The sequence below is a fragment of the Rattus norvegicus genome, chromosome 7, assembly GCF_021556685.1.
Source record: "Rattus norvegicus strain SHRSP/BbbUtx chromosome 7, alternate assembly SHRSP_T2T, whole genome shotgun sequence".
Taxonomy (NCBI): Eukaryota; Metazoa; Chordata; class Mammalia; order Rodentia; family Muridae; genus Rattus; species Rattus norvegicus.
In genome coordinates this window covers 119028842-119099249 of record NC_141540.1, presented here as the reverse complement: position 1 = coordinate 119099249, position 70408 = coordinate 119028842, and the positions used below count along the sequence as shown (strand labels likewise).

At 50.0% G+C, this 70408-nt stretch overlaps 2 protein-coding genes, 2 long non-coding RNA genes and 1 other non-coding gene across 19 annotated transcripts in view; 3 read left to right on the top strand and 2 right to left on the bottom strand.

The window, feature by feature from the left end:
* The window catches only part of Foxred2 (FAD-dependent oxidoreductase domain containing 2), a 15734-nt gene extending 7063 nt beyond the window's left edge, over positions 1-8671 (top strand). For 3 of the 14 annotated variants that reach the window (XR_015624105.1, XR_015624104.1, XR_015624099.1), the window contains 5 exons: positions 357-522; positions 1624-1865; positions 3131-3301; positions 5769-6250; positions 7797-8671. Coding sequence is in view for 6 of the 14 variants with exons in the window: in XM_087557429.1 (XP_087413555.1) it covers positions 357-522; positions 1624-1865; positions 3131-3301; positions 5769-6001 (812 nt within the window). In the remaining 8 variants the exon portion in view is untranslated. 14 annotated transcript variants of the gene reach the window in all.
* Positions 8672-20045: 11374 nt separating this feature from the next.
* Txn2 (thioredoxin 2) lies at positions 20046-33550 on the top strand. The gene is given in 4 exon segments (NM_053331.2): positions 20046-20106; positions 20964-21226; positions 23980-24103; positions 32898-33550. Coding segments are annotated over 3 exon segments (501 nt in total). The 5' UTR covers positions 20046-20106; the 3' UTR covers positions 33012-33550.
* LOC102553868 (uncharacterized) lies at positions 21844-58750 on the bottom strand. The gene is given in 4 exon segments (NR_185125.1): positions 21844-22316; positions 23753-23926; positions 24441-24538; positions 58564-58750. It is a non-coding gene; the product is annotated as an uncharacterized LOC102553868 (long non-coding RNA).
* Positions 54765-54902, bottom strand: LOC120094023 (small nucleolar RNA U109). Its single transcript, XR_015626200.1, has one exon. It is a non-coding gene; the product is annotated as a small nucleolar RNA U109 (small nucleolar RNA).
* Positions 58751-59039: 289 nt separating the features above from the next.
* Positions 59040-68463, top strand: LOC148004871 (uncharacterized). Of its 2 annotated transcripts, XR_015625743.1 has the most exons (4): positions 59040-59472; positions 62326-62455; positions 66250-66384; positions 67256-68463. It is a non-coding gene; the product is annotated as an uncharacterized LOC148004871 (long non-coding RNA). The 2 variants fall into 2 exon arrangements; XR_015625742.1 differs by lacking the exon at positions 62326-62455.
* Positions 68464-70408: the final 1945 nt, after the last annotated feature.

Here is a 70408-nt window from a genome sequence, read left to right as displayed (position 1 = left end):
TCACCTAGTGTAAAGGACGACAGCTGGCAGGGAAACTTCCTTGTTCAGATAGCCTCAAGCCGAAGTAGACCACTCACACCCAAAGCCACCCCACCCATACTTTGCCTGATACCCAAGAGACAGAATGAAGAAGCAATGTTTGCCATCTGGCCTTGTATACTCTATATATGCTTTATATATAGTCTACATATACTCTGTATACACTCTACATATACTCCACACATACTCTACGTATACTCTGTGTAGACTCTACATAGACTTATACTTTTAGCTCTCATGCCACTGTTCCCAGGCCTGAGCCTCCCTCCACCGAAGCAAGATAAAATCTTGGCCCTTCCTCCCTCTGGCCATTTCAGTGCGTGCTGTCCACCGGCTGTTGGAGCATCGGCACCATGGCATCACCTGGCCGTCCACACAGTACCCCATCACACAGCTGACCAGCTCCATCATTCGGCGTGTAAATGAGGCTTCGGGGCTGTACCAAATGTTCAGCGTGCTGGCCGACATCATCCTGTTGAAGGAGTGAGTAGCCCTTCTCACTTAATCTCCTCCAACCCTGCTTCACCCAGTCACCCTGCCCCTCGCTTCTGGTTCTACTCCGTGTGCTAAGTGGCCCAGTTGTTTCCTGAGCAAAGGAGGCCTGCAGAGGAAGTCGGTGAGGTAAATAGCACAGGGTCTTCCAGACAGCCCATGTGTAAAGCGCAGATTATAGACATCTTACTGTGTGGTTTGGGGGAGTTAGTGAAGCGCTGCACTTTCTTGCCCCATCTACAGAATGACCATAATTAATTCCCTTGCAGCATGGTAGGGCGAAGATAAGAGACTCCTCAGGCAAGGGCCTGCTTGGCCCTTTTAGATCAAATGATTACTGGCAAATCCCAAGACACCCAGAGCCTGAGGACAGTCAGTACAGGACATGTCAGGAGAAAGCAAGGAAGAACTTTACAGAAAACAGGCAGGTGAAACACAGGAAGACTTCTAAGTCAGAGGACACCCCTTGATCCAAAGCCCTAGCTTCCCAACACCAAGTTCAGGGACATGGGGAGGCCAGGAGCTCATCGCACCACCTTGCTTCATCCTCAGCACCCTTTCTATGAGGGCCAGAGCTGTCTAGATCAGGGCGCTTTTGCCAGGACCCAGGCTTACTCAGAATCCTAGTCCCAACACCCACAATGGCCCAGCAGCCTCCCAGCACAGTCACTCTGCCCTCAGTAGCCACCAGCCATCCTTTTTTTTTTTTTTTTTTTTTTTGGTTCTTTTTTTCGGAGCTGGGGACCGAACTCAGGGCCTTGCGCTTCCAAGGTAAGCGCTCTACCACTGAGCTAAATCCCCAGCCCCAGCCATCCTTTTAAAAGGACAGCCATACTGTTGTCCCGCCTCCCACTCCTCAGAGCCAACCACTCCCCTTCTCCAAACACTGACTGTACATTCACCTCATATATCCTTTACTCAAGCCTGATGACCTCCCTCACCACAGTACTCTCGTCTCTACCTACAGAGACCAGCTTCTCCCCACTTTCCCTCATCCTGGAACACCCTTGCCCCTGGAATGGTATTACAGGGTGGGAGTCCACAGCACTGCACCTGTGGTGAACCTGCACCCCTCCCTGGTCCCACCCACAGGAACGCTACAGCATTTGAGTACCTGGAGGAGTTCCCTATACAGATGCTGGCCCAGCTGGAGATGCTCACAGGGAGGACAGCAAGGCACGGGATCTTTGTCATCAACATGGAATATGGCAAAAACTTCTCTGGGCCTGAGAAGGACGTCTTCTATTATGACCGGTCCGTGGCACACATAGAAGATGCCTGGATGTCTAACTTCCTCCACCCTGTCATCTACTACTACAGACACCTCCCCACCGGTGAGCTGCCCTCCACCCTCCCTGAGCTCAGCCAGGCCTCTTCAGAGGGCTCTTCTTGGACCACCTCTGTCTGTAAAACAGTCACCACAGGACTTCTGCAGCTGACAGAGGGCACCCGGGGGACCCTCGTAAGCCACCCACGGTCTCTGGGCACTCTGTAGTGAAAGGGGTGCTGTCATGTTGTGGTGCCTCAGAGTGGGGTAAGGAGCTGCAGGTGAGTAGTAAGAAAAATGGATGAGGGCAGGTAAGATGACTGGGTGGTGGGCAGAGGCACTTACTGTGGAAGCCTGGAGACCTGGGTTCAATCCCTGGAACCCATGTAAAGGTAGAAGAGAACCGACTGCTTAGATTTGTCCTTTGACCTCCCCCACACAGGCTCTGTGACATGGGTGCCCACACAAACAACAGTGATAATAAAGCAGACAAGGACAAGAACACAGTACAGAAATGCCAGGCCCAATTCACAGTTCTGTACTCACAGCAGTTTGACCTTGGCCATTTTACTTAACCTCTCTGAGCCTTGCTTCCTGGTCTACAAAATGGGATGGTGAATATCAGTTCACCTAGGACTGCAGGAGGATACACTAGATTTGCCAGCAGCCCAAGGGCACAGCCTAGGTACCATGCCTTTCAATTCAGAGCTCGAAAGGTCTCAGGTTGAAGAGGGTGCTCCAGACAGGTGCTTGTTACCCCAGGGGTAAGGAGTCTGGGGCAGGTTTGCCATAAGCTCAAGGCCATCCTTGGCTCTACAGTGAGCTCCTGTCTCAGAACTGAGTGTGGTGAGACATCCCTCTGTAATCTCAGTATCTGGGAAATAGAGGCAGAACAACCCTGGCTACTTGAGACCTTGTCCTGAAAAAAGAAAGAGGTGGCCCAGCTGGGGGTTGTTCCCAAGGGCAGAGGCAGCTTCAGAAGGTGGGGAGTGGGGTGTGCAGATCTATAGTCGGCAGCCTGAACACTGGCCAGCTAGGATTGGTCATCGCCTAGGGTCTGGTTTCCAGGGATGGTCAGTGTTAGTCCAGTGGCCTATGGGCTGGGCGCTTAGAGAGCAGGGGGATTCTAGATGAGCCCTGTGTGCTCACTGAGTGTGTGAGCACTCAGAAACCACAGGCAGCAGCTCTAGTTCCTCTTCCTCCATCTACATGAAGGTGGCTGGTGGCCAAGCTGACCACAGCCAGGCAGAAACACCACAGAGAGGCAATCATGAGAGCAGGGGGATGTGCCAGCATGAAGGACCTGGCTCTGATGCCTCCCTCCTCCCACAGAGCAAGACATGCGGTTCCGTCCTGCACAGTGGCCCCTGCCTCGGCCTGTGGCCATCCACCACATCGTGGAGGACTTCCTGACTGACTGGACAGCCCCCGTGGGGCACATCCTCCCACTGAGGCGCTTCCTGGAAAACTGTCTGGACACAGATCTGCGTAGCTTTTATGCAGGTAACCAAGCTCCCAAGGGGGCAGATGGTGGGGCGTACACTTAGTGATAGCGTGCTGTCATGCATGGGTTTGAGGCCTAGCACAGGAAAAGGAAAGGGAAAAGGAGGGCAGGAGAAAACGTAATGAAGAGCTAGAGACTACCAACATTATACAATTTTGGAAAAGATGCAGAGCAAACTAATGGAAATTAAATATGCTTGAAATGAGAAGCTCAATGTAAGGAGTTGGTAGATTAGACAGAGGTAAAGAGAGAATTGGTGAATTGGACAGCTAAATACAAAGAGGGACCTAGGGCAAGAACTCAGATAGTCTAGAAGAGAGAGTAACAGAAATAAGCCAATGTTTCTGTCCTTTTAAACCCCTGGGTGTTCTGAATCCAATGCTTTTTCTATCCTTGAGAGAATATGTCAAACAGCTGTCAAATGTCTGACGCCATTCATATCAAGTCAAGTTAGAGACTGGCTCCAGCCAGTCAAAGAGCATCCTGTTTTATCCTGAGTCTGCTTTGAAATGATGGATTGGGAGCTGACTTGCTACTGTGTGACCCCCAGCCCTAATCATCTAGAAGCTTCCTGTCTCAGTTAAGCATAGAGCAGCCTGTGAGCAGCCAACCTTGCTCACACAGACCCTGAAAGGCCTAGAAAAGAGAGCCCTGGGCTTCAAACTGCCTGCCCATTCCCCAGGCCTCAAGAGTCCACAACAGTCCAGTGCATATCCCCACCCCAAGTCCTAGATCCCACTGACTTATGCTCCCAGCCTTTGGGGGTGCCCTCAGCTGGGATGAATCCTTACAGAAGACCAGCTGCCATTTAACCACGGCACAGCTGCTAGCCCTGGCCTCAGCTTCGGCTGGGATCGGTCACCCTGGGTACTGCAGAAGGGTGCTGTCATCAGAAGGTCATGCTGGCTAAGTGACCATGTGGCTGCCCTCACATCTATCCTCTTCTCTGCCAAGGCGTCTGCTGGGAATCAGTGGTGAAGCAAGGAGGGGTCCTATGGAGCCCTTCTAAGCTGTTCACCTTGTGACCCTCAAGGCATCGTTCCTTATGTATTCCCCTCTTTTTACAAGAGGTAAAGGGAAGGGGGGAAATGAAAGATCTTCCCCTGAAGACATGGAAGGACTCAAGGCTCTGACTCTCCACTTTCCCACCCTGCCTCTAACTCCTAGCAAGCTGGGGTCTGTTTCAAGGCTTGTTTCTCATTCAAAGCCATGGCACTGGTGCTGTTTCCCATCCAGACCATGCAGGATGCGGTCCAAGACGTCCAGTGAATGCCTGAGAGAATAGAACCAAATCTCATACTCATAGCCAGGGGCTGGGGGTCACTCACTTTGGGGGATCCCATAATGAAATCTCAATTAGGTCTGGTGATGGCTGGCACTTTGAAGTCAGAACATGAATGTGTGTACATGTGTGTTGTGTTTTCCTCCACAAATTTAACGTCTGTTTGTTTTATGTGATATTTATCATTGCCACGTGGATTTCATTCTCCCCTCCTGGGTTCCCAAAGGGAAGATGCAGCTTACCACAGCATTAGCAGCTGCACACAAGGCAGGGATTTTTCTTATTCTGAATAGAACTAGCACGTTTTCACTTAAAGGAAATACTTTAGGGCTTCCCTTTGACTTTCCCAAATTGTGGGATCTCTGTAAAGGCTTTGAAGCCATTACTAAACAAGGTGAGATAAGATATCCTCGTTTGTTTTCCAATGCTGAGATAAAACACCATAACCCCCCTCCAAAAAAAGCAGCAATGTGGGGAGAAAAGGTTTATTCCTGCCTCTAACAGTTCCTTGAAAGCAGGAACTGAAGCAAGGGTAATGAAGGACGACCCTTGCTGGCCTGTGGCCCCCATAGCTTGCTCCAGCTTTCTTATGCAACCCAGGACCACCTGCCCGGGATGCACCAAGCACAGTGAGCTGGGCACTCCCACACCAATCTCTAATCAAGAAACTTTCCCCACAGATTTGCCTACCAGAAATCAGGGAGGCAACCCTGCAATTAAGGCTCCCTCTTCAGCCAGCATGCCTTTAATCTCAGCAGTAGGGAAGCAGAGGAAAGCAGATCTTGAGTTTGAGGTCGGCCTGGTCGACATTATGGGTTCCAGGGTAACCAAGGCTATATAGAGAGATCCTGTCTTAAAAACAAAATAAAACATAACAAAATAAAATAAATGGGGCCCTCTTCCCAGATGACCCGACCCTGTGTCTAGCTGACAAGAAGCTAATCAACACATAAGGGTGACCCAACAGGTACCTTACACCATTGGGATGGTCCTGTTGATGGTGACGGCTGCTAAGTGTGGGTAGTATAGCGTAGCATATACAATATGAAAACCAAAATGGCTACTAAGTAACTGGTGGGGACAAAGTATAGAATATGTGGATACCTAGGGCCCCAGCATTGCCCAGCTCCTCTCAGTGCTTCTCTCTCCAGCCTGGCCTGACGCCTTCTTTCATCTTTGAATAGAGTCCTGTTTCCTGTTCACTCTCACACGCCAGAAGCTGCCGCCCTTTTGCCAGCAGGGATACCTAAGAATGCAGGGGCTTTCAAGCACCAAGAGCCTTCGTCAACATGGTGTGGAAAGCAGGCTCCTGCAGGACTACACGGCCATGGAGAACAGCAGCAGGTGGCTTGATGACCACTCCTCAGCTCCAGGGCCTCTGACTCAATTCCTTGACAGCAACAGAGAGGAGCTCTGAGCATCCTCTCCCAGACTATGATGGCTTGCACCTCTCCAGGAAGCCTTTTCCCAGGGAACTTCTCTCCCACCTTTCAGGCGGCTCAGGACCATCACAGAGGTCACAGACAACAGGACAGCCTGTAGAGTGCAGAAGGCTGGGATAAGGTCACACAGTGATGTCCCTTCCCATGCTGGCCCCTGGTGCTAGATGCAAGGTCCAGAGGAGGGTACCTCCTGTCAGGTATGAGGTCCCTTCCACATCCAGCTAGTGTTCCACTTGGACCATCACTAAACACCATGCTGGTCTTGTGTGTCTGTTCTAGGACCAGCCAGTCTCCTTTTTCTTCGGGTTCACTCTCAGATGGGCTCAGCTTTACCTGGGAACATCTCAAAGCAGACACCCCTCGTTTCCATGGTGGGCATGTGAGGGTGAAGGCTTCAGCAGTGGGGTAGACAGTGGGGATCTTCTAGTGTCCTCATCCAGGAGGCCTGCCCTATACCACCCTTTCTTTCCACACAGTTTCCTCTTCCCTGGCACTTGCTCTCAGCAGGAGTCAGCAGCCTGTGTGTCCCTCTCCCACCTTGCTATCTGGCATCCTGAGCCATGTCTCCCTTGAGACCCGCCTGGGCAGGTTTTTTTTTTTTTTTTTTTTTTTTTTTTTTTTTTTTTTTTCCGGAGCTGGGGACCAAACCCAGAGCCTTGCGCTTGCTAGGCAAGTGCTCTACCGCTGAGCTAAATCCCCAGCCCCTCCGCCTGGGCAGGTTTAAGATATTGCTTTGCCTGCTCCCTTGGGCATGGAAATGTTGACACTTGCCCAGCTCCTGATGCTCCTCTCCTCTTCCTTGCCTTCCCTCCCCAGAGTCCATACTCAGCCAACAGATTAGCAAAGAAGCCATGAGGAAAGCATGGCCCACAAGGGCATCATGGTGATCACGTGATTTCCATAGCCTCAGAGTGCAGGTACTGTTTTTCACCAGTGGCCCTCTATCAGCCTTCATGGAGGCCACTCAAACGCCCAGGGACACAACCCAAAGCCCCTTCCTGGGGCCATCCTCTTCTCCTTGGGAGAGTCTTGGCTGGGTCTACCTGACCTGCCTGCAGCCACCTTCCTTTCTGGCCTACCAAGTCCTAACAGGACAATTCAACAACTTCATGTCACCAGGAGGAACTGTGTACCCCTGAACCTACTTGGTGTAGTACGCACAGAGCCAAACCTTCTAACTAAGTCATCATCCAATCCCAGGATGTCAGTGTTGCCATATTTCACACAGATTGATTGGCAAGCCGAACGGGGACCCTGCCATCCCACCCTCTTCTCCACAGCATTTTCAAATATGCCTTTGATTTAGCACTACGACATCGAATCCTGTTCCTTACATCTCCAGTCATCGAGGATGGCTGAGCACTTGTTTGGTGCCTTAGCAAGTAGCTGGCTGACACCCTTGTATAAGACATCTGCTGCTTCCTGTCATCTGCCAGATCGTTGATTCCGTCAAAATATCAGGCAGCCTTATTTGTTTTTAACACGGAGCATCCTGTTCTTGCTCAGTTGACTAGAGATGTCTTCTACTTCCCCCGCCCCATAGAGATTCCATGTCCTGTGGCCTGGTACTTATTATATAGCCCAGCCTGCACTTGGACTCATGGTAATTCTCCTGCTTCAACCTCCCAAGTATTCGGATTACAAGCTTGAACCACATAACCTTCTTAAGATTTATTTCGGGGTTGGGGATTTAGCTCAGTGGGGTTGGGGATTTAGCTCAGTGGTAGAGCGCTTGCCTAGCAAACGCAAGGCCCTGGGTTCGGTCCCCAGCTCTGAAAAAAGAAGAAAAAAAAAAGATTTATTTCTACTTATGTCTACTCATCTGTGGACATGAGTGCAGGTGCCCAGAGACCAGAAGAGGGTGGCAGAGCGCCTGGAGGCTGGAGTTACAGGAGGTTGTGAACCACCATGTGTGGATGCTGGGAACTGAGCTCAAATCCTCTGAAACAGCCGTAAGTGCTGAGACAATTGCTCCAGGACCCCTACCTCATAACTATTTTAGAGAAAAGATTAAAAATAAGGCAAGCTAGATGTGGCTCACTCCAATATCCTAGCATTAGGGCAGCTAAGGCAGGAGAATTGAGGTTTAAAGCCAGCCTGGGCTACATGGAGAGTTCCCGTATGGGCAACTTAATAAGATCCCATCTCAAAAAAGAAATTTTAAAAAGGCAAAAATAACTGGGCATTGTTGTTTATGCCTTTAATCTTAGTATGCCCAAAGCACAGGGCGGAGAATCTCTTGTGAATTCAAAACCAGCCTGGTTGACGAAGTAAATTCCAGGCCAGTTAAAGCTATATAATGAAACCTTCTCTCAATCAATCAATCAATCAATCAATCGGAATAATCATGGTGAAGGAACTGGTTGAACTAGGTGACAGGCAGGGAGAGGAGTTACGTAACTTCTCTTGATCATCTCTGAAGAGGGTAGGGAAGGCTGATGAGTATACCTATATATGTATGATGCTGCATGGGACATGGCGCTGGGTGAGGGGGCAGCAGCCGCTTGTAGCGGTGACCATAGGAAACCGCAGTGGCTCTGCTAGGGCTGTGGGACGAGGATCTTCATTCCTCTTCTGATCAAATTTGTGTTTATTTTTCAAATGTGATTATAGGCTACTGAAATAAAAATACATTTATTTTCAAACAGCTTCTGCTCTTGAATTTTGGGATTGCCGGGAAAGAGTAGACATGGGAGCCCTCGCAGAGGCTGTGCTCTGCTGTACTGTCCATGTGGTGGTCGGAGAGGGGGTGCCCTAGAAGGAGTCAGGAGAGGAAAAGGAGCATCATGTATGGTCGCAAGCCTGCCCAGAGGCAGAGTAGGTGGAAACATGTGTAGCCCTAGCACCTGGGAGGTGGGAGGTAGAGGCAGGAGGGTCAGAAGTTCAAGACCACCCTGGGAAACAAAAAGACGTCTTTTTAAAAAGACTTATTTATTTGTGTACTTTGTGCACATGGGTACCTTGTCTGCATGTAAATCTACACTCCAGAAAAGGGCCTTAGACAGGGGTGAGCTGCCATGCGGGTGCTGGGAATTGAACTTAGGAAGAGCAAAAAGTACTCAGCCACTGAGCCATCTCTCCAGCTCCTATAAACGACATCTTTAATCCCAGCCCTTGGGAGGCATAAGGAGAAGCAGGTGAGTTTCTGTGAGTTCAGGGTTAACCTGGTCTACATAAGGAGTTCACAACACTAGCTACATAATGAAATCCTGTCTTAAAAATCAACAAAATGGGGTTGGGGATTTAGCTCAGTGGTAGAGCGCTTGCCTAGCAAGCGCAAGGCCCTGGGTTCGGTCCCCAGCTCCGAAAAAAAGAAAAAAGAAAAAAAATCAACAAAATAAAAATAAAAAATAAAATAGGATGTCCAGGCTAAGGTAGTGAGTGGTTGATGAGCTCCTCATGTGGAGTCTGAACTGAGACACAGCATGGCCATCCTTGGAAGCATCTTCTCTCAAATGATAGGAAATCAGAGATAAAATTCCTCATGTGGGGGAGACCCCACCCCACCCCTGGGCTGGTCTCCAATGCCTTGGACAGCACCAAATTCCTTCTGTCTAATAAAAGCCCCTGAAGCCTACCTGGGAACCAGCTGACCACAAAGTAAATCTGTGGCCTGGGGATGTGGCTCAGGTGGTAGGATGTTTGCCTAAAACACACAAAGTCCTGGAATCATGGTGGTCCAGCCTGGTGGAATACATCTGTAATCCCAGCACCCTTACACCCTTAGGAGGCAGAAGCAGGAGGACCTGAAAGTCAAGGCTGAGCTCAACTCTACACTTTGAAGCTAACCCAGAACGCATTAGATGATAGCTCAAAAAAACAAAACAAACAAACAAACAAAAAAAAAAAAACAACCCACAGAAACCCGAGATAACGTTACAGGTCTATAATCCCAGTTGAAAGTAGTTCAAGGTCAACATCAGCCCTGTGGGAGTTTGAAGCCACCCTGAACTACATGAGACCTACCCCAAACTGCAGCAGGGAGCAAAACTGACTCCATGATGTAAGTACCATTCAGTCTGTAAACCTCAGCACGTTGATAGTACCATCATCCAAATGAAGACAAAAACCTAACCCATCGGACTGGAGGGATGGCTCAGCGGTTAATAGCACCCGACTACTCTTCCAGAGGTCCTGAGTTCAATTCCCAGCAACCACATGATGGCTCACAACCATCTGTAAGGAGATCTGTACCCTCTTCTGGTGTGTCTGAAGACAGCTACAGTGTGCTTATATATAATAAATGAATAAATCTTTAAAAAAAAACAAAACCTAACCCATCAAAGTCCATAGTTCTGGGAAAGTCTCTAAGTGTCCTAACCTTGCTTTTTAGCTTCTGTAGTTCCATTCTGGCTAACTGTTCTTGTTAACTCAACTATGTCAACCCAGAGCATGTTTTTTGTGCTCAACAGCTCATCCAGAGAAAGGCTCAATGCTACATTGGGATCCTGAACACCCATTATAGTCAGTGCCCAGGTAATAAAGACTTTGCATTGGCTTATGCCCATGTCTGAGCAGTCTTCTCTTGTGAATACCACACAGCAAAACCACGCATACAAGAAGCCAGGTGGCACAGAACTGAGGCCTTCCTACAACCACAGGTGACCTTAATCATGGACCCTACATAAGCAAACCATGCAATGGTAACATCTGCGTTAGTAGTTAACTGCGAGTCACTGATAATGAATGGTATGACATTAAGGAAATAGAGCACTGCCCCTTGGTGTCATTTAATCAAGAGTGAGAGCAATCTCGGCCTCATGCTCCCTGTGTTTTCCACCCACTCTCTGTGCTACAAGTCTGAATTTGAGCCTTGTGAATCCGGCCCTGTGTCTGTCTCTGCCTTGTATGTGTGTCTTTAAGGAAGGGTTTTGCTCTCTCTTTTACTGAACAGTGCGGAAGGAATAGGCACGTTTCAAAAACCTTTAACAGAGTTTTACAAGAGATTAAGTCACTGGCTCCAACTGACCCAGAAAACAAACACTTCTTACAAATGTCACTGCTTTTCGAGCAGTATCTGTATATTCGGTTGACATTTATCAATACTTTTAATAAGACTGCTTTCTTCCTATATTCAGTTTCCAGTGGGCGATTATCGTAACACACTTTCACTACTCTCGTGACGGGCATGGGAGAGCACTTATGATTACAGCTTTGAATTTGTTTAGGCTATAAAGGTTGGTTACACGGGAAATCCAAGGCAAGTTAAGCTGTTAACATTGTTCTCTTAAAGGCGGGTTAAACAAGCAGGTTGAGTACATGGTGGGACAGCACTCAAGTGAGTGATCACAGGGTGTGAGGAGGTCCCAGTTCCCTAGAATGTGCAGAGGCATTGCTTGGCCACAGCTCCACCCTGACAGAGCCTGAGGAGAGGCCCTGAGCTAACACCACCCATTCGAGCCACTACATATCCCTGATTATAGAAACCTGGGGACAGGCTGTTAAAGATGGGAAGTTGTTACACAGTATCTGATGACTAATTCGTGTGCCACAGGGACTCCATTCCCACCACAGCCAGCCACACGTAGTAGAGATGACACACCATGAGGGAGCCCTGGGAAAATGCTCCCGAGGGAAAGTGTTCTCTAGACAGTGGCAATCCACTCAAGAATGGCAACTGTCGCCACTCTTCTCGTTGCTGTGACAAAAGCAATGTAGGGACAAAAGTGTTTTTGTTTGGATTGGGTTGGGTTGATGTGTGGGGATGTTTGGCCTGTATGGATGTTTGTACACCACTGTGCCTGGTGCCAGTAACAGCCAGAGAGGGCCTCGTATCCCCTGCAACTGGAGCCATGTAAGCTGAACTTCGGGCCTCTGGAAGGGCAGTCAGTGCTCCTAACTGCCATCCTTCCAGCTTCAAAGGGCTTTGATTTTGGTTCACAGTTTGGGGATGCAGTCAGTCATGGTGGTAAAGCTGTGGTGTCCTCCAGAATATGACACATTGCATCCCCAGTTATAAATAGAACTAAATGCTGGTTCTCCACTCACTTTCTTTTTTTTTTTTTTTTTTTTGGTTCTTTTTTTTCCGGAGCTGGGGACCGAACCCAGGGCCTTGCGCTTCCTAGGCAAGCGCTCTACCACTGAGCTAAATCCCCAACCCCCACTTTCTTTTTTACTGAGTTAAGGAACCCAGCCCTCGGGCTACTGCTACCTCGTTCTAGGTAGTTCTTCCTTCTTCCTTAAACCTTTCTGGAAAGGCCTTCATAGATGCGTATGCTTCAGTGATGAATACAATTAAATTGACGATGAAGATTAACTACCACGGTAGCCAAGTTGTTACTGTTCTCCTCATGTGTTTCCTACAAGTGAGCCTTGACTGACACTTCCTCTTCCTTCTGTGTGGTGCTGTGTTTGGTTTTTTTTGTTTTTTTTTGTTTTTTTTTTTTTTGTTTTTTTTTTGGTTCTTTTTTTTCGGAGCTGGGGACCGAACCCCGGGCCTTGCGCTTCCTAGGTAAGCGCTCTACCACTGAGCTAAATCCCCAGCCCCGGTGCTGTGTTTTTATGCTTGCCTGTTTTCTCTCATTCGATTTATTACTTTTTTCTCACCAACTTCCACGGAGTGTTTGTGCTTGGTTTTTTGTTTTTTTACATTTTATCTATTATTTACTTTGTGTGCGTGGGCATGCTCACCACAGTAGACATGTGGTGATCAGGACAACTTGAGGGAGTCAGTTGTCCCCTCCTACCAGCTGAGCCCCAGGCACTGAACTCAGAGCATCAGACTTAGCAGCAGGCACCGTTATTCACAGAGCCATTGTGCCAGCTAAAAAGACATATGGTTCCCACAGGGGTGGGGGTGTGCCGGGACAACTGGATGATATTGGTCACATAGCAGTTACCAAGTAAGCACCCTTGTCCACGGAGACATGGTAGGTGAATGGGAAGGGGAGACCATAGACTCGGAACATCAGCCCTTGGCAGACTTCGATCCCAGCACCCTCAGCTCTGCAGCCAATTAGAACACCAGCCACCGAGCCAAATTGGATTCTTCTCTCAAAAAATAAGCCGTCAGTGGCATCTTTGCACTGTGAATGCTTATTTTTAAAATACGGGGGAAATGCTGACTGGATAAAGATCTCTGTCAGACTACAGGCTTTAAAAAAGCATTTGATTCAATCTGGCATCCCAGACGGAATATAAATCTGCTACAGAGCAAAGCTGATGGGCAAGGAGGAGATGCTGCAGCCCAAGCGCAGCATCCGACCGATCCATCAACCCAAAATAAAAAATAGCATGCAACAGATGTACTTCAGGAAGGAAGAAAGGAACAACGGGCAACCCTGTCTCGCCCTCCCTCTGGGCTGCATAAACAAGGCTGCTTGCTGCTTTGCTGCCTCTTCCTCAGAAGCCACACTTGCTCTCATCACGACAGCTTCCAAAAGTCTGTCACCTGCTCCTTCATTTCTCTCAGAGACGCTATCGCCGCTAACCTAGTCTCTCGAGATGGTTCAAATCACCAGGAAATAATTGGATGCAAAAACCCCTCAGGAAAAGACAATGGCGAAATATCTCAGAGCATCAGGTATGTGGTATTATTGTCTGGCCTTGCAGTTTGGAAACAAAGCAACAGCCAAAATGCATGACGCAACGCCCTACGAGCAGCTGCACAGTTTTAAACATGTGTGCTGGGAGAAGTACCAGCAGCCCTTGATTGCAAGTACTGCAGTAGATTAAATACGGTCCAAACTCTGGCCACCATAGGGACATTGAATCATGGTAGGCCACAGGACAGAGGTGGAAACACTGATATCCCAGTTACCCCGCCCAGCTGTAAGTGATTGACAGCTCCTACTGTCTAGGCACCCAGAACCATGGAGAAGGAAGCCCCATGGACAGAAAGGCCCACAGGAACGGGGCTGAGGCATCTGCTGAGCGCCAGCCAGCTAGCTCCACAGCAGCCTGAGCGAGCTTCATGGAAACTCAGGCTCACTTGACTCTTCCTACTGCAGCAGCTCTCTCAACCTGTGGGTTGCGACCCTTTGGCAAACCCCTGTCTCCAAAAACATTTTTTTTCTTTTTCTTTTTTTTTTTTTTTTTTCGGAGCTGGGGACCGAACCCAGGGCCTTGTGCTTGCTAGGCAAGCGCTCTACCACTGAGCTAAATCCCCAACCCCCTCCAAAAACACTTACATTAAGGTTCATAACAGTAGGATTCATAATCTGTAAGTTTTGCTACTTGGGAGGCAAAAGGATTACTGGAGGTTCAAGGACACCCAGGAGTACATTGTTTTGTCTCAAATGAAAAACAAAACAAACCATTAAGGCCTGGACAGTGAGCCTGAGGTGAGGACCACAGGCTGCCTCTCCTTGCTCTTCGCTCTGAAGATCCAGCCTTTCTGTAGTAGCAGCAACGCTACAGAAGAGGACTGATGTCGTGAGGCTAGCTGGGCTGGCTTGAGTGACTTGAGAAGAACCCCAGTTGGAAGTGGCTCCATTCTCCAGCACAGCCCTTCTCCGCCCACAGCTGCCTCCTGATGAAGGACCAGAAAGGAGGAGCAAGCTAGGCGAGATCTGGCAAAGAGGAAGAGGCCTGCCCCCTCTTTCCCTCACAGCTGCAGGTTTGCCTTGCCCTGCAGAGCCCCAGCCACCAGTCCTGACCCCAAGTAACATGCAAGCAACCTGGACCCGGAATAAGCCTGGTGCCTAGGCCACCTCCATCAAGCACAGTACTGGAGGGGACATTGTGCACTAGCTGGAAACGGTGCACGAGTCACAGCTGACATGCAACTAACTTAGACCGTTCTGCACTGGAGCTAGAAACATCAGAGCTGACCCTCCAGGACCCTAGGCCAAAAGAGGCCCTTTGATTTCTTCACTCTAGAGGCAGAGGCAAATGGATCTCTTTGAGTTCAAGGCCACCCTTGTCAACATAGAGAGTTCCAGGCCAGCAAAAACTACATAGTGAGACCCTGTCTCAAATATCAGAGTTAAACCAAATGTCCTATATGGGCACCCCTGTAGGTGTGGTCTGCCACCCATAGTTTTCTTTGCTTCTTTTGTTTTCTCAAGGTGTCTCCTTCATACCCTGACATCTTCCAGTGTCCCAGTCACTGAACTGCGACTGTCCTGCAGCCCTGTCCTCTGCAGTCCAGCCCTGCAGGGTTTAGGAAGCCTGTGCCCTGCCAGCTTCTCCAAGGGGAAACCGTGAGTACCACAGCGCCATCGTGTGGAAGCCTTGCTTAGGGCATGCTGCCAAGAATACTGTGATCAGCATCACCCTCCCCGGCTTGGCCTCAGATGGCCCGTGCTGGCTGGCAGGACGCTGGGGGCTGGGAGAGGAGGCAGCACTCTAGAGCCAAGGCAGAGTCTTCTGGGGGTGGAATAGCCCCATTGAGATGCCACCCTGTCCCCTCTGTATCCCAAGAAGGGCCTTGATTTCCACATGCCTCCGTGTCTTCTTCTAAATGAAGGCTGTGGCTTCAAATGCTCCTGCTTCACACGGCAGCAGGATGTGATGAATTAAGCAAGCAAGAGGCTGACAACAGTGCTAGACGTTTCTATGTTAACATTTCAGTATATCGGGACATTTCAAACTCTCCGAGCATAACCCAGAGTAAGAGAAGCATTTAAAGCTGTCATTCCAGCATCTTTGAGAATAACTCTTTTTGGTCACAAAGCAATGTCATACAGCAAGAAATGCCACACAGAGCACAGCTGGTCACACCTGGCATATTCTGGCATTTTCAACTCTGTTTTGTTCTGTATGAGACGAGGTCCCAAGTAGTTCAGATTGGCTATGAACTTGGAAGGTAGCCAAGAACGACTTGGAATTTCTGATCCTCCTGTCTCCACCTCCTGAATGGTGGGATTACAGGTATGCAGTGGCATGATGCAGTTGGGGATCAAACCCCAGACCTTGTGTATGCTAGGCGGGCACGCTACCCACTGGGCTCCATCCCCAACCCCTAGTCTGACCGCTCTTTCTTTTCTTTTTTCTTTCTTCTTTCTTTCCTTTTCTTTTTTCTTTCTTTCTTTTCCTTTCTCTCTTCCTTCCTTCTTTCCTTTCTTTCTTTTCTTCCTTTCTTTCTTTTTTTGAGACAGGATTTCACTTAATAGCCCTGGCTAGACTGAACTGGCTATATAAAACCAGGCTAACCAGGCTGGCCTTGAATGCATAGATCCACCTACCTCAGCCTCCTCAGTGCTGGAACCAAAGACATATTCATCTAATTTTGACTTTTTGAAAAACTGATCACAGCGGGATGGAGGGATGGCTCAGTGGTTAAGAGCACTGACTGCTCTTCAAGAGGTCCTGAGTTCAATTCCCAGCAACCACATGGTGGCTCACAACCATCTGTAAAGAGATCTGATGCCCTCTTCTGGTGTATCTGAAGACAGCTACAGTGTACTTATATATAATAAATGAATAAATCTTAAAAAAATATGTAAATCTTTAAAGACAACAGATCACAGAGGGCTGGAGAGATGTCTCAGAAGTTAAGGGCACTTGTCGCTCTTTTTTTTTTTTTTTTTTTTTTGGTTCTTTTTTTCGGAGCTGGGGACCGAACCCAGGGCCTTGTGCTTCCTAGGCAAGCGCTCTACCACTGAGCTAAATCCCCAACCCCTCACTTGTCGCTCTTGCAAAGAACCTGAGTTTGGTTCCCAGCACCCACATGACACCATTTCCAGGAGATCCAACACTTCTGACTTCTGCAGGCACCAGGCAGGCATGTGGTGTACATACACGCATGCAGGCAAAGCCCTCATACATATAAAGTAAACAGTAAGTCTAAAAAAAATACAACTGTAACCTGACCACTACGTCGATTTCCCTAATGCTTATAATTCATAATCTGAAAGACAATTGTAGCTGCCTGTCCTGATTCCCTTCTCTCTGCTTCAAGCTTATGCCCTGAGTTGGACTGGTAAATGCACCAGTCCCTGGACATAGGTACCACCAAGCACCTGAAGGACTGTTTGGCAGCCTGCTGAGACTGTAACCTATGTTACAGGTGTCTACCTGCTGGAGAAAAGAGAACTGACATCAGTCAGCTCCCGTATCCTGTCATTCTTAAAATGTCACAGACTTTCTTGTCCCCCAAGACAGGGCTGCTCTGTGTAGTCCTGGCTGTCCTGGAACTCTCTCTGTAGACCAGGCTGGCCTAGAACTCAGAGACCCACTTGGCTCTGCCTCCTGAGTGCTGGGATTAAAGTTGTGCTCTGCTGAGCTAGCTCACAGCCCTTCATGAGGAAGTCATACTGTTCTCAGATGAGAAGCCCGGGGCCAACAAAGGTGAGATGACTATAGAACAGACAGAAACAGGACTACTGGCCCGGTTTTAGAATTCAGAATGTGGATCAAGCAAGGAAATTGGCTCTCAAGAAACTGCTCTGAAAATGCTGAATAAGATGGGTGGGTGGCTGGGGAAGAGAAAGTGCTGGAGACAGAGAAAAGCAGATATGGAAGTGGGAGGGGCAAGAGCACCAGGGCCAGATGGCTCCTGGCTTTATCAGCAACAGCTGCAGTAAGGGAGGCTGACCTCAGGAGCCCAGGGATCCGGGTAACCCACGGTGGGTGGGTTGTCAACCCAGATAAGGGCAGAGGCTAACAAGGGGTCAAACAAGCTAGAGAGACCACTCTGCCCAGATCTGACCTCGTCTGCCTTCGGGGGACAGGAGACTCTACTAATGGAAGGCTGACATGGCAGTGACTTGCTAGAGCAGTCCACTTGTTTCCCACACTCTGTCCTAGAGGAAAAGCCCTGCACAGCACTGGGACCTGCCAATTGGACAGAGGACAAAACAGAACAGGATGTGGCCAAGACAGGCCTGTTGAGAGAAAGCATGACAGTGGGTTTTGGAAGGCCGTGGAATGTGGTGAGGAAAATGGATCTGAGGGTAGAACTTAATTTGGGTCACTGGGCACCTCTTGATGTCAGGCCCTGAGGCAAGTAATGGAGACAGACCCTGCACTGTGAGCAGCACAGACTTTACTGTGCTCACGGAGAGGCAATACAGAAATCAAGAATGTTAAACATGCACGGTTGTCTCTTCAAAGGCGGAGATGTATAACCTGTTTTCTACCTAGAAGGCTGGGAGTGGAGGTGGCTAGGAGCAGAGGTGGTAACTTTTGTACTATCTGTCTGATCAAAATCACACCAGATACTCCCCCAGGTCACATGTAGTCAATCTATAGAACCCATCTTTGTGGAAGACATGGCATGGACTTTACAAAAAATTTCACTGTAGCCACGTCTTAAGCTTTATTGTGCACCTGGGACTGAGCTAATTATCACCTGGAACCTTTCCCCAAATTGTGTTGTGCTTAAATAGGCCTAAAATAAATCATCCAGCATTGGACTCTCAAAGTGTGGTCCAACACCTGCTACTGACTGGGTCATGTTGAACTAGGCTGCCTTCCTGTCTCACACAGATCACGGATCATTACTCTGCGGGCCGTGGCGTTTGCAGAGACCCACACACACTTCAGAGACTGGGAAATAAAGACACTGGAGCTGGGGATACAACTCAGTTGACAAAGTGCTTGCTTAGCTCAAGGTTAGACGAGGTTCTAAGAAAGGAAAAACAAAAGAGGTGGGGAAGAGAGGGGAGATGGAGAGAGAATAGATGTAGAAAGAAAGGGAGGGGGAAAAAGAGGTAAGAAGACAGAGGGGGAGAGAGGGAGAGAGGGAAGAAGAAAGAAAAGAAACAGTTAACAACAAATGGAGACTGGTGGCTGACAGTTGCAAAGAGGAGAGCCAACCTCCACCAGAAAAGGGAGACAATGCAGAATCTAGAACCCGATAGCACTTTTCTCAAATGGAGAGTTCTGGGAAACCCTTCCAGCTTCAACTGCAGACGCAGAACACAAAGACGCCTCAGCAGACCACTAATTACTGAGAGACTGTGTTGGAATGGGGTGGTAGATAGCATTCTGCCCATTTACCTGCTTCTGCATGGACACAATAACCCTCTCTGAGAGAAACCACTTGCTGAGACGTGCAAAGATTCTCAAACTTAGTGTCTACTGAACGGTCTCTCTGGGCTGGGCACTGTACCAGGTTGGCCCTGAGCATATGCAGATGAGTGACAACCACAAATCCCTACTCTCGGAAAGTATGGTCCTGGGGGAGAGACACTGTAATGTGTTCCAGAGGGTTACAAGGCAAGCACTAGTGAGAAGGAAGCAATACTATCCAGAGAAGATAAGGTGGGCAGGTGTTCCAAGTACCCAGACACAGAGTTCAAAGTGAGCAGCAACGACCGAAAGAGGCGGGAATACTGGTTACAATATGCATACATAAGGGACTCACACCTCAGTCACTCATGCCAGTGGGAATAGAGGGAAAGGCCCAGCCTCAAGCTTCTCAGATGACGCTTCACCCTGGATACTGCTTCCTCAACAGTTCCATAAAGAAAAGCATGAAGGGTTTTTAGAAGTACCACCAGCCCTTAGGGACAGAGTGACTTGTTCAATCATAGGAAGTTAGGTTGGTCTGAAAGGAACCAACAGAAATAAAGACCACAGAATAACCCCCCTAATCTCACATGTATACACACACACACCAGGATCGCACGTAGTCCCTATGCAGTCAAGGATGACTTTGAACATCTGAGCCCTCCGGGTTCTGGGATTCCGTGTGTGCTATCACACCTGGTTTACTTGGTATAGAGAACCCAGGCTTTGGGTGTGCTAGGCAGGCACCCAATTGAGCCATAACCCCAGCCCGGAAATCTCTTCCTTTAAACACTACGCTTCTGGGGAACAGAGCTTCCTCAGCATTAGAGTGAACACAGTCTCCCAGGCCTACAAAGGGCCCAGACCAAAGGGTGGGCAATGCCAAGAGGTCGCAGCACAACAGGAACTTGTTCCAAAGCCACTCCTTCCTTCCCGCCTTCCCACACATCTTCCGGTCCCTCCTCCGGGATCTCATTCCTTCCTGTCGCGCCCCCTTGGCCGTACTTTTTCCGTCATTCTCATTGGTGAAAAATACCGAGCCGCCCCCAAGTTGCAGAGAAACGCTGTCCGGATAGTCGTTCCCGGAAATGACGCTAACCCGCCCCTGAGGAAGTGACAATAGGAGTGCCCTTGACGGGCAGGCCGGCTGGGCTCTGCATCCCTCTGCTCACACTGCCGGGAGGTAGGAGCCCCTGCGGGATGGGGTGAGACGCGGTGGCGGCGCGCTCCTATGCAGGAAGGCGATCGGCAGACCGAAGCTCCTAGAGGGAGGAGGCGGCTTCGGCAACTGCATGTCCCAGTCTCCCTGTTTCCCCCCCAATACGTGTCCCTTCTTTGGGCTTCCCTCTGTGCACATGCCACCCTCTTCACTTTGGTACCCCATGGCTGGTTCCTATACCTCTTAGTTCCTCCTTCCATAATTGGGCGTCTTCTTTACTCATTCTCCGACAGCTCCCCCTCCTTTATTTCCTATGAAAACTTTTATAAAAGAGTGACTGATAGAGTAAAGATTTTACAGACGGCCTTGGGTTCCAATTAACTGTACTTTAAAAACTGGGCTGTTTTGGTCATGTCACTTAGCCTACCTGTTGCCCTGAATGTGGGCGGTATTGTAACGGTTCTTCAGAACTGATCAGTGATGTAACCCACTTGAACCTTGTTCCTCCCTCCAACGACCTTTTATAATTCCACCTGATGCTTGATTTCTTTTTGGTTGTCAACCCAGTTTTTCTGCCCTTCTAACTCAATGTCTATTCGGCGATTCTCATTCCTCACTTCTAAATATCTTTTTTGTTGTTGTAGAGAGGTTTTAGAGACCAGGTTTTATTGTGTCACCCAAACTGACCTATATCCACCTGCCTCAGCCTCCCACCACACACCTGGCCCTCAAAAATCATACATTACAGTATTTCCACGCATTTTGCTTTCAATTCTGCATGTTTCCAACACCTCACTATTCCAAAATACTTTGTTTTCCTAGTGTGTTGACTTCCTTGTGTGTTGAGCATGGCCCCAGCTCTTCTTGCCTTTCTCCCACAGATGGCTCAGCGGCTTCTCCTGAGGAGGTTCCTGACCTCAGTCATCTCCAGGAAGCCTCCTCAGGGTGTGTGGGCTTCCCTCACCTCTACGAGCCTGCAGACCCCTCCGTACAATGCTGGTGGTCTAACTGGAACACCCAGCCCTGCCCGGACATTTCACACCACCAGAGTCTGTTCAACAACCTTTAACGTCCAGGATGGACCTGACTTTCAAGACAGAGTTGTCAACAGTGAGACACCAGTTGTCGTGGACTTTCATGCACAGTGAGTACTGGGGGCAGCAAGAGATGGGGGTCTTACTTAAATAAGTATTTCTTGAGTGCCCACCGTGGCTCACAACCATGTTTAATGCTTTCCCTATGTAAACTCATTAGGAAGACTTTTGAGACCCAGTCTCCCTGCCCTTAAGAAGCATTCAGTGTGGTAGGAGACAGATTGACAAGTCTTCCTAGCGCACTTGATAAGTACTGCCTCATGCCTACATCCTGTATCTCGCTGGCCGGAAAGCTCAGAGTCTGCTCCAGTGTGGAATAACATTATTTTCTTTTAACATCCCACCCACTGAAACTGTGGCAAGGGCTGGGCAAACATTAGTAGTAGTTGTAGTCCCCGAGGACGCATGGAGTGGGCAGGAGGTGTGTCCTCTCAGTACCGTAGGAGTGTGTTTTACAGATATATAACCATCTGCATTGTAGCCTGGTCTTCACCTTCAGACCGTTCTACCTGATTCAGCCAAAAGGCCAAGAGCCTGATTACCATCAGGGTTTCCAGACAAGTCTCACTGATTCTTTTGTTTTCCTCCTGGTCCTTTCTCTGACTCAGCCAGTTGCCTTGGACCTGTCAGTGAGTGTCCTTGTCATCTGAGATAAGACCTTGCAGGCTGGCTTTTTAGGTAAAAGTTTATTAATTGACTGACATTTCCAAATGGAAGTTTTGGAGTAGGAGATAGGGGTTGAGGTAGGGTCTCGCTGTATAGCCTCCACCTTCTATATATGAGATTACCTACCGGCATGCGCCAGCTCAGAGAAAAGGATAAACAGGAGTTGATGACCAGGGATCTGTGGAAGGCAATTAGTCTGACTTCCTGGTATGGTGAAGGGCTGTCGAAAGAAACAGTCAACGGGCTAATCCTTTATTCCCCCATACAAGGTAGGTGATTGCATGGTTTAGGTGTGTTTAGTGCCAGGTGCAGGTCTGGTGCCAAACACAGAGATGATAGCAGCCGTCTGAGGAGAGTTCCTGCCCCAGCCAAGGAGGGAGGGATCCTATCCATTGCAATACGATCCTCAGCAGTTGACACAAAATAAGAAGAAAGTCCTGGAGTGAAAGGGTCCCACAGACAGAGATACTTTGTCTGTAAAAAAACAAACAAACAAATAATTCCAGGGGCTGGAGAGATGGCTCAGCGATTAAGAGCACCCGACTGCTCGTCCAGAGGTCCTGAGTTCAATTCCCAGCAACCACATGGTGGCTCACAACCATCTGTAAGGAGATCTGATGACCTCTTCTGGTGTATCTGAAGACAGCTACAGTGTGCTTATATATAATAGATGAATAAATCTTTAAAAAAAAAAAAAAAAAAAGCACTGGCTGCTCTTCCAGAGGTCCTGAGTTTAATTCCCAGCAACCACACGGTGGCTCACAACCATCTGTAATGTGATCCGATGCCCTCTTCAGGTGTGTCTGAAGACAGCTACAGACAGTGTACTGAGATACATAAAAATAAATAAATAGTTCTTTTAAAAAAAAAATCCCAGTGGCTAGAGAGATGGCTCAGTGGTTAAGAGCGGTGGCTGCTCTTCCAGAGGACCTGGGTTCAATTCCCACCACCCATAGTGTAGCTCACAGACTGTCTCTATCTCCAGTTCCAGGGGATCTGATACCCTCGCACCAGTGCACATAAATTAAATTAAAAGAAGAAAAACAAAAGGTTTACCTTTGTTTAGCCGGACAGTGGTGGTACACACCTTTACTCCCAGCACTCAGGAGATAGACAGGTGGATCTCTGAGTTTGAGGTTAGCTTAGTCTACAAGTCAAGTTCCAACCCAACAACTGCTACAAATTGAGACCCTGTTCCAAACCACCACCACCATCCCTCTTCCCACCCCACCCCCGACCCCCCAGAAAGGAAACAAAGATGCTTTGGGCAACCTTGAGGTGATCTTGGCTCTAGCTCTTCTTGTTTCATCAAACAAGACCTGGCTTCACTATGTAGCCCAGGCTAGCCTCAAATTCCTGGTCCTCTTTGTTCCTGCCTTAGTTACTTTTTTTTCCTGCTATGACAAAAGAAACCTAAGGGAGAGAAGGAAGTGGCTCACAGTTCCAAGCAGGGTCCCTCACAGTGGAGGAGCCATAGTGGCAGGGGCTTGGGGCAGCTGGTCACATTGTATCCATAATGAAGCAAAGAGGGATGCCTGGCTCAACTCCCCAGCTCCCCCTCTTTTTTGTCTTTTAACATTTATTATGCGTGTATAGGCATCCATACTGGTACCATGTCACGCATATGGAGATCAGAGGTTAGCCCTCCAGACTTGATTCTTTCTCACCACACAGGCTCCCAGGACAAAGTGGGTTGTCTGTCCCAGCAGCAAGCACCCATCTTGCACACTCACGTTCTCCTCCTCAGAATCCTAGCTCAGAGAGTGGTACCCCCACCCACCCACAATTGGTGGACCTATCCCACCTCAGTTTACATCATCAGAATGATCCCCCGTGGGCATGCCCAGAGACCCCTCTCCCAAGTTTAGGAACTGCCAGATTGCACCCCATTGCCAGAGTGTGCTGCTTACCATCCTGTCATGTGCAAGTAGTCCACAGGCCTCAGTTCTTTAGGGGTCCATCGCCTCTGAAGGGTCTGCATATCCCTGAGAAGGTTCCAGAACAAAGGCTGGCCATGGCAGATGCTCCTGGGCTTCTGTCTCCTCAGCTCTACCTTCAGAGTCCATGCAGGGCCCAGGGAGACTCTGGGGAGACATGTGGAGCACTCAAGACTGACTGTCCCTTCTCACCTTCTGAGGTGGTGTGGCCCCTGCAAGATCCTAGGACCTCGGTTAGAGAAGATGGTAGCCAAACAGCACGGGAAGGTGGTGATGGCCAAAGTGGACATTGACGATCACACAGACCTTGCCATTGAGTACGAGGTATGTGTTGGGGCAGAGAGTTGCCTCAGGGAAGCCAAGGTGGGAGCACTGTGGGGACCACCCAATAACGAGTGAGTGACCTGCCTGGTGTTGCTCTGCAGCTCTTCCAAGTTCTCAGGGCTCTGCACGCAAGGCCCTGTTGATCCACATTAGGAAGTGGATTGTGTGGCCCATAGCACTGAGTCCTCCTCTGTCACTGGTTTTTTTGAGCTAGGGTTTCATATCGTTCAAGTTGTCCTACGGATGCTCTCCCTTCAGCCCTTCGAGCGTTAGGATTATAGGAGTGTCCCCATGTCTGGCTACAAGCCATCCTCTCAAGTCTTCCTGTCCTACTCACCTCACTTGCGTCCAGCTGTTGCTTAGAAGCCCTGGCTCACAGGCCAGGCATGCGTGATCTCGGTCAGGGGAGACCCTGGCTCCCAGGTGTCCCTTGTTCTGTTGGGAGAAAACACACACTGAGATAATCATTCCACCCCGAGATGAAAAGTTGTCTGAGAAGAGGTACTGCAGGGTGTTCTGAGGGGGAGTGGCCAGGACAGGGAAGGTGTCTCATTCTGGAGCCTCTGACCCGAAGCATGAGGGAAGGTGCAGAGAGGAGAGAGCCAAACACAAAGTCCTAAAGGAGCCAGAATGGTGCCTTACCTCCGAAATCCAGAGACAGAGGCAGGAAGAAGGCCTCAAGTTCAAGGCCAGCCTGGGCTACAGAGTGAGCCTTAAGTCTCACTGCAAAACCAAGAAAGACAGGAAAAAGGAATTGGCCTGTTGGCGTAGGTATACTGCTCTAGCACAAGTCCTGGGGACAGATACTATTGCTTGGGTCTGGAGAGGTGGCTCAGTTAAGAGCACTGACTTGTGTCCAGGGGACCTTGGGTCAATCCCCAGCACCTTCATGGCTACTCACTTCGTAGCATCAGCCCTAGAGGATCTGGCTCTTCTGGCCTCCCCCAGCATGGCATGCACATGGTGTATTTAACATAGCATGCAGAGCAAAACACCCACCCACATAGAGGAAAAATAAAGGGAATTTTGTCAAAACAAAACACTCTGACCTCAACAAATGTTGAAGAGCTGGAGAGACAGCGCAGTGGTTAAGAGCACTGGCTGCTGTTCTAGGGGACATGGGTTCAATTCCCAGCACCCACAGGTCGGTGCACACCTATCAATAATAACTCCAGTCCCAGAGGCTCAGATACCCTCTTCTGGCCTTTGTTGGCAAAATTCCCAGACCCATAAAATCTTTTGAAGTTTAAGTAAATAAATAAAGAATATTTTCAAACTCAACAGACAGGCTGTGGTAGCTCACACCTCTAATTCCAGCAGTCAGGAGGCAGAGGCAGGTGGATCTCTAAGAGTTCAAGACCAGCCTGAGCTATACAGCACAGGCCAGGGCTACATAGGTAAACCCTCTGTAGAAAAACAAAAAACATTTAAATAAACAGTATCAAAGTTAAAAAACAAATTTACATCTTTTTTTTTTTTTTTTGATAAAGTACTTTGACTGTCTGAAGGGGCGGGTGATTAACACATGAGGCTTTCAGAGCAGTGACTACTGGAGCAGCTCAGCGGCCTCTAAAGTCCCCAGCCACAGGACAAACTAAAGGCCACAGCATGTTCCAGTCACTCTTGAGCAACAACTGAAATTTGGCCTGAGGGCCATGGTCCACTTAGCGCTTTCAAATGTGGGCCCAGTACAGAGGCCTTGGCAATCACGGACATACACTTCAGCTTTCAGAGTGTTCAGAGTTGAAAGTTTTGCTTTGGGCTGGAGAGATGGCTCAGTGGTTAAGAGCACTGACTGCTCTTCCAGAGGTCCTGAGTTCAATTCCCAGCAACCACATGGTGGCTCACAACCATCTATAAAGGGATCTGATGCCCTCTTCTGGTGTGTCTGAAGACAGTGACAGTGTACTCATATACATAAAATAAATAAATATTTAAAAGAAAAGTTTTAGCTTGGGGACACTCAGCCAGTGATAGCATAAATGTCCAAACCTATGGCTGTGTATGTGTGTGTAGGTGTAGGTGGGAGCCTTTTGTTTTCCTTTTTGTTTGGTTCTTTGATTTGGCCTTTTGAGGGAGAATCTTAATGAAGCTCAGGTTGGCCGTGGTGACCTTGCATCTCAGAGGAGGTAACACGAGAACAGAGACCAGAATGGAGCAGTGAGTGGAGTGTGTGAGTCTCAGGAAAGAGCCACTGGGCAGGGCAGACAGAGGCCCTGGGCTGGCCACCGACCGTGCAGGGGGTACAATGTCCTGTAGGCCCTGGACCACCACAGTTGAGGAGAGAGAGGCCCTTTGTGGCTGTGGGGCTGGATGGAAGGATCAGCAGGGTTGGGAGGCCAGGTGGCTAGGAAAGCAGACCAGACTGGAACAGCGGCTTCTGGGGACCAGCTCTGCTTCGCAGACATGTTTGGTCCGACTCTCAGAGTATTTTAAAGAAAGGGGGAAGTGGATGCTGATGTTAAAAACTCGGGCTTTGGGGTTGGGGATTTAGCTCAGTGGTAGAGCGCTTGCCTTGGAAGCGCAAGGCCCTGGGTTCGGTCCCCAGCTCCAAAAAAAGGAAAAAAGAAAAAAAACCAAAAAACTCGGGCTTTGTGTAAGCCGGGCATGGTGGTCCATGCCTGGAAGCCCAAGCCAGCATCCAGTCAGCTAGGAAGCAACGAGACCTTGTCTCCAAAAAAAAAGTTCTTTGAACAACCCACCTCTCTTGAAACTCCAAGACCAGGATGAACCTTTCCCACCCTCTGGATGCAGGAGGCTGAGAGGGGTGGAGAGATTTTTCTCAGAGTTCAGATGCACAAGCTTAATTAACCAAATTTACCTCCCCAAAAGCATCGGGAGTACAGTTAGCCATCCTCTGACCAGAACCCAAGGTGGGAAACGGGTGGACGGTGCGGGGGAAAGTCGCCCATCTCTAGAGCTGGACTGATAGCAGGATGATTAGTCAAAGGGAGGAAGTCAGGCTGCCTGGGGCAGAAGAGAGGAAATGCATGCTGGGAAGACAGGGCCTCCTATAACCGCTGCTGATGTATCTCCACCCTGGAGACGTCTAGCACAGGTCACTCTAGGGCTTGGGTGGAGGGAGTCGCTGCTTCTTAAGCCCCACCCATTAGCCAGCAGGGGGAGGGGCCTTCAACCTTGGAGACACCCTTGACTTTCCCCAGCTCACCCATTGCTCACCCAAGGTTCTAACAGGTATGAATATCTGGCCTTGTGGTAAGAACTCAGGGCTGGAGCCACACAGGGACACGGGGCATGGCTCGGCCTACGATTTCCAGGCTCTCTCCTGGGACCTCCAGGTGCTCCCATGTCGGCCTCAGCATCATGTGTTTGGCAGAAAGCTGCAGCCGAAGCTTGGGAACCAGTAACTCACAGAGCAGACTTCACCGATGGGTCCCGTGGGTCCCACGGGTGACTGGAGTTCCCAGCACCGTAACTCCTCCCCCTACATTCCAGGGAGCCCAAGATGGGATGAGTGTGGGCAGCCTGTGAAGAGGAAGGTGGAGGAGTCCTTTGGGACCCTTATGCTCTGCCTGCCCACGGTCCACAGTGCCTGGGTTGCAGAGAAAGGCCTCTGCGTCAGTCTGCGTCTCCTCCCCTTGGCCTCCGTGTTTTGTCAAGCCCTGGGCTGAGGCACTGAGGTCCCGTGAATCCCAACATGATTGTCCTGCCTGTTTCTTTCCCTTCCTTCCTTCCACCTGGTCTTTCTGAAGAGAAGCCAAGAAGGAAGCCGCTGCCACCAAGGAATGCCCCCTGGGATGATTTCTATAGGATCTCAAGCCCTCTTCCGGATGTGTGGGCAAGCTTGTCAGCTGCACAGTTCTCAAAGCCAGCTACTTCCCAAGCCCTCCTGACCCTCATCCTTCCTCCGCTGCCCTCAAAGCGGGGGAGGAAAAGTCCCTGAGGCTTTTGGGGTTTCCCTGACAGCCCCCACTCCTTTTCTGCATAGAATCTTGGGGAGCCCAAGGCTTTCACTCCCCTGGCTCTCTCTCCTGACCACTGAGACCTTGCCAGTGTGAGGAGGGGAGGTTTTCGGCCATCTGCTATCCCCTGAGGTGGCTCTCTCTGCCTTGCACTCCCCCCCCCCCCCCCCACACACACACACACACACACCCGGAGCTGGGGACCGAACCCAGGGCCTTGCACTTGCTAGGCAAGCGCTCTACCACTGAGCTAAATCCCCAACCCCTCTGCCTTGCACTTGAAGGTGTGATCCTTCAGTAGATGAGAACAAGTGGAGTCTCCTGTAACCCGACCACTGTTGCTCCTTGTGGCTTGTCGGAAACTTTTTCTTTTCTTTTCTTTTTTTTTTTTTTGAGAAGACAGGGGTGGGAATTTCATGATTTATGTGGTCCAGACTGGACCTACACTTAGTATATAGTAGAGAATGGCCTTGAGCTCCTTATCTTCCTGTCTCCAGAGTACTGTGGTTAAAGGCCCATATCATCACTCCCAGTTTATTTTTTTTTTTTTGGTTTTTTTTTTGGTTTTTTGTTTGTTTGTTTGTTTGTTTGTTTGTTTTTCTGGAGCTGGGGACTGAACCCAGGGCCTTGCGCTTCCTAGGCAAGCGCTCTACCACTGAGCTAAATCCCCAACCCCTGTTAAGTTTTTTTTGTTTGTTTGTTTGTTTGGTTTTTTTTTTCTGGCACTCCCAGTTTAAATTGGAATTAACCTGAGGCCTTGAGCATTCTAGTCCTCAACCTGGTTTGTCTTTTTGTTTTGGTTTGGGTTTTTTTTTTGTTTTGTTTTGTTTTGTTTTGTCGTTTTTTCCTTTTTATTATGTATACCCCCAATAGAGAAATCACTAACTAGTTTAAAATATATGATATTTTAATCCTTTCTAATTCCCGTTTGGAGATAAGTGCCTCTCAAACGTGAGTGTGGCCCGTATGAGCGCGGAGTCAGAGTGGCCACTGTTTCTCTCCAGTATGTGGGTTTCGGCGATTGGGCTCGGGTTGCTAGGCTTCGTGACAAGTACTAACCCACCCAGCGATCTCACTGGTCCTCCTGGAGTATTGTTTCTTTTCCGTGTTTCCTATGTGTATAACGCGCGGTTTTGCTTGTGCGGGGTTCTGTGTGCACATCCCTGTGCATCCATGTGGAGGCCGAGTAGATGTTGGGAATCAGCCTTATCACTTATCCACTGAGGAGGCCTCTCAACCCCAGAGCCCGATAGCCAGATTGCTGTAAGGATCCTTTGTCTCTGCCCTCTGAGGCCGAGTCAACAAACAGGGAGGCCACCACACCTACCTGGCATTTATGGAATTCTCAAAGAGCAGACTCTGGGGCTGAGGCCTATGCCAAAAGCCCTGGGTTTCTTCCTGAAGAAGAGGGAAATAAAAAGCAGATTATGACCCAGGGTTTCGGGAAGACATAATTTCATCATTCCTAAATGGCTGTGTGTACACACAAATGTGTGCGTGGTGGGCGCCAGCGCACATCAGCCTCACAGGCGCTGTCGGTGTCTCCCTTGCTTGTGCTCCACTTTATTCGTTGAGGCAGGCCCTCTCAGTTGAGCACAGAGCTCACAGATCAGCTAGCCTGCATGCTGCAGGATTTTCTGCACCTGGCGGGCTGGGAGTGTAGGCAGTCACTGTACCCACCCAATATCAGCTGGGTGCTGGGATCCAAACTCTGGTCTCCGTAGATGCATGCCATCGGAGCCAACTTCCCAGCCCCAAGTCTGCAGGCTCTGAAGATGACACGCAGGAGTCTGTCCTCCCCTTCAACCATGTGGGTCCAATGGCTTGAACTCAGGTCATCAGGCTTGGCGGCAAGTGCCTTTACCCGAGAAGCCATCCTTCCAACCCTGTTTTGTTTGGTAAATGACGGGTTTGGGTTTTCAGGACAGGGTTTCTCTGTGTAACTCTAGCTGCCCTGGAACTCACCATATAGACCAGGCTGGCTTTGAACTCAGAGATCTGCCTGCCTCTGCCTCCCGAGGGCTGGGATTGAAGGTGACATGGCTGGCGGTAATGGTCTTCCTAAGGACTCTCTTGTATTCGCTTTTACAAGGCCTTTGCTTCGGCGTTTTTTCATCTAAAACATGGTGTCGCTGAATGCCTCTCTGAATCGCCTTCACCCTGCTGGAGTCTCTGCTCTCTCTGGCTCTCACCCTCACCCCGACAGAAGCAGAGTCAAACAGACCGTGTTTCTTGTTTGGAATCCCTGCTTGACTTTTCTGAGCCCTCTTGAAATTGGTGCTTTAAACTCCAGTCTTCTTGTATCTAAAAAATGATGCTATAGGAGGCTTAAGATGTCGCTCGCTCGGTGACAGCACCCGCATGCAAACATAATAAAATGGACCAACCTAGAAACCAGCATTCTATGAGCTTGCATACTTGTAAGCACCCAGGATCTTCCGTGACACTGAAAACATCCTCTACCCACTGTGTGTTCCTCAGTCACAAAGGTCACCACCTTCCTGTGGTATCTGCTGTGCTGTCCTTCGATGGTTTCTTAGCAGAGTTGCAAGCGGTGTCAGGGTGAGACAGGAGATGTTGCAGGTCGGTTGGGAGAGGCCATATGAGCATTCATATTCCAGGCTAGGAGGCCCAGGTGGCTTCTTGGAGCAGGATAGGCAGCATGTCTGAATATGCCCTTTCCCCAGCTCTTCCTTCCTTCCTTTTGTCCCGCAGGAAGTGAGGAGGTGTTGAATGCTTCGTCAATGTCTCTGTTCCCAACACTTTTCTAAGACCATGTACAAAGGCCTGTGCATTATCACTGATGGTCTATTCTAGACACGAGCCTCCACGATTAAGCAGCAAAAACCTTGGCCTCACAGCCCAGCTACCCCTCTACAAACAGTGTTCTGGGGGTTGGGGATTTAGCTCAGCGGTAGAGTGCTTGCCTAGCTCCGAAAAAAAAAAGAAAAAAAGGAAAAAAAAAAACAAAACAGTGTTCTGGGAGCCTGCAGCTACATGTGCAGCTACATGCATGCGGGTTTACATGTGTGCTGCTCAGACTTAGGAGAAAGCCCTTAATCAGTAGTGACCAGACCTCAATCGTCATGGACACCAGCCTGGTCTTTGTGTGTCCCTGCACACACAGCACCACAGGACAGGAGGAAACTCCGTCCACTGAGTGTCTGAGTATCTCAGAGGGAGAGGAGAGGCCTCCTTAGACAAGCCAAAGGGACCAAACAAAGGAAAGCGCCTTGTTTTGTTTTGGGGGTTGGGATGGAACCCAGGCCTCATGCCTACTAGGCAAGATACTATGGTATCTGCTGTGCTGCCCTTATGGTTTCTTAGCAGAGTTGCAAGCAGCATCAGGGTGAGACCTGAGACGTTGAGCCACACCCTCAACTCTAAGCCACACCCTCTGAGCCATACCCTTAACCCTAAGCCACATCTTAAAAATGGAACATTTATTTTAAAGGGACAGAATGTTTCAGCCAAGTTAAAAGCTAGTGGTTGAGCTTGTCTCCTTAATTGAGCTGCCAGCCTTGGGGTGCTGCAGCTCACTCACCAGCCACTAGAGGGCGCACCAACACACCTAAAGGGGATTCCTGGAGCCTGTTTTGCTGGTCCTTGCCGTTTCCTGGAGATAGTGTAATCCTGATTCTGGGCTGTTAATGCCACCACCTATACCAGAGTCTGACAAGGACAAGAGCCTGCACGAAGGCTGTGACCGGGGACACTCATGGTCAGCCCAGTTCCTGGTGCTGGCACCCACATTACCCACTGGACCATCCCTAAAGGGATTGGAGGTACTAAAGAAAAGCAAGGACTGTGTCCTACATGCTGTGTTTTTCTCATTAGGAATGATGCAGGAATTAGGAATGTCACCTGTCATGTGACAACTGACGACTGTAGGATGGGGCCAAGTGGCCTTCACTTCTCTTGCTCACTTTGAACATAATCTCAGTCTGGCCTCTGAGATGACTCATCCCACAGCCCTCAGGCTGTGTGAAGACCTAGTGGGTTTCCGTACATTGCTCTTGTTACTTTGTAGCTAACTCGAATGTAAGCTAAGTCTCCATTTCTCTTACTCTGGTTATATAGGTTCTCAAATGCCAGCAAACACCAGGCCAGCCTCACATACGTTTCATGTAATCTGTATGAGTCTTCAGAGCTGTGGAGTAGTGCCTCATGGGGCAGGCATACCCCTTCCCATCTGCCAGCCCTTATTAAAGCCTCCGATCACATATGACTATCCCCTTCCACTCTGGGCAGGAAGAGGCCGTGAGTTTCTGGTCCCTGATAACCACTAGCTATAACCCACCAAAGTGGTCCTCAGGAGGTCAAGCTCCACCACACCCATAGTGTGCCCTGTGCCCTGCGCTGTCTTAAGAGTGTTACTCGGCATTCCTATGCTCAACTAAAAGTATTGTCACTGTCTCCACAAACCAAGGCCTGAGGTAATAAAGGGCTCACCAGGCTCACCCAGGGTAGGAATGAGGTGGGGCCATCCAGCCCTGGAGCTCGCCTCCCTGACCCCCGAGTTTTCTGTGGGACCCTGAGCTCAAGCATCCAAGGCAAAGCACGCATGCCTAGTGCACAGAGAAAGGCCATAAGGCTTGGGAAGCAGCATGGCGCCCAGCACACACACGGGCTGTTTTCATCTTGTCATTCTGGCCAAACCGCTAGACCAGCGAGTCAGTCCTGTGGTTCAGGGGGGAGGAAGCTACCAGGAGCTTTGCAGTAGAAGAGGCTCTAATGGGTGGGCCTCCTCCCAGCCCCACACCCATTTTCTTTGGCTCTTCCTGTGACTTTGGCCTTCTCAGCAGAGACTTAGGGAAGGCTCAGAGACATATTCACCTCCAAGTGATTTGAACTCTGGTTCCCTCACCCAGGTGTCTGCTGTGCCTACCGTGCTGGCCATCAAGAACGGGGACGTGGTGGACAAGTTTGTGGGGATCAAGGACGAAGACCAGCTGGAAGCCTTCCTGAAGAAGCTAATTGGCTGACAAGCAGGGAAGAGGCCAGACTGCCCTTGCCTGCTGGAAACCCATTTGGGGAGGAACCTAGTAGAACTCCCAGCCCTCAGCTGTCATCCTTCGTGCCCTGCCCCCGTTTTGTCCTTGTGGGTCTTGCCTTTGGGCAGCAGACTTCCAAACCTAGAAGCCACCAGCACTTCAGAGCCAGCCCTCAGCCAGGATGGCCAGGAGAGGGGCAATGCTGCCGATGGTGTGGAGGAGGGGCATCCTGAGCACCTCCTACTGTGTGCTCCTCCTGTGCACCTACTGTGTGCTTCTTCTAGGGCTTGTTGCTATTCCCCCAGATGCTAGACAAAGCCTGGGCCAGCCTGTAGTCACCGCCCAGGCAATGGCCCAGTCCTCGTCTCTGAGGTCCTCTGATCTGAAGCCTCAGCCCCACACACACACATTTGCCTCTGGTGTATTTCCTCTCCTGCCTCTGCTTGAAAAGGAAACAAGAAGCTGAACAAGTGAGAGTAATGGATAATTCTCTCATCTTTTGTAGGTCTGTAATAAAGAACTTTATGTGATCCTTCTACCTCTTGCTGTGAAGAACAGAGCCCACCCCATTCCCTATCTCTGTCCCTTCTCTTCCTTGTCACCTCCCTGGGTTAGCTGGGCCTTGGTTCTGGTTCCCTGAGCAGGAGGAGGAGCTGTGAACAAGCAGACCAATAAAACCAGGTTTGCATTGCCACCGGCTGCTGTTCTGTGGGCGGCGCATGGGATGTTCGGGTATTCCCAGGCCCACCACTGTCCCCAACTCCCCTTGGGTTCTCCACCCCTCTCGTGACTCGTGTTCCCATCCGGCATGGCTCCTGGTCTGGGCATGCCATCACACATCCCTCCTAAGGCCCAGGGGTGGTTGTGCTGTTTCCCAAAGTGCAGACAAGGGTTCAAGGAATGTAGGCTGGGTTCAACCAAAAGTGGTGTTTGAACCTGGATTCTGACCATTGGTCCCCTCAGCCTTTTGGGACCTTCTTCCTGGGCTGGCTTCTGACCCCTCCTGGCTGGGTGGCACTACTTCCCATGTATGCCCACAGGAAGTTCTCGTCCTAGGGACTGGACCCTCCACCCATCCTGTTCCCTCTCCAGCTCCCTTACCTACACAGGCCACAAGGCTACCCAATCAAGAAAGCCCAGCCTATCTATTGCCCTCCCAGGGCTAAGGGACCACTGTCACTTGATGCCTGTTTTCAGCAAGTCCTGAGTGCTTGACAGAGGGTTCTCACGCCCTCTGAACTGAGTTCACAGTGTCCTTTGGTGTGTACATTTCCTCACAATGACATGCACTGCTCCATTACAACTCACCGAGAGAGAGGGATCCACCTGAGGACAAACAAAAAGACTGCCAATGCTGAAGCAGAGCAGGGCAGAGGGTGGAGGTCCAAAAGACCTCAAGGCTGGGAGAAAACTGGCCTAGTGACTGTTCTGCAGAGAGACCACAAGCAAGGTGAATGAAGGACTCCCTTTGGTCAGAGCCCCTCCTGGGTACTGGGCGTGGCCAGTGGCTTCATTCATAGTAGCCTCCAAGGAGTACATTAGAGTCAGAGGTTAGAGAGCATGGCCAAGCCACCAGTGTCCAGGCATTTGTTTTATGTGCCCTCCTGCTGTTTTGAGACAATCTCATGTACCCCCAGCTAGCTTCGAACTTGCTAAGGATGACCTTGAACTGCTCATCTCTCCTCCCCCTCTGAAGTTTTGGGGTTACAGGTATGTACCACCACATGATAAGCAAGGATTTTACCAACTGAGCTACATCCCCAGGCAGCCCCCCCCAACCTCCCCACCTCCCCACCCCCTATCCCCTCACCCCCCCACCCCATCACTATACAAAATGTGTGGCTTTTATGTCACGAGCCGAGGAGGAGTGTGGGCCTGTTTTACCGAAGACTAACCCAGCTGAGTTGAGTAACTTGAGATACTCTGTAAGGAAGGGGGCGTGGCCAAAACTCAAGACTCTGCCCACTGCCACCCCTTAAAAGGTACCGTTCACCAAGCACTTTTACATACATTACCTCATTTAATTCCACTCTGATGAGGCCAGGATCATTTCCCTATATAAGCAAAGGAGCCCGAGGTTCAGAGAAATGGGCCTGCCCAAGATCACATCGAAAAACTGACTGACGTTGCCAGACACAAACCCAGGTGGGAGTATGACTCCTAGATAGATGTGGAGAGCCTGGCAGACGGCAGGAACTAAGTTCTCCTTAAAAGGTGCTTCTACAGGCAAGGTGAGCCCAGGACTAGAGACACAGCTGTCCCAGGTTAGCAGCCTCTGCCCATGATTATGGGTCATGAGTCACTGCTGTGAGCACAGCATGCACTGGGTGATCTACCTAACTCTGGCTGCTGACCTCACCAGGGATGTGGCAGTCCCACAGTGGCCTCAGATCCCCCATGGGGCCTCAGGGTTATGGATCCGGGGTGGGCAACCCAGCTGCAATGTGGAGAAAGACAAGTCTCTTTACTTATTGATGTGATCGGACAGAGCAGGCCAAACTAGCCTCGAACTCAAGACGATCCTCCTGCCTCAGCCTCCTAAGTGCTAGAATTACAAGTATTACCACCATGCTTGATGTTAATGAAGGCCTTTCATCACCAGGTGGGAAGCCTGAGAGAGACAAAGGACCACAGGCACACTAAGCCATGGTGGGCTGCGGTCTGAGGCTGGGCCTGGGGGCCGGAAGCAGAGAGGGAAGCACCTTAACCTACATCCCTCAACTAACCACCCCCAGGCAAGCGGGAGCCTCCCTGTCACAGGAGATTGAGCACAGAGGGACTGCAGTAAATGCTAAGACTGCATTCCACAGGGAAGGCCGGCCACCAGGAGCCTTGGCATTTAGCAGAGGCATTTGGGGTGACATTGGGGAGGTCACAAACAGATTCCTTTTACTGCATGTCTGTAAATGGGATCCAGGGCCTCACACACACACACACACACTCAGCACATGCTCTACCATTGAGTCACGTTCCCAGGAAGTGAGTTTCTTCTAGTGTTCAGTACTGCAAGGAGACTGGCTGTGCTAACTAGAAGCTTGCCCTCCAAAGACCCCAGAGGAGGCTGCAGGTGACTTTCAGGTGCCATCCCTCCTGAGTGGGTGGGGAAGGATAGACTGGGACTGAATCCCAGCGCTGTGACTCCTGCCAGCTGTAAAACAATGCTCTCTCCCTTGGCTGTAGGAGAGGCGAGTGTGGAAGTCACTGTGTCTCCATGGAGGTGGCCTTCAGGCCCAGAACCTGGACTGTTCAGAGGATGTTGGCAATGTCTCCATAGTTGCTCTTACCAGAAGTCTGTGCCTGGCCAGGGGAGCAAGGCCTATTCAACCCCCTACCGTGGCTACCACGGGACAGCTTTCCCAGAAAGTGAAGGCTGTTTTGGCCAGGCTGCGGAAATTCCTGACCTGTGGGCCCTCAGCAGGCAGGGTCCAGAAAACAATGTCAGGGCCATGTCCTCCCTGGACAGGATGCCAGGCAGCAAGCAAGGCTTCCAGGCATTCTACTGTGGTTCCTCACCAGTGCCCAGAGCACTGGCTACTAGCCTAATCCTGAACCCCAGTCCCAGAAGCCCAAGGCCGAAGTGTGGCTACACAGGAAGTCTAGGCTAATGGTTATTCCAAGGAAGGTCACTCCACAGTGCAAGAAGCATCAGGTCCTGCCCAGATTCTTCCATCGTATCTGCTACTTGCACATGACCTTAGATCGGCCAGTCTACTGTTCAAGGACACGTCTTACATCAGGAAAATGCTGATGATGGCTTGCACCCTCCGAGCGATATGGCCAGTATTACCAAGTGCTCACAATGACCCAACACCACATAGAGGCTATTATTGCCAGTTTATATATTGCTTTCCCTGTGGGGCAAGGTTCTCACCATGCTGTGGCCCAAATCCGTCCCTGTAAATTGGGGCTCACAACGGTGCTGGTTGAGGATCTGGGTAGGATTAGGGGGCATAGCAGGTTTCAATGCTCAGTCACACAACAAGAGCTTAAGAAGTGTTAGGTATTAAAAATAAAATAGAGGGTTGGGGATTTAGCTCAGTGGTAGAGCGCTTGCCTAGCAAGCGCGAGGCCCTGGGTTCGGTCCCCAGCTCCAAAAAAAAATAATAATAATAAAAATAAAATAGAGAAAAATAAGATACATAGATAGGTAGATAAATGGATGATAGGTAGATGGGTAGGTAGGTAGATGATAGATAGATAGATAGATAGATAGATAGATAGATAGATAGATAGATAGATAGATAGATAGATGATAGACAGAAAGGTAAACTTTCTCTGCCCTGGCTCCTCCTGCTCTAACCTGCTCCATGCCTAGACCTTGCTACTGGTCTTCCATTGTGCTTTGAGTCCTCCTTCCCTGATCCCCTCCTGCCCTGGACTCCAGCAGCCCCAGGGAGCCAGAGATGACCTCACCCCTGGAGAATGCTTAGTGGAATTCACTGAGTCCTCATTTTGCCCCGCCTCCTCACCAGTTCTCATTGCCCTCTGTTGACACCCAACAGGAGCGGCTAGAGGGTAGGTCAGGGCCCTACCTGCAGCCAACCTACTGGGTAAGCACTGGTAAATGGCTGTCTCCTCTGGCCCACTGCCTTCCTCAGCCTTCTATGGGTCTCTTGGTTCTCACACGTCCCTATGAGTCTTACCATGCCCATCTGAGCTCACAGCTTCTGTTCCTACTTCCTACATGTAGGGAGATGGTGTGCTATGTGAGTGACTCCCTGGGCTTCCTGCTGCAAATTAGAAAACATACTAATACTAGAAAAGACGGGACACTGGTGGTGTATCCCCTTTAATCCCAGGACATGGAAGGCAGAGAGAGGCAGGGGACCTCTGAATTTGAGGCCAGGTGTCCTACAAAGTTCCAGGACAGCCAGGGTTCCACAGAGAAACCCTGTCTTGAAAAAAAATCAAAATAAGAAAGAGGAGAGAGAGAGAGAGAGAGAGAGAGAGAGAGAGGAAAGATACCATGCTCCCAGGAGGAATGGGAACTGAATGGGGTTCTCCTACCCAAGAAGGCAGGCTGATGGCACCTCAAAGTCCTGTTGCCTGGCTCCTAGCTTGCCACCCTCCCTCCCATCAGTGGTCTGTCTCTGAAAGGAGCTGAACCCTTCCTCCTGATTGATTGTCAGTCAACCTGAGCTGATTGAGGGCACAGTGTTTTCTCCATTTCAGGAGCAGAACAGATTGTTTCTGAGGTCTATGTCCTTGGCCTGTATGTGGACACTTTCTTGCTATGTCTTCATGTGTACCCCATACACACACACACACACACACACACACACACACACACACACACACACACACACCCGTGCATAGGTACACCTCTACTGCTTCCTGGTTTTTTCTTTTTTTCTTTTTTCTTTTTTTTTTTCTTTTTTTCGGAACTGGGGACCGAACCCAGGGCCTTGCGCTTGCTAGGCAATCACTCTACCGCTGAGCTAAATCCCCAACCCCCTGGTTTTTTTAAAATGGGAATTTTTTTTCCTTTTTGTGGGTTTTTTTGTTTTGTTTTGTTTTCAATTAGTTTGACTTAAAAAAAAGATTTATTTATTTAATGTATATGAGCACACTGTTGCTGTCTTCAGACACACCAGAGGAGGCCATCAGATCTCTTTACAGATGGTTGTGAACCACCATGTGGTTGCTGGGAATTGAACTCAGGACCTCTGGAAGAGCAGTCAGTGCTCTTAACAGCTGAGCCATCTCTCCTGCCCCTGTATTTGTTTTAAACAGGGTCTGACTTTGTGGCCATCCTAGAACTTGCTTTGCTGCAGGTCTTGAACTCACAGATATTCATCTGCCTCAACTTCCCAAGTATTAGAATTAATGGCATGCATGAGAATGCTTGATTTTCTTTCTTTCTTTTTTCTTTCTAGATTTGTTTATTCTCTCTCTCTCTCTCTCTCTCTCTCTCTCTCTCTCTCTCTCTCTGTGTGTGTGTGTGTGTTGTGTGTGTGTGTCCAGAAGAAGACATCAGTTATCTTTCTCTATCATTCTGTATTTACTCGGAATCTGAGGCTTCCATTTTCTGGGCTGGCCTAGAAGTCATCCCTAGTGACTGATCTCCCTGACTCTGACTCACCAAAGCTGGGGTTGGTTGCAGGCCTGTGTTGGACACCCAGCTTAGGACATAGATGCTGAGACCAGAACTCTGGTCCCCTCATGATGGTGAGCCACTCTTAACCTCTAAGAGAACTCCAGTACCTTCTTTTGGCTTTTTGAGACAGGTGTCATTTAAGCCCAGGCCTGGCCTGTCATTGATGATCCTCCTGCCTCTGCCTCAAGTGCTGGGATTATAAGTGAGTGCCACATGCCTGCCTACCAGGCCAGATTTCTTCTTATGAGGACATGGGTGAGAAACAGGTTAGGGCCATCTTAATAGCCACATTTTAATATAGTTGCTTCTACAAAGGACCTGTCTATGAGTTCAGTTCTAAAGTACTAAAGTATAGGGGGGTTGGGGATTTAGCTCAGTGGTAGAGCACTTGCCTAGCAAGCACAAGGCCCTGGGTTCGGTCCCCAGCTCCGAAAAATAGAAAAGAAAAAAAAAAAAAAAAAGAATAAAGTATAGGGGACAGGGCTTCTTCACCTAATGAACTAGGAGGAAACAGAGCTCCACATCTGGCTCGTGTTACATAGTTTAACAATAAAGGGATTCAGCCCAAGGGCCCAGGTCATTCTAATGCTCTCCATGTGGCAAATTGCTCGCACAAGCCAGGAGACTGGTCCTATGACCAGTTAACCTTTATGCCAAAGACCTGGAGATAGATAACCAGGCCTTGAGGTTGTAATAACCCCAGAGAACGCAGCTAGGAAGGGCCAAAAGAGGATTTATATCCAACCTTCTGACACTGACACCACGGCTCTCCTCATCCCTAACGTCACTAACCCACTAACCGGCTACCACCCAACGGCCTTTCCTCAGCCCAGAGCGGTGGTTCTTCCCGCCAGCAGCCACCCCACCCCTCGGTGTGTCTGTCCTTCTCAGAGGGAATCAGTCAGCCCGGGGTCACATTGCTGACCTTGGCTCTCTTGTGGGATATTCAGGTGTTTTTCAGTTAATTGCTTTTCCACTGTAAACAAGGTCAAAGCAAACATGCCTGGACCTAGCTTTTAGATTTTTATAGACTAGGATTTCCAGGGTAAAGGGAGCCTGTTATTGCCCTCAGAGCGTGGAAGGAGTGTCTCTAGTCTGAAACCAGAGGAGCTGGCCTCGGCCTGTACCTCCCACCTGCCAGTTTGCTTTGGGGGAGGGGAGGGTGAACAAAAGGACCGTCCTCCAGCATGGCTCAGCTTGTCCCTTAGCCTTTTCCCCCTTTGTCCCCTCCACCTATGCCTTACAAAGCGCCAGGCTCTGATTCTGGTGTTCCTGAGAGCTGGAGTCCAAGAGCCATTTTTTGTTTGCTCTGGCCCAGGTCAGGGTCTGGGTAGGAAAGCTGAGAAGGTTCATTTTCAAGGTGTCAGTGATGTTGACCCTAGGAGCCTCAGACTGTACCCGTGCAGGTCGGTCCCTAAGCCACCAGCGCCATTTGAGAGACCCTTGCACCTGAACCTGAAGCACCTGCCATGTCCTATTTCTGCCCAGGGTCAGGCATTGAGGGGGCACAGTGATCAATCTGGGTGGCATATCGCACTGGAGCCCTGCGGCACTGAGCTGGAGAAGGGAGCCTCAAGGACTAGACCAGGACAGAGATTGGAAACCCAGAGAACTGGGGCCTTGCCTGGTTTATTCAACAAGAGGGGGATTCCAGGAATGTGACCTGAGCTCCTCCTTTGAGTCCTGGGGTTCTTCAAGCACGGGTCAGTGATGACGAAGGAAAGAAATTGCTTCTAATGGACAAGTCCTGTCCCCTGCCACATCCAGTCCAAGGACTCATGCATTGGCCTGACCAGAAAGAACTCCACATAGCTCAGAAATGACTAGAAGATGGCCACAGGTGGAGGATTGTGCCTAGTAACCATGAAGTTGGGCCAGCATTTGGCCCCGACCACTGACCACAGGATATCTACCATCAGGTCCTGAGCCTCCACCTCAGCAAAGGAAATAGGACTCTACAGGGCTAGGCGCAGTCCTCCCACCTGGGCCTCTGTGGGCTGTAGGGACAAGCAGAGGCCAGCCTGACCCAGGAGGATGTAGCAGGCCAGCAGCTGGGGGAGGCTAAGCTCTGTGCTGACCTCTCCTACCCACTCAGCAGAGCCTAACCTCCCAGCTCTCCTCTAGAGGCTGCATTTCCCAGCACTCAGCCACCCCAGATGATTGGTCACGACCTCCTGGGCAGGAGGCCCTCAGAGACCAACTCCTACACAAGAGCAGACAGAGCAGGCCCAGGCTCAGTCAAGGTTGGGGTGGGGGATTGGGTCAGCTGAGTGACTGAGTCAGGGAGAGCTTCTCAAAAACTTCAACTGACCCCCAGCTTGCCCAAGCAGGGGCTTACCGGCCCTGGGAAGACACAGTGTGTCTAAAACTCAATGCTTGGTCAGAAAGGTTAAATAGTGGGTAGAAAAGTCAGGAAGAGAATATTGAGGGGTGAGTGAGTATCACTGTATGCAAGTTCACAGCAGCCTGTGGGGGAGAGCTGCAGTGCACAGATTGGAAACAGGGACCATCACAGTGCAAACAGAAACAGGAAGTCTGAAGGCTCTGTAACATGTTGGCACCTGTCTTTAACCTAGCACTCTGGAAGCAGAGACATGTGGATCTCTTATGAGTTCCAGACAACCCCGGTCTACAAAGGCTAGCCAGAGCTACATAGTAACATAGTAAGACCCTATCTAAGAAAGAAAGCAGGGAGTGGGGGGGGGGGGGGCCGCCTGGAGAGATGGCTCAGTGGTTAAGAGCACTGACTGCTCTTCCAGAGTTCAAATCCCAGCAACCACATGGTGGCTCACAACCATCTGTAATGGGATCTGATGCCCTCTTCTGGTGTGGTGTGTCTGGAGACAGCTACAGTGTACTCATGTATATAAATAAATAAATCTTTAAAAGAGAGAGAGAGAGAGGGAGAGAGAGAGAGAGAGAGAGAGAGAGAGAGAGAGAGAGAGAGAGAGAGAGAAACAAAGAAAAGAAGGAAGGAAAAGAGAAGAAAGAAGAGCCAGGGACAGTGATGATTTACGCCTATAATCCCTGAGTTCGAGGCCAGCCTGGTCTGTATAATACTAGGACAACCAGGGCTAAACAAAGAAACCTTAGCTCCAAAAAGAAAAAAGAAAAGAAAAGAAGAAAAAGAAGCTTAGAGGGGTTGGGGATTTAGCTCACTGGTAGAGCGCTTGCCTAGGAAGCGCAAGGCCCTGGGTTCGGTCCCCAGCTCCGAAAAAAAGAACCAAAAAAAAAAAAAAAAAAAGAAAAAGAAAAAAAAAAAAGAAAAAGAAGCTTAGGCCTGTATCCTGAGCTAAGGAATGTGAAGGACTTAGGACGAGTTGAAGCAGCAGAGAATCGAACCAGAGATCTGGATTTTTAAGAGGCTGAGGAAAGTGGGGGCTGGAGAAATGGCTCAGTGGTTAAGAGCACTGACTGCTCTTCTAGAGGTCCTGAGTTCAAATCCCAGCAACCACATGGTGGCTCACAACCATATGTAATGAGATCTGATGCCCTCTTCTGGTCTGAAGACAGCGACAGTATACTTAATCTTTAAAAAAGGAAGCTGGGGGTTAAAAAAGGAAGCTGAGGAAAGCTGGAAGGGAGAAGGCAATAAGACGACCAGTAGGTAGCCTCACGGTGGACTTCCCCTGTGACGGACACGCCCAAAAAGGATCAAATTAACCATATACTTCTGACGGAGCAAGGTCTGGGCTCAATCTAGGGTTAGAGACTTCATTGCACCCTTAGAGAAAGTCTGTCCCGGTAGGACTTGGTTAGTGACAGTTCGCTCTGACTGTGGAGATTAGCTCCCTCCTGTCCCTGCTGCCTAGTGAGCTCCTTTGCTGGTGAGAAATGAAGGTTAAGTCAAAAAGTCAGCCAGCACCTTACTCAGCCTGGCCAGAAGAAGGCAGGCACCGGATTTCTGTGCAGATTGAGCCCCAGGGGTGGGCACGGCACGGGGGCGGGGCCAGCAGAGTGGGATGCCCTGCCCTTTAGCGCAGCGCATGCCCAAATAAGGCGAGCAGCCCAGCCAGGCTCCTACCCAAGGCCGCCCCGCCTCTGCCATATCTTGCTGGGAAGTGTGGCAAAATCCTGTCTCTCTAGAGTCTCGGGCAGCTCGCTGGGCATCTGCCAGCGTGTCCACGAACCAGCAGTGGGCCAGAGTGGGCTTAGTAGATGCTGGGGAGGGGGGAGGGGGGAGGGGGACCACCTGAAAGTCTGCGGTTGGTCGAGAGCGTTCTGTAAGGCTGACCTGCAGAACTTCTGCTAGAGGAGTTGAACTTGTCTCTTTATTTTGTATTTGTATGGATGGATGTTTTGACAGTTATGAGCCATCCTATGGATGCTGGGAACTGAACTCCGATCCTCTGCAAGAGCAGCCAGTGCTCTTAATCGTTGAGCCCTGTCTCCAGGCCCGGGCTCCATAGTTCTCACATCTCAATCGATCCTAACTAAGGTCGAGGAGAAAAACAATTCTTATTAGTAATCTCTCCTTTTAAGAAAAGAAGTCTCAAACTAGACGCCTGAGGACAGGAAATGGAAATAGGTCCGTTTGTGATGTAGAGTTTCTTTTTTTGTTGTTTTGAGAAAGGGGCTCAGTGTCTGCAGCCCGGCCTTGAATATACTATGTAGGAGTTCTGAAACCATGATCCTTTCCACCTACAGACACACTTGGCTCGTTCTACCTCTCCTCTGTCTATCCCTCCCCCCACCCCACCCCCACCCACACACACAGGAGAGTACAGAAGAGGAGAAAGAGGAAGCCAAGAACGAAAGGGCACACCCGGAAGCTTACTGATGACCTCCAGGCTTGCTGTGTGCACCTCTTGTAGCTACAAATCATCACACCTGCTGAGAGAACAAATTGGAACCTCACCCCTCAGTGTTCCAGGGACAAGCACCTGGAACCTGGCTGTGCCTGCGGGGGGTGGGGTGGGGTGGGGGCCACACACCTGCTACACACAGATGCTGGCACATCTGCGCACTCTTTACAGCTTCCTCTACACCTCTGGGTGTGACAGCCTTGCTTTTCACTGCCCACCTGGTCCCAGGGCATCCAGAATCTGAGGAATTCTGAAAGCTAGGAATCAGAGTACCCTGACTGAGTCTTGCGCCATTGACATCCTCCCACGACCCCAGCACCTGCAGGAGAAAAACCACGCTCTTCCCAGGGTACGCCTGCAGTCTGTGGCATGCCAGACCCCAAGCCCCTCTGCTACATTGTTTTAAATGGCGTGGATTTATTATTGTGTGTGGCAACTTGCAGGAATCAGTTCTTTCTTTCCATCACATGGGTCCTGAGAATGGAAGGCTTCCTAACCCACGGATTCATCTCTCCAACCTGTCTGCTGCGTGCAGTACACTTTCCTTCCAGGCTAGCTCTTTGCAGTTTCCTGATACATTTGAAGGGCTAGAGACCCACTCAAGAACCCTCAGGCTTAGTGATGAAAAGGTCAGGAGGCATAGTCCAGGCAGGCCCTCGTGAAGGTTACACAAGAGCGAGACTTAAAACAGAACGGGAAAAGAGCTAAGCAGGTGAGGCTCAGTTGTAGCTTCCTACCTGCGCATGCACAAAATCCCTGGATTCAGTTCCCAACGCACGCACATGCAGTGGCATGAGTGAGCAGCAAGGGTATGTACAACCAAAGTGAGAGGTGGAGGCAGGAGGATTACCATGAGTTTGGAGTCATTCTGGGCTATGTAATGAGTACCAAGCCATCTAGGACTACTGGCAAGACCTGGTTGAAAACAAACAAAAAGGCAGCCAGTCCCCTCTCACAGCAGTCCAGCTTCAATCAATTTCATCTCTTCCACGATCTCTACACCAGAGCCAGCGAGCTCCGCCTCCTGTCAGATCCTGCTCTGGACCAGCTAATTATATAGGGGAACCCTGTGCTGTGGCATATTGCCTTGTGTGGGGACATTGGGTAGGGCTCCCTGGGAGAAGGAAAGGGAGCTCTCAGGCTGAGAGGAGGGTTTTGAAATAACCAGGCATAAACGTGTGCAGCTGCATGGGCCACACGTGAGCAGGGAGGTCAGGCGTAAGGAAGGAGGAAGGAGGGCTGCAGCCAAGTGGGAAGGCCTCTTGAGCAGGCTCCCTTTGTCCTGCAGATCTAAGGCAGTGACTGTTCAGGGTTTTGACTGTGACTGGGAATAAGAAACACATTGCCTTACAACCTGGCACAGGCTATAATGTGAAAATGAGTTTCATCAAGTCACTCCTACTGCCCCATTGCATGCTGGGCTTTTCTTTTTTTTTTTTTTTCTCTTTTCTTTTTTTCGGAGCTGGGGACCGAACCTAGGGCCTTGCGCTTGCTAGGCAAGTGCTCTACCACTGAGCTAAATCCCCAACCCCTCTTTTTTTTTTTTTTTTGGTTCTTTTTTTTTTTTTTTTCTGGTGCTGGGGACCGAACCCAGGCCTAGCGGCTCTACCACTGAGCTAAATCCCCAACCCCATGCTGGGCTTTTCTGTCCTATCACCTTCATGATTAACTAACTTGAGGGGCCAGTGAGAGGGATCAGCAGGTCCAAATGTCAGGCCTCGTGACCATCCCCTGGACCCACCTGGTGAAAGAAGAGAGCTGACTGCTCCAAGTTTTCCTCTGACCTCCCTACGTGGGCTGTTGCATGTGAATGCATATCCATGTGCAAAACAAATAAAAATGTAATCATTAAAAAAAAAATCAAAAAACAGGGGTTGAGGATGTAGCTCAGTGGTAGAGCGCTTGCCTAGCAAGTGCAAGGCCCTGGGTTCGGTCCCCAGCTCCGAAAAAAAAACAACAACAAAAAAAACAAACAAACAAAAAAAAAAAAAACAGAATTTTGGAGCTGGAAAATGTAGCTCTCAGCTGGCAGAGTGCCAACCATGCACTAAGCTATGGGTTCAATTCCCAGTACTGCATAAACTGGGTATAGTGGTATATGCCTGTATACCCTAGCACTTAGGGAGGTAGAGGCAGGAGGATCAGAAAAGTGAGGTCGTCTCCAGCGACATAAGTCAAGAGTCTAGCCTAGGCTAAATAAAATCCTGTCTTTGAAAGTAAATAAATTAACTTAATTGATTCAAGCAAGTGTGGTGACATGTGTCAGGAGGCACAGGCTCTCTGTGAGTTTGAGGCCAGCCTGGGCTATATAGTAAGACCCTGTCTCAAAATTAAAGTACCAAAATGGATTCCCCAGGCTTGGTGGCCCACACCTTTAATCCAGGTACTCAGGAGACAGAGGCAGGTGGATATCTGTGAGTTCCAGGACAACCAGAATTGTTACACAGAGAAACCCTGTCTTGAAAAACCAAAATAAAATAAATTAACAACAACAACAACAAATAAAAGAAAGACTATGCTTTAAACATTCTTTAAAAAAAAAAGGCTGGAGAGATGGCTCAGTGGTTAAGAGGACTGACTGCTCTTCCAGAGGTCCTGAGTTCAAATCCCAGCAACCACATGGTGGCTCACAACCATCTGTAATGGGATCTGATGCCCTCTTCTGGTGTGTCTGAAGACAGTGACAGTGTACTCATATGCATAAAATAAATAAAACTTAAAAAATAATCTTTGGGACCAGAGAGATGGCTCCGTGGTTAAAAATACTTGTTGCAGGCTGGGCATGGTGGTGCACACCTTTAACCCCAGCACTTGGGAGACAGAAGCAAGTGGATCTTTGTGAGTTTGAGGCCGGCCTGATCTATAAAGCTAGACAGCCAGAGCTACACAGAGAAACCTTGTCTTGGAAGAAAGAAAGAAGGAGAGAGAGAGAGAGAGAGAGAGAGAGAGAGAGAGAGAGAGAGGAAGGAAGAAGGAAGAAGGAAGGAAGGAAGGAAGGAAGGAAGGAAGAAAGAAAGAAAGAAAGAGAAAGAAAACAAAGCAAAACCACTTGTTGCTCTTGCAACAAGTCCGGGGTTCCATTCTAGTCCAAGGGCTGGACTACTTTTGTCGGACTGCCCGGTAAGGGAGAGTTGGGAGGGGAAGAAAGAATTAGAAGTCCTCTCCTCAGGCCAGACTCTTGCCTACACCAGCCACCTTGCCTCCAGGGCTGACGTCTGGCTCACAGGGGCTGCACACAGGGGTCAGACTTCCTGCCTTCACCTCAGTCCACCCTCGTCCCAATCCAAGCCTCTGTTCATTTTTTTCCTTCTGTCTGGAGTCTTGGGGCCAGAAGACTCTTTAGTAATGGAGTCCACTCTCTCCTTTAATCAATGTGGAAACTGAGGTACAGAGAGAGGAAGAAATCACTGGCTAGCATTAGAGTTTGTCTCAGAGTGCAGCGGAGTCCCGGGTGTATCTCCACTCTCCTGTTCCACTTTGTGCGGTGTGGGTTCTTGCTCTGAGGATAGTGGGGTGAATGTGGGGGTGGCCAAGGAAAGACTTCAGGACAAAAATCCATCTGGGAGAGCCTGTGCCGTGTGCTTACCAGCCTTGGAAGCCAGCACCTCCAGATACCCTCTGTCACCCTCTCTCCATGCCCTTCATAGGCTGGAGAACCAGGTGTGGCCATATGTTCTGGAGCCCTTCTGGTTCTGAGCTATCCCCAACATCACGTCCCAGGTGAGGGGTGTGTGTGTGTGTGTGTGTGTGTGTGTGTGTGTGTGTGTGTGTGAGAGAGAGAGAGAGAGAGAGAGAGAGAGAGAGAGCGAGGAGTGAGGGTAAGGTGAGGAGAGATGGGGGGGGGGGGTGCAGTCTCTTCCGCCTGAAGACAACAGAAGAAAGATAAAACCTGTGGGAACTTGTTTCTTCTCAGGAAGAGGCTGCTTCCCTGGGGCCTCAGGATTAGGATAGTGGGTAGCTTCCAGGCGTTTTTTTTTTTTTTTCTTCTGTAGACACCAGATAGGGCCTGCAATCCAAGCAGAGATGCCTGCTTCCTCCACCCCACCCCCACCGGTTCCTTGGCCTCGGGGCATTCTGTCTTCCATAGGAGTGTCAAGGATTGGGGATGTAGGCCAGGCTGCCCCTGAACACGTGGCAATCCTCCTGCCTCAGCTTCCTGGGTGGTGGAATTACAGGTGTTCCTCACCTGGCCAGGCTTTTTCTTCCAAACCCCCTTTTAAAAATGCACTTTTATTTATTTGCGGTCAGATGTGTGGTCAGAGGGCAACCTGAAAGAGTTGGTGCTCTCTTTCCACTGTGTGGGTTTCAGGGATCAAATTCAGGTTGTCAGGCTTCCTGAGCTATCTCAATAGCTGCCTAAGCCTTCCTCCCTCCCTTCCTTCCTACCTGTCTGTCCATCTGTCTGTCCGTCTGTCTCCTGTCTCCCTATCCATCCCCACCCCTGCTCTTCTCTCTCTCTCTCTCTCTCTCTCTCTCTCTCTCTCTCTCTCTCTCTCTCTCTGCAATATTGAGTATCGAAGCTCAGGCCTTGGGCACACTAGGCAAAGGCTATATCCCTAGCCTGCCTTGATGGTTTTAAAGCCACTAAGCATGAGCTGATTGACTGCAGCAGCCATAAGCACTTTGTGCAGGACCCTGTCTTGGGAGGATAGGGAGGAGGGACTTACATGGAGTCTTTCTGTGTTGCTTAAAACTCCTCAAACATGTTGACTCAACAGCCGGCCAGGGTCAAGCACCAAAACCACTTATGCAGAGAAGAACATTCCCCAGGGAAAGCAAAGAGGAATTTTGCTGTTTTTAAAACATTGAAAGAATCATCATGGGAGCAGCAGTTTCCATATTTGGGCCAACTCCAGTTGGTGAGAACTGGCTGCCTGGAGCTCTGTGAAGAGGAGCCGAGCCCAGGCTGGAAGGGAAGTGTACTGCGATTGATGGGCAATGCCTGCTCTGGGTGAGCAGTAGTTCCTTAGACTCCCTGGGCTCTGCCTGGCTCACAGGCCTAGCACACAGCTCCTGTTTGAGAGAGGGAGAGGAGGAATGGTGGGGGAGAGGGAGGCTGGGAAAAACTTTTGGTGGGATCTGAATTAGGGTCCTGGCAGTCCACAGAGGTTCTTTTGCTTCGTTTCCTAGTTATCTCCAACCTTTCCTTGTTTTGTTTGTTTTGCATATATTTCCTTACAGAGAGCATGCACCCCAAGCCACCACACACATGGAGGTTAGAAGACAACTTGAGTTGAGTAAGGGAGTCCTTACTCCCTTTCTACCACATGTTCCCTGGATGGAACTTAGGTCGCCAGCCTACGGGTTGAGCCATCTGGCCAGGTTCTCTTCAGATCAAAGCAGCCTCTTCCGAAGGGGCTGTTTCAGTCCACTCACCGCGGTAACAAGTTCCCAGAGACTGGGCAGCTTCCAACAAGAGGAGCGCTCATGTCTCAGACTTCACTGAAGACACACTTCTGGAAGCTGGAAGTGTGAGCTTAAGGTGCCAGCAGACCCTGTGTCTCAGGAGGGCCCTTTCCTCCCTAGACAGGGGTCTTCTCACTGTGTGAGAGGAGCAGTCACACATGTCTTTTAAGATCACTAATCCTGGGGCTGAAGAGATGGCTCAGTGCTTAAGTGTGCTCGCTGCTCTTCCAGAGGACCCAAGTTCAATTCCCAGCACCCATATGGCAGCTCACACTTGTCTATAACTCTAGTTCCAGGAGATCTGACACCCTCACACAAACACCAATAAACATAAAATAAGTTATATGTTCTTAGGAAATCACTAACCATTCCGCTAATCCTAAGGGCCCATGTATGAACGCCATGTCAGTGACACAGGATTTAACATACGATTTTTCAGAAGACAGAAACATTCAGTCTGTTGTAGCAATCATCCCTCCCTCCCCTCCCTGTTCTGTTTATTTATGATGGGACTTCCCCTCCTATCCAGCACAGACCCGTGACCCATAGCAATGGATTCCCTTTCCCAGGAACTGAAAAATCTCAAGAGACTCAGATAGAAGGCGACGGTTATTATGGTGTCTTGTCACATCCTGGGAAGACTCACAAGACATTTCTAGCCCTAAAGCGCTAAAGCAGGGGTTCTCGACCTTCCTAATGCTGCAGTCCTTTAATACAGTTCCTCATGATGTGGTGACACCCACCCCCCAACTGCCCCCAGTCATAAAATCATTTTCTTTTTTTTTTTTCCTTTTTTTTTTTTGGAGCTGGGGACCGAACCCAGGGCCTTGCGCTCGCTAGGCAAGCGCTCTACCGCTGAGCTAAATCCCCAACCCCATAAAATCATTTTCTTTGTAACTTCATCACTGTACTTTTGCTATGGTGATGAATCATAATATAGATATCTGATATGTAGGGTGTGTAATATGAGACCCCTGTGAAAGGGTCGTTCGACCTCCCAAAGGGGTCACAACTCACAGGGTGGGACCACTGTCCTAAAGCACCTCTTTTAGGACCCACTCACTACCCAAGGTACAGAAGTATTCAGGCTGGGAAGAGGCTTCCCGAGGCTGCTGAATGTGGACATCAAGCCCTTCTCCCTCCCTTCGGCCCGATAAACCCCTTCCCATACCTCCACCTCACTGTGCTCAATCAAAAGAGCCCACGCAGACATGATAGTCTTTCTAGAAAAAAGAGCAGGCCAACCATCCTAGCCATTCAGCTCTTGGCAGGAAGGACCTGAGAATCCCAGGGAATCTTCTCAGTGTCAGACTGAGGGTCCTTTAAGAGACACTAGGCGGGCTGGAGAGGTGGCTCAGCAGTTAAGAGCACTGACTGCTCTTCCAGAGGTCCTGAGTTCAGTTCCCAGCAACTACATGGTGGCTCACAACCATCTGCAATGAGATCCGATGCCTCTTCTGGTGTCATGAAGACAGCTACAGTGAGCTCACATATATAAAATAAATCAATTAATAAATAATTCTTTTTAAAAAAAAGAGAGAGAGAGACACTAGGCAATGGGCACCCTGGCCTCTGGTCCCTGAGAGGTACCCTCAAGACCACAGACAAAAAAGCACTTCCCTCGATTCCAAATTGAACGAACAGATCCAGGCAACACAGCTACTAAGTGTCTGCCACGTACCGGCCACAGCAGCTCTGGAGAGGCCAACAGTCTCTCCTTCACCTTCCAAATTCTGAGAAATCTCAACACAGGATAGCTAGACAGGATTCCCTGCGACCACCAGCAGGACAGCAGTGTGTTTCTTGGACCCTTTGCTGGCCTGGAATGCTGGCTTCAAAATCACAGCCCCCTCCCTTGATTCTTTTTTTTTTTTAACGATTTTTTTTTCCGGAGCTGGGGACCGAACCCAGGGCCTTGCGCTTGCTAGGCAAATGCTCTACCACTGAGCTAAATCCCCAACCCCCCTCCCTTGCTTCTTAAGGCCTGGGACTGAGGTATGTACAACCACAAGAAGTGACCCGGAGTGGGACCAGGCACAGCACTTGGAGCCCCAGCTGGCCTCAAACTTTGAATTCTTGATCCTCCTGCCTCCACCTCCCAGAGTGTGTCATCATACAATGCTGTGAATCAAACCCAGTTTCATGAGCTCCAGACAAGCACTCTGTCTACCTTCTATGCTATGAAGCCCAAGTCCCTAGATGCTGCGTTTCATGGGAGATTTTGGTGGTCATGGGCACGGATGGGTACCAGAGAGAAGCTTGGGAGTCCCTGGGCCCTTCTTACCACTTCTCTTCCTTTGGCTGTGGTGATGAGGGGATGGGGTGGGGAATTGTGGTGTGTGTGTGTGTGTGTGTGTGTGTGTGTGTGTGTGCGCGCGCGCGCGCGCGCACGTGTGCATGTACATGCTCTTTTCATGGTAAGGTTTGTGCTCAGTGCCCCAGGCTTTGTGAGATCCATACCTCCTTTTTACTTTTCAGAGATCCTGAGTAGGAGTCCTCTTGGGGCCTACAGTGTTTGAGCCACAAAGCAGCTGGTTAGGGGGTTGTGAGACCTGAAGGAGACCTGAAAGAGAGAGGCTGACCAAGGCTACACAGGTAAGAAGCTGGCTTGTGGGTGACAAGAGGCAGAATTTGTGCTCTTCCAACATGAACCAGGATCTATCTGGGCCCCTCCCATCCCACTGCCACCTGGACACAGGACCCAGGGCCAGCTGCTGCAGAGGCAGCCCCGCCCAGGCGTTCCCAGGGCTCAGCTCAGCTCAAGCCCTGGGATCACTCCCTCCTCACCCGTCCTGTGTAGTTTGGGGCAGGGCAGTGCATGCAGCTGGCAGTCTTTTCGAGTCTAATAACTAATTCACACTCAAATACAAATGACTGACTGCGACTGGGGATGGGGGCTACTTGTTCCTTTTTAGGACATGTTCCTGGGAAACAGGAAGGAAGAGAGCTGGTGGTAGGACTTCAGTATCTTGTCAGGGCTGTCCAGGGGAAATGGGAACGTCTTGGGGGAGGGGCTGTGGACTTCTCAAGTGTTTGACAAAATGAGATCATAGAGATGGCAAGACCTGGTTTCTGGAAGACCTTTGTGGCTTCAACTCGGAGTTACCAGCCTTATAGGAGGCAGAGCTGGGGGTTTAGGGCTCGGGGGTCTAGCTCTAATTGGCTGCACCTGACCCTGGGTCTTTCACAGTTCCCTGTTCCTCTCTGGGCTTAAAGCCTTACCTAGACAATCAGGGTAAGAAGCTGCTGTGGGCATATTGGCACATGCCTTTAATTCTAGCGCTTGGGAGGTAAGGCCAGCGTGATCTACATACCAAGTTCCAGGACAACATAGACTGTGTAAAGAGATCTAATCGAAGAAGAAGAAGAAAAGAAGAAGGAGGAGGAGGAGGAGGAAGAAGAGGAGGAGGGGGGGGAGAAGAGAGAAGAGAGAAGAAAAGAAAAGCGAAGAGAAAAAAGGAGAAAAGAAAAAAAAAGATGTGGGTGGTTAGGGAAATAGCTCAGTGTTTGCTCTTCCGGAGATCCTGAGTTTGATTCCTAGCAATCACAACCATCTATAATATGATCTGATACTCTCTTCTGGTATGCAGATGTACATGTAGATAGATTACTTATATACACAAAATAAATAAATTAAAGAAAAATAGGATGCGATGCTTTGTGCCAGCTAGTGCCCTGCAGCCCTGCCTGTCTCTCAGACCTGACCCTGAGGTACGTCCACTGCAGTTATGTCTGGATTCTGTACTTCTCCTGCATGACCGTAAGTGTTCTGCCTCCTACTTTGCTCAGGAGAGGCAGACACTGTTAATTCAAGCCGGAAAGACACTTCAAGGAGGCCTCAGTGTGAACTAGCTGGAACATAATCCTGTTCAGCTCTTTCTCTCCTGGACCAGGGCCACACTCCAAGTCCTCCAGCTCACTCCCTGTCATCCCCTTTGTTCATGATGATCCCTCCGCCTGGAGGGATCTGGAGCTCTGTTCTGGGCTCAGCCTACATGTCGCCCCCTCCAGGAAGCCTTCTCACATCCTCCTCCTGGCAAGGGAAGCCCCCTTGAATCCTTGGTTTAGTGAGTGTCCCTTTCAGACAATGAGGCTGCTGTTTTCACTGCTCCCAGCCCAGAGCCTGGCACACCCAATGCATGGGATGGGATTCTTTTGAGTGACAGTTCGTGGCCAGCGGGAAAGGGGAGATCTGCACATGGCAGACAGCTGGAGGCTAGGGTGGCTGTGACTCACTGCACCCTTGCAGAGCGTGGGGCAGCTACAGACAGGCTGAGTCAGGAGTCGGCTGCCTCCAGGAATTCTGATAAGAATAAGACCAAAAAACCGCTGGGGTATTTCTAGAATGCAGAGGTTGGGGGAGGGGAGTCGGGTCAGGATAAAGCCGCTCGGTTATATTATTTATCTTCTTGCCTGGATGAAATAAATATTCACATTCATGTGGTTCAAAATTCAGAAGGTGCGAATGGGATGTCATGGTTCGAGCATCTGCCATCCTCCCTGTACCTCAGCCTAGGTCCCCTCTTCAGACACAGCTGGCCCAGGCCTTTCTTCTCTCCTTCCTGATACCCATAAGCTTGTCATTCACACCGATCTTCACTGTATTTCTCCCCTTATATCTTTGAGGGACTGGAGAGACGGCTCAGTGGTTAAGAACCCTGGTGGGTCTCACGGAGGAAGGACCCAGGTTCTGTTTCCAGCCCCCACATGGTGACTCACACAGATTGTAACTCCAGTTTCAGGCCTTCTTCTGGTCTCCGAGGACACTAGGCACACACGTGATGCCTGGTACACACACACACACACACACACACATACACACACACACACACACACACACACGTAGGCACTCACATATACACATAAAAACAAATATGTGTTTGATAATGCTGGTGTTGGGTATCCTTGGCCTCCAAGTTTATATATGAAACTTACTCCCCAGGGTGTGACCATTGGGATTGGTGCTCTATACAAGAGCCTGAGAGAGCTCATGAGCCCCTGACCCCTTCTGCTGTGTGTGGAGGAACCTGAGAGAGGCACTGTGTGTGCAGGAGGAGGCCTTATCAGATACAGAACCTGCTGCCTCCACATCTTACCACCTCCAGGATGGTAGCCAACTTTGGTTTATAAATGACTCAGTCCAAAAGGTTTCACTATGGTGGCCCAAACAGATGGCCAGAGAGCATGTCACGGCAACAGAAAGAGTGAGTTCTCATTGTGTAACTGCTTTCAGGGTTGTCAGATAGAATACAGGATGGGGACAGGGGCTTGAGCTCAGGGGCAGAGTGCTTGTCTAACATTGCCAAGGCCCTGGGTTACTTCCCCAGCACCAAGAAATGAATGAATGAGAGAATGAATGAATGAGAGAATGAATGAATGAGAATACAGGATACCTAGTTGCATTTGAATTAAATAAACATCTGATAAATATTTTTTTTCTGTAGGAGAATTATACTACCACCCAACCTCTACTATAAGGCTGGCAGCCCTGAGAACTCCCCTTTTAGTGTTGCATGTTCTGGATACATTCATGTTCCAAAGAGAATGGGGAAAAGGTATTTCCTTTTCTTTCTTTTTTTTTTTAAGATTTTTATTTATTTTACATATGTGAGTACACTGTAGAGTGAGTATACTGTCGCCGTCTTCAGACACACCAGAAGAAGGTTTTGGATCCCATTACAGATGGTTGTGAGCCACCATGTGGTTGCTGGGAATTGAACTCAGGACCTCAGGAAGAACAGTCAGAGCTCTTAACCGCTGAGCCACCTCTCCAGCCCGAGAAGATATTTCCACATGCAATTTTTTTTTTTTATTAATCGGTGTCATGTATGATTCAGGATAGACCTAATCCAAAGCTGAACCTCAAGTTTAACAGCATCCTGTGATCTAGTCAATTAAACGCTCCTTCCTCCATTGTGATGGTAAGCCCCTTGCCCCTTCTCCTATTGACAGGGAGATGATGACTTACAGAAATGACTGCCTCAGTGTGTGGGGAAACATTCCCTCGTCACCACCACCACCACCTCCTCCCCCTCCCCCTCCCCCTCCTCCTCCTCCTCCTCTTCCTCCTCCTCTTCCTCTTCCTCCTCCTCCTCCTCCTCCTCCTCCTCTGCCTCCTCCTCCTCTGCCTCCTCCTCTCTTGTTTCCTTGAGACAGGGTTTTTCCCTGTAGCCCCAGCTGTCCTGGAACTCACTCTGTAGACCAGACTTACCTCAAACACAGAGAGCTGCCCGCCTCTGCCTCCCAAGTGCTGAGATTAAAGTGCTGACACTATGCCCAGCACTTTATGTCTTTGTACATTTACATATTGCTAATGCAAGTGTGTATTCGTGTGTGTGTGTGTGTGTGTGTGTGTGTGTGTGTGCACGTGCGCATGCCTGCGTGAGCACCTGTGCATGCATTCATGCACCTATGGAGCCGCCTGGCCAGGGCTCTCAGGACTAGGCTGACTTCCAGGGCCCTGGGCTAGTGACTGGGCGTAGCAAACAGCAGCAGCCTCATAGTTCTTCTGGGAAGATCTGGCCGTCTCATTCCCCCGAACTGGACTCTGAGGCTTGGCCATGGGCCAGATCATTGTTTGCCAGCCTGTTTGCTAGTTGGGAAGTGGTGATGCTGGGATTTTAACCTCGACATGGTTAGCTCGGAGCTGTAGATCCTTTCACCACCCCTCATGCAGGATCCGTTCTCCAACGAGAAAACCAAGCAGTTGTGACATGCCTCCTACCTGTGACCACTTCCGTCTTACCCGGTCTCAAAGCAGGACTCTGGCCCTGTGGTTCACTGGATGAGGTGTAGAAAATCTTTACTCACCCTTCTCTGAGTTTGGTGCCCACAGTAACTCCCCAGCCCTTTCTTCCTGTGTCACCCTGCTGTCTGGCTTCCTGTCTGGTGAGCCCCTCTTTTCCCCCCCCACAGCACCATACTTAGGCATTTTGAGACAAGTGGAAAAAGTTAAATAGAAGGACTAGAGCCCAACATTAAGGCACTTATTTGCTGTGTGACCTTGGGCAACTCTCTTAACCTTTCTGAGTCTCAATGATTGTAGACTTTCTGCATGTGATGTTTATGGGGCTGCTGCCATGTGTCAAGTCCCTCTAGACAATGTGGACACCAAGGTGGATCTGGCTGACTGGGGAACTGTATCTCTTGAGCCCTGCCTCATGGGGAGGGTGTGGCTAACCGTGCTGTGAGGTTGGGTAACTGAAGCTTTGTGACTGCCAACAGGAGATGAGGGATAAACAAGCAGTGAGGCAGGAAATCTTCCAGATCTGACGCCAGAAAGAAACTGGTTCCAGGTTGCTGTGCCTCCCTAGGGGGAGTCAGGATTAGAACCCAGGTTCTGCATTTTCAGGAGGAGCCAGGATTACAGCTCAGGTTCTGCGTTTTCAGATCACTCTGAATTGGGGAAGGGACTAAAGCTGGGTTAGAAAGAAATTGTGGATGTAGCTCAGCTGGTAGAGTTCTGGTCTAACCTACACAAAGCCCTGAGTTAGACCCCCAGCAGTGCCTAAAACTAGATGTGGTGACACAGACCTCCAATCCAACTCTCAGGAAGTACAAGTAGGAAAATTAGAAGTTAATGGTCATCCTTGGCTACATATTGAGTTCAAGGCCAACCTGGGCTACGTAAAAACGTATCTCAAGAAGGGGAGAAGACGGAAGAGGGGGAGGAAGAGGGGGAGGAGGAGGGGGAGGGGGAGGGAGGGGAGAAGGGGGAGGGGAGGGGGAGGAAGAGGAGGAGGGGGAGGGACATGAGAAGGGGGAGGAGGAGGGGGAGGGGGAAGGAGAGGGGGAGGGGGAGGGGGAGGGAGGGGAGAAGGGGGAGGGGGAGGGGGAGGGGGAGGGGGAGGAAGAGGAAGAGGAGGAGGGGGAGGGACATGAGAAGGGGGAGGAGGAGGGGGAGGGGGAGGGGGAGGGGGAGGGGGAGGGGGAGGAAGAGGAAGAGGAGGAGGGGGAGGGACATGAGAAGGGGGAGGAGGAGGGGGAGGGGGGAAGGAGAGGGGGAGGGGGAGGGGGAGGGAGGGGAGGAGGGGGAGGGAGAGGAAGAGGGGGAGGGGGAGGGGGGAGGGGAGAAGGGGGAGGGGGAGGGGAGGAAGAGGAAGAGGAGGAGGGGGAGGAAGAGGAGAAGGGGGAGGGGGAGGGGGAGGGAGGGGAGAAGGGGAGGGGGAGGGGGAGGGGGAGGGGGAGGAAGAGGAAGAGGAGGAGGGGGAGGAAGAGGAGAAGGGGAGGGGGAGGGGGAGGAAGAGGAAGAGGAGGAGGGGGAGGGACATGAGAAGGGGGAGGAGGAGGGTGAGGGGGAAGGAGAGGAGGAGGGGGAGGGGAGGAAGGAGAGGAGGGGGAGGAGGAGGGAGAGGAGGAGATAGGGGTAGGGGAGGGAGTGCTTAGTTAGGAAGTATGAAGGTTTAGGTTCCATACTCAGTGTGTGAAATAAATAAGGAAGCAAAGAAGCCAGACAGGTATGGCGCCTACTCATAATCCCGGCACTCTGGAGGCAATCTAGGGTACACAGTGAGTTCTAGGACATCCGGAGCTACAGAATGAGACACTGTCTCACTTACTTGTGAGAGGGTGGGACTCCTGACCCACAAGTGAAGAACCAGGCCTTTTATGATCCTTTCGCACCCGCTCCAGCCTGGTCCCCCTGAGCTGTGCCCATGGACACTGGGAGGAAGTAGCTAGAACTGGGCATCTCCTAGCCCTTCCATGTCCACCCAAAGGCACCTGAGCCCAGCGTTAGAGGAGGCACTGGGTGTGGGTGGGTGGTGTAGGGGCTGTGCTGGAGGATGCTTCCAGACATTTCACAGGTTCTCATTCCACTCCTTTCTACCTATGTGCTTTAACCTAACTGGTTCCCTCATCAGTGCCCGTGAAGGGAGGGAGGAAACACAGGACAGAGGCTCATCCCCAGCAGCAGACAGGAGTCCCCCCCACACACACACACAGTCTCGACACCTCGACACCTCTTCCTCCTCCTCTTCCTCCTCCTCTTCCTCCTCCTCTTCTTCTTCTTCCCCCCTCTCTCTTCTCCTCTGTCCCTCCGTCCCTACCTTCCCCTCTCTCTCTGTCCTTCCTTCCCAACTTCCCTTCCCATGCCCTAAACTCTATTTTATACTAGAGGTGCCTTAGAATGGGCCCTCTGAGGCACCCCTCCCACCTCACCATACCTGGCTCTATTAAACATATCCTTGGCTCTTTCTTTTTCTATAAAGTGCAACATATGGGTTTGTTGCCTTACCTGGTACAGAGGCTTTGCAGATGGAAATAAATGAAGGACTCCAGAATGGGGGAGGAAATTCCAGGGCTGGACCTCTTCAGCCCAAGCCCGGGAGTTCCTCCTGACTGTATACTCCCTCAAGCCCTGCATTACATGCTCCAATGCACTGTGCTCTCTGTCCCTGTTCCTCTACCCGAATTCCTACCCACCTATCTCTGTGTGACCTACTGGTTCCAAGTCCTTGACTGATACATGAGCCCCGGGAAACTGACCTCTGGGGTCTATATTTGGGAGACTACTTAGAACATGGCCATGGTGGATAAAGGGGAGACAGTCTAAGAATAGTCCAGAAGGCCTGGGCCCTTAGATTAGGGCCTGTGTTTCAAGAATGACTCCAGAGATTAGAGGCTAGCCCTACTGACCTTGGCTGTGGGTCGGAGCAGTAGAGTGCCAGCCCCCCACCCCTGTTCCTTGCCCCCAGGCAGCTGACCAAACACAGGAGTCAATACTGGAGCAGGGAAGCTGGGGAGGGCCAGGGAGGATATGGAAAGACAGAAAGGAAGAACAGAGCTTGGGACCCAGGGCGTCTGGGGAAGAGAGTGGATGTAGAGTTTCTGGGAAACCAGAGACATGGAACTGTGGTACCACCGGGCTCTGGGGATCTTGCAGAGGACAAGGCCCTGCCCTCACAGAGCAAACCTCTCCTCCCCACACTAGGGGGTAGATAAACAGTGGCACAGGTAAGGTCTGACCAGAGTGATGGCCCCTCAGCCCCACAGAGGCCACGAAGGAAGCATGTGACTATTGAAGCCTGAGGCAAGAGACGTTGGAGGAGAGAAGAGACTTAGGAGGCCAGAGTCCTAGCTGTCTGCAGACATGAGACCAGCCCATAACCGGGGAGATCAGACGGAGCTCCTGCCCTCCTCCGAGGTATCCATCCACCCGCACTGCTTAACTTTCTTGATTCCTCTCCTACTGCCCAGTTCCCCAGAACCCCTGGTGCCCTGGGACCTCTCTAGGCTGTGGTTTTAGTAAACAGTTTGGCTCCTTCTGGAGCCTGGGAGAAAAGGCTCTGTCCCTTCCTTCTTAGAGGGACTAAGAAATTCTTAGCATTCCCAGTGAAGAGGGCTGGGCTTCTCTTTCTGGTCAGCACCAGCAAGACCCACAGGAGCCTTGTGAAGAGGGAACTTGACACCCCTCTTAGGCTCTCAAAGCCCTTCCTGCCATTGGTCATCCCTCAGAACTGCACAGGGCACGGGTGTGTGTGTGTGTGTGTGTGTCTGTGTGTGTGTGTGTCTGTGTGTGTGTGTGTCTGTGTGTGTGTGTGTCTGTGTGTGTGTGTCTGTGTGTGTGTGTCTGTGTGTGTCTGTGTCTGTGTGTGTGTGTCTGTGTGTGTGTGTCTGTGTGTGTGTGTCTGTGTGTGTCTGTGTCTGTGTGTGTGTGTCTGTGTGTGTGTGTCTGTGTGTGTGTGTCTGTGTGTGTGTGTCTGTGTGTGTGTGTCTGTGTGTGTGTGTCTGTGTGTGTGTGTGTCTGTGTGTGTGTCTGTGTGTGTGTGTCTGTGTGTGTGTGTCTGTGTGTGTGTGTCTGTGTGTGTGTGTGTGTCTGTGTGTGTGTGTGTCTGTGTGTGTGTGTATGTGTGTGTGTGTCTGTGTGTGTGTCTGTGTGTGTGTGTCTGTGTGTGTGTGTCTGTGTGTGTGTGTCTGTGTGTGTCTGTGTCTGTGTGTGTGTGTCTGTGTGTGTGTGTGTCTGTGTGTGTGTCTGTGTGTGTGTCTGTGTGTGTGTCTGTGTGTGTGTGTGTCTGTGTGTGTGTGTGTGTCTGTGTGTGTGTGTATGTGTGTGTGTGTCTGTGTGTGTGTCTGTGTGTGTGTGTGTGTCTGTGTGTGTGTCTGTGTGTGTGTGTTGTGTGTGTATGTGTGCCAGAAGAGGTCGGACCTCATCCAGCCCTGGGACTTAGGAGCTGGGAGATGAAGATGGGGAGGGGGTCATCCACACAGCAGGCCTGGCCTGATGCCTGCTTTTCTCCTCCAAATGCCCAGCCTAGCCTGGGATTAGGAGGTATTCCGTCCTTGTAAGAATGGGTGAGCGAGGGCAGCATCAGGCAGTGGGACCTCAGGAAAGGGAGACTGGAGCTCAAGCACAGGGTGGGGCACTGTGCAAGCCAGCCACCTCCCCGTTTATTCTCACACCAGCCTTGTGACTGCACACAGCACAGGTGAACAGGCTGAAGCCAGAGAGGGTGACAATTTATCCAAGGACACACAGCAAATAAGTGCAAAGCGGCACTCGGACACCAGAATGTCTGAATTTCAACAGGAGGTTCGATACCCCTAGGGAAGAGGGAGGGAAAAGTGCAGGTCTGGTTAGGTCAGTGGGAGAGACGAGGGGCTCAGAGCTGGGGGCTATGTGGCAGGGCAGGAGAGGCCACAGCCAGCCAGCCAGGTGGACTCCAGAGGACACAGTGACAAGTGTCCCTTTTCGAGTGTCTGGTTTTCTGAACTTCTGTGCTTTGGAGAGGTGGTTTACTCATGGCCGCTGACTGAAAAGAGAAGCCAGCTCCTAAAACACTTCTCTAAGGTCTCAGGATAGCCCTGTGATCAGAAAGGGGGCAGTAAGTACTCAGATCTCTGCAGTGAGAAGCACAGCAGCTTGCTCTGGGCAAGGGTAGGGGACAGCAGGCGACCGCGCCAGAATTTGGGAGTCCTAAGGGCCTTAAACACTACTCTGCAAACAGTGAGACCCTGGGCAGGTCACAGGACCCCTCTGAGCCTCCAATAACCATATGCAGAGAGTGCTAGGGGGTCAGTCACCCTGACTCCACAAGTTAGCCAGCACTTGCTGGCTCATGCTAATGACCCAGAGCCACACCCTTTTAGCCTGTTACAGGGACTTTTTACAATCTGCAGAGCACAATTACACAGCTAATGATATTAATCCTTACACAAACCCAGAAGCCAACGGGGGCATGGTTCATCTTCTAGTTGTAAAGATGAGGAAACAGAGGTTCTGAGTGGAGAAGCCACTTACTGAGCTGTGGTGGTCTGAAGATGCTTGTCTCGGGGAGTAGGTGTGTATTAGGAGGTGCGGCCTTGTTGAGGAAGTTGGGCTTTGAGACCCTCCTCCGAGCTACCTGAAAGCAGACCTCTGTTGGCCTTTGAAACAAGATGTAGAACTCCGAGCTCCTCTAGTGCCACACGCTGCCATGCTTCTCTCCATGACGATAATGGAAACCCTCAGACACCAGGATTCACTCATCACCAGGGAGCAACTGGCCATTTGGCTCTCAGCTTAGGCTCCTCTCACTCTCACACCAAGCGGATGTTTTCCAGTGTCAGTCAGCACAATTCAGCTTGCCGTGTGACCCAGAATTCTGGTTGGAATCCAAATAACAATATAAGATAACGAAGAGGGGCTGGAGAGATGACTCTGGTTAAGAGCGCTGACTTCCAGAGGTCCTGAGTTCAATTCCCAGGAACTACATGGTGGCTCACAACCATCTGTAATGGGATCTGATGTCTTCTTTCTGTACACAGGTGTAGGTGTACATGCAGATAGAGCGTGTAGACACACACACACACACACACACACACACACACACACACTCTAAATCTTTGAAAAAGATAAGAATTATAAAAAGACAGTGATGTAGCCTGTAACGGTAGCACTTGAGAAGCTGAGGCAGGAGGATCTCAAGTGTTTTGTTCTGATTATATTTTTATTTAATGTGCATGAGTGTTTGTTTCACTTGCATGGATATCGGTGAGAGTCCCGCCCTGGTATCCACAGAAACCAGAAGAAAGCATCCCCTAAGAAGCTCTGGACCAGTGGTTCTTAACTTTCCTGATGCTGTGACCCGTTAATACAGTTCCTCATGTTGTGGGGACTGCCGACCATGGAATTATTTTGTTGCTACTCTGTAAGTATAACTTTGCTACTGTTAGGAGTTATGAGTTGTGACATCAATGTCTGATATGCGGGATGTCCGCTACGAGACCCCTGTGAAAAGGGTTGATCAGCCTACAAGTTGAGAACCACTGCTTTAGATGCATTCAGATCCTCTAGGTTAGTGTTACAGGCAGTAGTGAGCTATGGTGTGGGTGCTGAATCAAACCTGGTTCCTCTGGTGGAGTTCTCTCTCCAGTCTGTGGATCACAAGATCGAGACTACCCTGGACTACATAACTGACTTCAAGACAGAACAACTCTGTCTCCAAAACTAAGTGGAGGCTGGGGTTGTAGCACAGTGGCGTGGCTGTTATGCGCGAGGATTTAGGTTCAATCCCCAGCACTTCCAAAAAGAAAACTATGATAATTATAAAAGAACCAACTAGGCCCGAGGCCCACCCGCCATGTGGCCCACCTTAGTGGGAGCCACGGCCATGTGCAGTTATATTGTGGAGCGATGAGAGAGACAGAGAAGTGGAGCAGTGTGAGCACGGTGAGGACGGGAAGAACTAGAAACACAACGATGTTGAGGAACAGGCTGATGTGAGGCCTTGTGATGCCACCTGAGGCCATGAAGCCCCAGTCTGTGCTGCCACTGAGGTGCCATGTCTGGGCCTGTGGCCACGCAGCAGACGGGGTCTATGTTGAAGTCTGTGGTCCATGTTACCACCAAAGGCCAGATGGACATTCCCGGTCTAGGCTGCCTCCTGGGATCACGTTGATGTTCAAGGGCTGTGCAGAGCTGGCCCTGCCCCTCATTGGTTGTGGCACTTGGGAGAGCAGGTCCTGCACCTTGCCTGGGCAGCGCAGTAGTGTTGGCCCTGGTGGCTGGGTGTGGTGAGCTGCCCCAAGGGCATGAAATTTAGAGAGCTGGCCCTGCCCCACAGCTGCTGCAGCTGTGGTATTGGAGAACTTGTCCTGTGGTAAGGGTGTGGGAGATCTGGTAGGCCCAGATCCAGGACTTTGAACTGTCCCACCCCAACATCTACCCCATCAATAAAATGCTGGAGCACATGAAGGAGCTGGCCCTACAAGTCCAAAACGACAGGATCCCCACGACACAGTAGCAACGGGACGTCCGAGAGGAGTCCCAGTGAGGATCCAGTATTGATAATGTAGCAGAAGGCAGAGGCCTCGAACCAGACTCATTGCAATGAACAAGTAGACAAAAGGGCAGTTATACTGTGGAACACACTGTGACCCACTACAGCTTCCATAAGGAGGTGGTTTATTTGGTTTTGATTGATTGATTTATTTATTTTAAAATTTTCTTTTGTGGGGGAGATTGTAGGGACGGAGGGCAGATATGAAGGGATGGGGAGATGAATGGGATTGGGGTGCATGCTGTAAAATTCGTAAAGTAAAAAAAGGAGAATGAAATAAAGACGGAGAAAGACAGACAGACACACAGAGACAGAGAGAGAGAGAGAGAGAGAGAGAGAGAGAGAGAGAGAGAGAGAGAGAGAGAGAGAACTAACTGCCTTTGCAGAGAGCTCTTCCTCCTGCCACCTGCTTTCAGCTTCTCCCATGGTCTACGTCTAACTTGCTCCATGTGGCTCTGTCTGTGAAGCAAGTGGTGTTACTCTCATCCTACACAGACAGGAGTTTCATTTCAGGACACATGTCTGAGAGAAGCTGAGCTGAGCTTCCATTTGAAACCCGTGTCCTCACCCCAGGACCCTCACACCCTGGAGGTGGTTCTTACTGTCTTCTTCACCTCCGTTGCACCCCCCCACCCCTGGGAGTTCCGACCAACCCAGTCCTCAATGTGATACCTGTGACCCCTCCCACAACCCTCAGCATTTTGTGCTGTGAAGAGCAAGGGCTCCACAAACTGATAAAGGGAAATAAACCCCATCTTATTTTTTATACATCATCCTGGAAGGGTTGGCGGGGATTGCGATTCTGAAGACTGGGATGTCTAAGAGTGCGGCCCTGGGGTCTGCTTGCCTTCAGGGAGAGTCTCAACTCTCTGTAGGAAACATGGAGGCCAGCAGGTAGGGAGTGAGACAACCAGGGGGAGGGTCTTTCTAGAGAACAACCTGCTTTGACAGACATTAGTCTGCCCCACCCCTCAACACCACCATGTGAGGAGTTTAAGTTTAAGCTTAAGAACATTCTGGTGCCTTCAATGCTAGAGATTGAACCAGGCCTCACACATGCTAGGCCGGCAGCACAGGAGCTTTTTTGTGTTTGTTTGACGTGGTTTTGTTTTGTGTTTTGTTCTTTTTAAGATTTATTTATTTTATATATGGGAACTGAATGGCAGTCCTCTGAAAATATAGCAGTGCTCTTAACCACTGAGCCTCTCTCCAGACCCTTGTTTTTGTTTTAAGACAGGGCCTTAAGGAGGCCAGGCTGGTCTTGAACTCCTGATCATTCTGCTTCTACCTCCCAAATACTGGGATTACAGGCATGCGCCATCACGATGAGCTAAAAGATTCTTTTAAAGAGTGCTTCGAGGGGCTGGGGATTTAGCTCAGTGGTAGAGCGCTTACCTAGGAAGCGCAAGGCCCTGGGTTCGGTCCCCAGCTCCGAAAAAAAGAACCAAAAAAAAAAAGAGTGCTTCGAACCTTTAATTGCTTGAGTAGAACAATTCAGGTTAGAGATATTAAAGACCAGGATGGGGCAGGGAGGAGAAGATGCTGAGTGGAAATCACCACCGTGGGATTAAACATTAGCTAGAGTCATCTGTGAAGAGGAAATCTTAACTGAAGGGTTATCTTGATCAGATTACCTATAGGCAAGGCCTAGGGGGCATTCTCTAGTGATTGATAGGAAAGGGCCCAGCCCACTGTGGGTGGTACCATTTCTGAGCAAATGGTCCTGGGTTGTATAAGAAAGCAGGCTGAGCAAGCCATGGGATTTGAGGCAGGAAGCAGCACCCCTCCCTCCATGGCCTCTGCTTCAGTTCCTGCCTCCAGGTTCCAGCCTTGAGTTCCTGCCTCCGTGTCTCTGTTTAATATAATGTGACCTGAGGGTTGTAAGCTGAAACAAACCCTCTCCTCCCCAAGTTCCTTTTGGTTACGGTCTTTATCACCATCGTAGACATAACTAATACAAGGGATATTACTAGGTTTTTATCTGTAGAGATAGAGTCCCCAAAGTGGACTTTGTTTTCTCCCTGCTGATAGCAACTGGACTCAGTACTCAAAGAAACAATGGAATTCATTGGCTCACATCCAAGCAGCATCCTGGGGGCAGAGCTTTCCTTTCAGGTAATGGGGAAGAGGTACTCAGGTGAGCACTATGGAGTCTCCCTTCTATGAGGCCCAGGCTGAGGTGCCTACAGATATCGTACTATAGTCTATCTGGTTAACAAAGGTGGGAGGATGTTGTTGTATTACACTTAAATCGCTACATGAAAGAACACACAACACAATAACCTTTGACCCAAATGATAAGATATAATTGCCCACCTAAACATACAAAGCCCAGTACACATCCCTCAAGAACATTCATAACAACCTGTAAAGTACAGTGTGGAATCTTTTTTTTTTTTTTGGTTCTTTTTTTTCGGAGCTGGGGACCCAGGGCCTTGTGCTTCCTAGGCAAGCGCTCTACCACTGAGCTAAATCCCCAACCCCGAGCGTGGAATCTTAACGTCAGCCTCCATGCTGTTCCTCGGCTACTCTCCCCTCCACCCCTCTTCCGTTTCTGTCTCCTCCTCTTTCTTCAAATTTTTCTCCCGCCCATCCTTCCTTCTCGTCCAACGACAGGCCTCATTCTATCTTGTACCTGCCTCACCTGTGACATCATCCCACAGGAGGAGGTTCAGAGTTAACTCTGAAAGCCCACCTCTTCAGCCTTGAGCCTCTCCTTTAAAGCTGGATGAATGAAGAGTTCCTGTCTATGCATTTCCCAGAGCAAAGGCGGCGTCACAGGAATGAAATGGACCCAAGTAAGGCAGGGGGACTGCTTTTCCTCTTGGAAATGGGACAATGTAAGAGGAAAAAGAAAGGGATGCTGAGGAGCTGGAGAGATGGCTCAGCGGTTAAGAGCACCGACTGCTCTTCCAGAGGTCCTGAGTTCAATTCCCATCAACCACATGGTGGCTCACAACCATCTGTAATGGGATTTGATGCCTTCTTCTGGTGTGTCTATATAATAAATCTTCAAGGAAGTTAAATTGGGAAGAGGATGTTTAAAGAGGAAGGGATGGTGGCTCTGTGGCCAGCTGCTGCAGAATAGTTGGCCACAGGCTCAGTGGCTTAAAGCCATCAATATTTGCGATCTTAGATTCTGCTGCACTCTAACTTCATAGGGCAGACAGCATGATGCTGGCCATCCTCATTCTCCTCGTGGTCTCACCTGGCTCTCCTCACCAAACTCACAAAACTGATGACAGCTTTTAGCTCTTAGCCAAAGACCTCCCTCACTTCCTTGCACCATGCTCTCCCACTCCTTGGGTGCCTGCTTTCCCTCAAGTAAGCAAAGGCTCCTCTCAAGATGGTGACTGTCCCACTTCATGTAGCATCAGCCCATGCACACTGTCACCTTGGATGGCCTCTGTTGGTTAGAGACTCAGTCAGCATGCTCTTACTTTGGGGAGGATGTCACCCAAAGGTATGGCCGCCAGGAGATGAGATTTGCGGGCTCACTTCAATACTCAGTTTCCACAAACCCAAGTACAGTGGTGTTGAGCTGAGATACACCTCAAAGGGGCAAAGAACTCATAGGAGTAGGTGTGTGGCTTGAAAGCAAGGCTATGTGGGACTGATGTTGCTTCTCCCTCTCCCTTCCCCCTCCTCCTTTCCCCCCTCTCTCTGTAGCTCTTGACTGCACAAGTCTTGTCTTCTGTCTTCCCCAAGCCCAGCCAGTGCATGTTACAGGCCCTGAGCAATACTTCCTTGTACTGACGATTGGAATAGGTGACAAATCCTGACAAATCCGAACTTTCCTGTGTTTGCTCATTCACTGATTCACCATTCATTCAACAAGCAGGAACTGAGCTCTCACCATGGATCAGGCCCTTACCAGACTCCGGGACACAGCTGGAGTAAGGACAGGGCTCTGGCCCCAAGAGTCTCAGGCATCGTAACTCAGCACCGCTGTTTACAGTCTGTGGTCTTGAATCTTTAGCATATCCTGTGTCCTGACTCTCATAAAGGACATTCTGAAGGAATTCAGAAGTCATCCACAAGGACAGTGACCCTGGGTGAGGCTCACCATGTGTCCACAGCTGGAGGACCTGCTGCCTGGAGTTCATCAGGGCCTGGTGGAAGCAGGATAGATAACCAGGCAGGGAAGGGAGTCCCTGATCCCAGAGTATGGTTGAAGTCTGCCGCCTCTGAGAGTCAAGAATTCCAGCACAGAACTCCATGTGGAGTTTGTCTGTGGAGAGATGGTGTTCCTTTTCTGTCAAAATATTCAAATAAGAATGTTAAAATATCAACGAGTCGTGCCCAAGAGTCTACAGGTGTATGGCCAGTAATGGTTTACAAGCAAGTGTGGCCAAGTATGGCCTTTCCCTTTTCCTAGCTGTAACATGTGATTTCCTAGGAATCTCACAAGCTGGACTATAAACCCCATTTATAGTGAAAGGCGTGACTTAGCCCAGGGAGAGCCTTTGTGACCAAGGGTTTCTCCTCGTCAGACAGCAATCCTGTCCGAAGCACCTGAGGAACCACCCTGTCATTTCAAGAGAAAGTGGATAAAAGGCCCTGGGAAGCTGTGAGATGTGACTTAAGGAGGCACAGAAATCTTGTATAAGTCTGCAGGGAAGCTCCTTAAGCAGGACCCAGATTCACCAGAACTTGGCGTGGCTTACGCCCCCTCTCGGCGTCTCTTCTTCCTCTGACTGCTATGTCATTAAATCTGTGTTACGGGGCTGGTAGATGGTTCAGTTATGACTCCTTGCAGGGGATCTGAGTTCCGTTCCCAGCACCCACTTGGTGGCTCACTGCCGTCTGTAACTGCAGTTCCAGGGGATCAGACATCCTTCTCCCTCTTTATGCGCAGACAAATAGAAACACACAAATCTGTTTTAAAAGATCTCTTCCTCATTTCTGCTCTGCCTCACACCGACTTGTCCTGAAAAACTTTTTTTCTTTCCAGACAGGGTTTTTGTACACAGCTCTGGTTGTACTGGAACTTGCACTGCAGAACAGGCTGGCCTCACACTCACAGAAATTCACCTGCCTCTGCCTCCTGGGTGCTGGGATCAAAGGAGTTTGCCACCATGCCCAGCCTGAAATCTTTTTTCTTACAGCAGCCAAGAATCCCAGCTTCACTGAGCAAAGTTCTTTGCAAAGATCTCGGGCTGCCGAAGGCAGCAGTGTGAGGCTGCGTTTCTAGCCTGTGTTCTACTGCCGATGATGTGGCCTCAGAACACTGTCTGAGCTGCTTTTCTTTGTGACTCACTGGTTCGGGTTTAGGAGTTACCCAGAATGGCCCCCATTGAACCTGGATGTACTCCTTGGGGAAGTCGCTTGGGGCCCGAGGAACTAGAATGGCCTGACGTGTATCCACTGCCTCCTCCACAAGCATGATGAGAAACTGACCACAATCCCTTTTGGGACACTTTATTACTCAAAGGAGGAACATGGTCTGGGGTGAGAGGGGAAGAGATGGGCTTGGTAACCGTGGAGGACAGACAGAGGTCTGTCATCTGAGGGTTCTGGGCCTTGTGCCTGGGTTCAGGGGGACCTCCAATTGTGCTTTCTTCTTGCTTAGGCAGGAGCAGTCTCTGGGTACTCTCCTGCATGGTACAACTACCAAGACCTGTTCCTGGTGCCACAGTTGGATCTCCTCTCTCAAACCCTGGGGTTCTGACTTGGTTTCAAGGGAAGTGGACCTGGAGGTGGAGAATATGCGGGGTATTAGCTGTCCTCAGACACACCAGAAGAGGGGGCATCTGATCTCATTACAGATGGTGGTGAGCCACCATGTGGTTGCTGGGAATCGAACTCAGGACCTCTGGAAAAACAGTCAATGCTCTTAACCACTGAGCCATCTCTCTGCCCAGAGGCAGTACTTCAATCCAGCACTTTTTTTTTTTTCCTCCTCGGAGCTGGGGACTGAACCCAAGGCCTCGCGCTTGCTAAGCAAGCACTCTACCACTGAGCCAAATCCCCAAACCCAATCCAGCACTTTTCAATGTACTCTTAGCTCCTCTCACTGGGGAGCAGAGAGCAGAGGGCACACATCTCCTGGTTATGTACCCCAGGGGCCTGAAAGTTGGACTCTGATGCCAAGCTCCACTCAGAAGGTCAAGAGATGCTTCTGGAGGACACTGGTCACAGTGCACAGCCTCTCCGAATAGGGGGAAGCCAGACAAGGAGTCATGATGGGCACTGGCAGTGGGTGTGTGTGTGGGGGGGGTGCCTGCTTCAGTGTGAAGCTACTACAGTTTCACTATTAAACAGAACTATGTATTAGAAAACCTGTGACCGGGCCAGGGAGATGGCTCTGTGGATAAAGTGCTTGCCATGGAACTTCAAGGAGTCAAGTTCAAAGGCCCAGATCCCACTTAAAGCTCAGTAAGCCTATAATCCCAGCATTCAGGGGTCAGATATAGAGAATACCCGGGACAAGCCAGAGTCAGTGAGGTCCTGGGTCCATGAGAGACCCTGCCTCAGTCAACTGAGTGAAGAGAGCTGGAGAAGGACGTACAACATCTCCCTGGGCCTTTCTTTGTACATGCTCACATGCACAATCCTCCAACTCACAAGTACATGGGCACTAACACATGTCCCAACAGGCACACGCACACACGAGACCTCTTTTCTCATGTACACCGTGGGATGTACACACACACACACACACACATACACACACACACACACACACACACACACACACACACACACACACACTAAATAAATGTAATAATAAAAACTAGCCAAACAAAACAGTTTTACATTTTGATTTAATTATAGACAAAGGAAACAGCAACGTACGAAACTCAGCAAAACACTCTCAAT